The sequence below is a fragment of the Dreissena polymorpha genome, chromosome 16, assembly GCF_020536995.1.
Source record: "Dreissena polymorpha isolate Duluth1 chromosome 16, UMN_Dpol_1.0, whole genome shotgun sequence".
Classification (NCBI taxonomy): Eukaryota; Metazoa; Mollusca; class Bivalvia; order Myida; family Dreissenidae; genus Dreissena; species Dreissena polymorpha.
Window position 1 is genome coordinate 14,883,170 of NC_068370.1, and position 72,089 is coordinate 14,955,258.

At 35.4% G+C, this 72,089-nt stretch overlaps 3 protein-coding genes across 3 annotated transcripts; all 3 read left to right on the forward strand.

Annotated features, from left to right (window-relative positions):
* Positions 1 to 983: 983 nt before the first annotated feature.
* Positions 984 to 15,854, forward strand: LOC127862832 (dynein axonemal assembly factor 6-like). The gene is made up of 7 exons (XM_052402093.1): positions 984 to 1,069; positions 7,168 to 7,283; positions 8,059 to 8,140; positions 10,867 to 10,957; positions 12,859 to 12,955; positions 13,422 to 13,507; positions 13,860 to 15,854. The coding sequence occupies exons 2-7, from the start codon at positions 7,194 to 7,196 to the stop codon at positions 13,984 to 13,986; spliced, it is 573 nt and encodes a 190-aa protein (XP_052258053.1). The 5' UTR covers positions 984 to 1,069; positions 7,168 to 7,193; the 3' UTR covers positions 13,987 to 15,854.
* A 3,248-nt stretch (positions 15,855 to 19,102) lies between these two features.
* Positions 19,103 to 23,185, forward strand: LOC127862551 (uncharacterized). The gene is made up of 4 exons (XM_052401719.1): positions 19,103 to 19,272; positions 20,434 to 20,623; positions 21,587 to 21,708; positions 22,876 to 23,185. Exons 1-4 carry the CDS (start codon positions 19,227 to 19,229, stop codon positions 22,956 to 22,958), a joined length of 441 nt encoding a protein of 146 aa, XP_052257679.1. The 5' UTR covers positions 19,103 to 19,226; the 3' UTR covers positions 22,959 to 23,185.
* A 12,617-nt stretch (positions 23,186 to 35,802) lies between these two features.
* Positions 35,803 to 48,525, forward strand: LOC127863012 (uncharacterized). Its single transcript, XM_052402359.1, has 5 exons — positions 35,803 to 36,064; positions 39,984 to 40,038; positions 43,924 to 44,112; positions 47,337 to 47,470; positions 47,879 to 48,525. Exons 1-5 carry the CDS (start codon positions 35,998 to 36,000, stop codon positions 47,962 to 47,964), a joined length of 531 nt encoding a protein of 176 aa, XP_052258319.1. The 5' UTR covers positions 35,803 to 35,997; the 3' UTR covers positions 47,965 to 48,525.
* The last annotated feature ends 23,564 nt before the right edge of the window (positions 48,526 to 72,089 follow it).

Genomic DNA, 72,089 nt, shown 5'->3' on the forward strand with positions numbered 1-72,089 from the left:
TTTGTGTAGAATGGTTTAGTGTCTGAGTCTGCAACGACTATATCATGGTCTGAAATCCCAGGAGCGTTTGATGTGGATTTGATGAGAGAAGTGTTTGTGGTAAAAATAAGATCTAGAAGGGTATTCTCCCTGGTGGGTTTGTCGTGGACTTGAGTAAGATTGAAGTCAGCCGATAAGTCTAGGAGAGCTTGTTGGACATCTTTGTCTTGGGCATTGTTCCTCACAGCTAGGTTCTCCCAGTCGATGTCAGGGCAATTGAAATCCCCCGCGAGGATCATTTGACGGTTATGGTTGAGTGTAGCCAGTTCAAGTGATTTGTGAAGTTTCTGTATGTCAAACATGTTTCTATGTGTCATATAGAAAAAAGATAAAAGGAGGTCTTTCTTGCCTTCCATTTTGATCTGTACCCATTCAACTTCACAGTTTGTCACGAACTCGGCTTTCTCCTTAGCGATGAGGTCCTCCTAGACTAATACAAATACTCCCCCACGCCCCCCCCCCCCAGTGTGCCTCTGTCATTTCTGAATGATTTGTAATAGCTTGGGAAGACTTCACTTGATTGGATGGCGTCTGAGGAAGGTGGTTTACCAGGATTGATCCCCTTGAGCCAGAATTCGGTCTCGAACACTATGTCGGGTTTGATGTATTGTAAGGCTGCCTGTAGTTCAGAGCTCTTTCCGCCGCCAAGGCTTCTGCAATTTACATTCATGAAATGAAGATTCCTGTTGTCTCAAACGCAGTAGAGGGATGAGGTATTCGTCTTAGATGTGCTGGAGGAGGATAAGTGTATAGTTGTATATATCGTTGCTATCTGATCTTCCATGGCACATGGACAAGCGTTATGATTAAACCTTTGTTGAAGAAGAAACAAACTTTGTTTATTGTTTCTTGTAAGCTCTTGTATAAGATAAATATGTATTTTCTGAAGAGTGAAAACAGTGAGACTGGAGTTTTCCCCTCATTTTTCTAGACCGTTGTGATTGAATTGAATGATCAGGGGAGATAACTGTGCACAAACTAAAACTTGTTTTGACAGATCCCTCATTGTTGTTTTTTATATAGGAAAAGTGTAAGTTCAATCGGTTTCTCAATGTTAAATCTCTATATTTGATTGTATTCTTTTAATTTTATAATTCTAAGTTGTGTGCTTTTTATTCATGATCCGGCAAACACGATTGTTTACATTGACAACAATGTACTTTGGGTGGGTGGGGTATGTTTTCATGAATAATCCTTTATAGCTGAAATAATTCGCGTTTAGAATAAATGCCAAGAGTCTGCCAAAGCTAAAATCATTAAAAGACTCTATAGCGGCAATTTATATTGACTAAATCCTTTAAGGCTTTATTCAGCATGCAGAAAGATAAGGTTGTGACCTTTTTAATAATTGTATAAAGTTGTATGGTGGACGAACCAGTTATCGAACACCTAAGAAATTACGTTAAATTACGTTAAAAATGAAACACTTAAAATGACAAAAACAGTTTGTTTTAACAAATGACTAACAGTTCAATCATTGAATGATTTATCTGTAAAGTTTTCCAGCAAACTACCTTCAAGAATTCATAACAACGATTCCCTGGTTATTGTCACCTTTAGCAGACAAAACAAAATGGAGGCCGATATAAACATGACCTATTAAATGACACTTAAATACTAGTCAAGTATATACAAAGTCACATGACTATCACGTGATCCGGACTCGTCGAAAAAATCTGCGTCTGCTGCAATCAAAATTGCAAACGGAAATATGCTCTTTGGTGTGTAAATGCACATTTTGATAAATGCATTTAAAAAGTAATAGCAAAAAGCACATCAAACGGTGTAAATAACAATAAATGCATTCCTTTAACCTGTTTTCGGCGCGTTTGTTTCAAGCTAAGTAGGCAAGTAGGTCATGGACTTCATGTGCGACCATTTGTTTATCAATATGACATCATGCGCACTTTTGGGCGTGTGTATACAGAACCAAAACAAAACGTCCGATAATAGGTGTTGTTCGATAACAGGTACTTACACGATAATAGTCAAATCTTAAATAATCACGAGAATTTCACAGCCATTTTCTTGGATATAGCTGTCATTAAAAATGAACAATATCCATGAATAATTAATTGCAACACAACAAAGAAGAAGAATCATCCATGTTAATGAATCGAATGTCATATGAATAATTCCAAAATTACATCTTTATCAACAACTTATATAAATTATTAAATAAATTGTTATAATAAGAAGATAAGTAAATTGTTAACAAATACCAGTCACAACTCATACCTCATTTAATCAAAGTACTGGCAGTACTGGTGTGACGATGCTTTTGAAGAGGATGGATATAAAACATCAATTAAAGTTTATCTATATCACCACAATTGTGTATGTTGATACGAACATTTGGGTACGATAAAAAAAATTGGGTACGAAAATTTTGGGTACGAAAAAAAATTTGGTACGAAAAAATTTTGCGTACAAAACATTTTTGGTACGAAAAAAAAGTTTAGGGGTACGGGGAAGTAGTACTCGTGGGTAACTTGACCCATTGAGCGAAACTGGGAGGCGGATCACATTCTTGTTCATTAAGTATAGCAATACATTCATGATGATTCTCGAAAGTAGGTATGAGCACATAGCCCGACCATATGAGCTCAATCGTATGAGCACTTGACTATCCGAGTTCGCCCACGAACATATGTATAAGTTAACTAATAGCGAAATGACCTTATACATGTATATGCTGAAATCTAACAATCGAACGAAATATTAAACATGGTATGTACACTTAGGTGGTTGTGTAATTTCTGTTAGAATATCGTATTCAATATGTAAATTTTAAATTATTATGCCCGCACTTGAGTTTGTTGCCTTGTTTGAGTCTATACGCACCTAGGCTGCACCCAGTGTGTGTATTTGTGTTTTTCCAAGGTAATGTGTTACCTCTGCGCTGAGGCTGCATAATGTTGGGACCCGGAGTTGTTTTGTACTGAAATACTTTTTAATTTTTTATATGGTCAAATGCTGCGGGGGGGATGAGATTTTCCGGAAAAAAAACAACTGTCAGGAATGGTGACCACAAAACATACAAAATATAACATTGCACCGGGAGCGGGAATCGAACCAGTGTCGTAAAGGTGAAATAGCGAACGTCCTTAACACTGCGCTAGCGGGACGGACATTTACGCAAAGAAATGCTGTTTTATCTATATATATCATAGCAGTGCAGCGTTTACAATTTGCAGGTTCAAAATCGTTCGCATTCTTTAGTTTTGTGATCACGTAAAAGTTAATTTTACATGTTTTTATTCGCAATTTATTTACTAAATCGAGAACAAATATCAAACAAAATAGAGAAAATATAAAGATGTTTCATTGGTCCATAAAAATAAAATGGATGTAAAATTACTAATTTGAAATTAACGTTCTGATACACTTATTGAATCTGTTTCCCCAGGATATGCTGTTCTATTAATATTAACCTTTATCAACACGAACGACAACTTTGCTAGGAGAATGTTATCAATGAAAATCAACGAGCAATCTCCTAGGCAGTGGCAAATGCCAAGGGAAGTAACTGAAAAATCGAGTTATCTCAATCGGACTGGCTCGGTCTTTTACATAGGTCGCCATTGTGAAGAATTTTTTTACTGGTTATCAAACCTTGGACGCTGCTGTTCCAGCATCGTCAAAAATGACCAATAAAAGGAGATCTATACAGTCAAGTTACCATTACCGGATCAGTAGCATAATAAAGATGTTCTGGTGAAATGCAATACATTTTTATGCCCCCCTTCGAAGAAGAGGGGGTATATTGCTTTGCACATGTCGGTCTGTTGGTCGGTCGGTCCGTCCACCAGGTGGTTTCCGGATGATAACTCAAGAACGCTTGGGGCTAGGATCATGAAACTTGATAGGTAGATTGATCATGACTCGCAGATGACCCCTAGTGATTTTCAGGTCACTAGGTCAAAGGTCAAGGTCACAGTGACCCGAAATAGTAAAATGGTTTCCGGATGATAACTCAAGAACGCTTATGCCTAGGATCATGAAACTTAATAGGTAGATTGATAATGGCTGGCAGATGACCCCTATTGATTTTCAGGTCACTAGGTCAAAGGTCAAGGTCACGGTGACCCAAAATAGTAAAATGGTTTCCGGATGATAACTCAAGAACGCTTATGCCTAGGATCATGAAACTTCATAGGTACATTGATCATGACTCGCAGATGACCCCTATTGATTTTTAGGTCACTAGGTCAAAGGTCAAGGTCAGGATGACCCAAAATAGTAAAATGGTTTCCGGATGATAACTCAAGAACGCTTATGCCTAGGATCATGAAACTCCATAGGTACATTGATCATGACTCGCAGATGACCCCTATCGATTATGAGGTCACTAGGTCAAAGGTCAAGTTCACGGTAACCCGAAATAGTAAAATGGTTTCCGGATGATAACTGAAGAACGCTTATTCCTAGGATCATGAAACTTGATAGGTAGATTGATCATGACTCGCAGATGACCCCTATTGCTTTTCAGGTCATTAGGTCAAAGGTCAAGGTTATGGTGACCCGAAATAGTAAAATGGTTTCCGGATGATAACTCAAAAACGCTTATTGCTAGGATCATGAAACTTTAATGGTACATTGATCATGACTGGCAGATGACCCCTATTGATTTTCAGGTCACTAGGTCAAAGGTCTAGGTCACAGTGACAAAAAACATATTCACACAATGGCTGTCACTACAACGGAGAGCCCATATGGGGGGCATGCATATTTTACAAACAGCCCTTGTTTGAGACTTCTTTTACACCAGTTTGATTAAACATTTGCTTACATACCTTTTTTATGCCGCAAAATTCATGCATTTAGGGATCAGTTGTAGCCATAACAGATCACGTGATCAAAAACACTCAGGGTGGCATAACACACTATTTGAACTGTCGAAACACGAACTGTGTTGTTTACAATGACCAAGCTACATTTCCAGTTATAAATTATATTAATGTTTTTTGTTATTAATTGTTTCCTATATGTGATCTTGTATCTACACTTTACGCATGGTGTTCTTGTGTGAATTATCTGTTGACAATTCCTAAAAAGATTGAAAAGATTAGGGCATCTTATAAACCATGTAAGTTGTTTGAATCATATCTTATCATCAATATTGAACATGGAACATTAATAAAACATTAAGATTGAGATCATTTATTGTAAGAATCAACAAGGTTTGCATATATTTTAATAATATATATTATCAATACGCATATTATCACGCTTGATCCGTTATTTCCCTAATTCTTCATTTCATTTAAGGTGTTGCAAAATGTAAAATTCCAATCAAAACTGAAATGGACTTTTGCAGGCAAAAAGACTGCTAAATGGCCTTTAAAGGGGCCTTTTCACAGATTTTGGCATTTTTTTTAACTTATTCATTAAATGCTTTATATTGATAAATGTAAACATTGGATCGTAAAAGCTCCAGTAAAAAATCAAGAATAAAATTAAAAAAAGGAAAAGAACATTGCCCGGAGCATGTTTCGAACCAGTGACCCCTGGAGTCCTGCCAGAGTCCTGAAGTAAAAACGCTTTAACCTACTGAGCTATTCCGCCGGGTACACATTATTCACGTATTTTATACGTTATATAAGCAATCTTCGTTGTTTCACAAAATTTAACGACAAAAACAGAACTCTCCAAATTATTCAATCGTTTCGCGTTGCAACGCTTTATAATTTTTAGGTTTTAAAATCGTCAAAAGATGCATATAATGGCTATATTAGAGCATGGTAAATGTTCAGTATTACTGTTTCCTCACAAATATCATAACCAAAACAAAAATTTGCGAATCTGGAACAACTTTTTTCAATTTTGTCAATTTACCAAAGCGTGAAAAGATCCCTTTAAATTAATTCGTAAACTTCTTACTTTCCAATAGAGTTATAGCACGTGGCTGTGAAAAATGTTCAACCTCGATTTGGAAACGAGACAGAAGAACACACAGTCGTAAATACATGTCAGCAAAAAATACGGAAATGTTTGACAAAGAGTAGCTCCGATTACAACTCAATCAATGCGTTTTAAAGAACAGGCCTTGAAGATGCTGTGTGCAAAATATCCTCATAAAATGTCAACTATTTATCGCGATAGGCAGTCTTGAACATCAAAGTGATCCGCTATGGGTAATGATCCGGCAATGGTAACTTGACTGTACTTTAAATAATTAGAAACTGAAAATCTCTATCTTCTTCTTGATTGCCTTTGAGTTTGGAGGCAAGGATGAAATTGGTTTTCTCATGTAGGACCTACACCTGTCCTTACAGCTTCTTCTGCAAACTCACAAGTTCCAACCATACATTTTCTCTCAGGGGGTTATGGTCCTTACATTCCTTGCAGAATCTCCACTCCTTGAAGACTGAATAAGGTGGAATCTTATGGGCATGTCATTGTTTAGTTTATTGTGCCCTGTTTGTATTCAGATGATAATCATCTGTTCTAGTTGTAACGGATGATGGTAGCTGTCCTGTTTGTGTCCATTAAATGTTAATTTTTTAACAGGCTCTTAATGATGGTGTTTATTCTTCTAGACTGACTATGTTCTCCTTTTGGTCTTTTTTTTTACTCTCAGCATTGTTTGCCTAATAATATCAGTATACTAACTACTGCTGTTTTCAGGACTGACAAAGCATCTGTTAGTCAAGGCTTCTACCTGAGTAGTTTGTGAAGTGGAGGCCTGTTTGTATTGCCTCTGCCTGCCACTGTCTGTTTGGGTGGTGGAGATACATCATACATTCTACCCCCCCCCCCCCCCCCTTTCTTGACTGCATCTGTTGCTGACCCATCTTTGTGATATTTTATAGCGGACACAGGCTTGTCAGTGTCTGGAGCTACTCTTTACACATATTGGGCAAGTCCCATTTAGGAACAAATGGGTTAATTTACAGATCAATACTGGTCTATCTGATTATCTGAACAGTCATATTGCTATAGATAAGTCATTTTTGATTGTCATAAAATGTTGGAGTCAAGCTACAACTTTTGGACTAATAACCCCCATTGTCCATGATATATTCTGTAAAGAACTGCAGAGCTTCATTAAACAATTATTCCAAGTACACTATTTTTTCCCATCATGCTTTATATTTAAAGTTGTTTTTTAAAAATATATTTCAGACAATACAATCGTACAACAGAAGACAATGGATGGGATGATGGCACCATCAATGCTTTCTTCATTATGTGATATGATGAGACCTCCAGATGAGGAATCAGATAGTGATGAAGACAAGGTAATAAATGAATAATAACTGAACTATGTGACCTTTGTCAGGGTTCTTTCACTTGGGGTAAACTTGCAGGGCCCTTCATATTGGGAATATTAACACAAAATATTTTTGTTGAAAAGCATGATAACATGTGTATAATTTACTTTTATAATATTATAAAAATTTTATCACATCTTTTTAATAAATAGTAAATTATGTAACCTTTAACATTGCTTTGATGAAAATAGCTGGAACATGTGCCAAAATGCGTCTTACTTTGTCAATTATGTTCAAATTAAGACCATTTTGATCCAAATTATTGGTAAGCTTACTTTGAGCAAGTCATTATTGGGAAAATATAAACAGTTTATTTAGGCCTATTGTCCAGCTTATTGTTTGACAGAAAATTATGTGTAAATATTACAAAAAGTTCCAGCTCTTTAAACTCATACATAATTCCCCTGAATTCAGTATTAAATATAGTGTGATTATTGCATGATTCTAAATACATAGTGGGAACACAAATATAATTAATATTTGCGTTGTGTTCCATGGTATAATGGATATATTTCAGCATAGTGGCACAATACAAAAATATACATTAAATTTAGGTAACCTTCAATTCAAATACATCAGATTTTATTGTGATTTTAGCCAACGAAATCTGTACTTTCCTCATTATTTTACCTAAATATCCATGTAAAATCTCAGTACTTTTTCTGAAATAGATCAATTAAATAGTTAGCCACTAAATGAGTGCATTGTATTGTTTATAAACATGTCTTTTATTGTTATGCAGCCCGTTTCATCTATAGCACAGCTGACACCTGGATGTATCGGGCCTGCTAAAAAGAACAATTCATCGGGTCAAAACAATACAGGTGTGCATTCAAAATATAGCTTCTTCTGAAGTAGTATATGACTAAATGGTTTGAATGAAAGACATTAAGAAACATAAACATGAGAGAACCCTTGAATTTGAGTCAAGTGAACTTATCCCTTCCTTTGCAACTCACTACAGTATGAACAACAAAACACTCACTCAACCTGCATCATTGGACTAACAGTGTGGTGAAAAGTGAGAACAAACAATGTTTTTATGCCCCCGAAGGACGTCTTATAGTATTTGAACTGTCCGTCAGTCCGTCTGTCTGTCTGTCCATCCGTCCGTCCGTCAGTCAGTTGGTCAGTCAGTCAGTCAGTCAGTCAGTCAGTCAGTCTGTCCGTCCGAAAACTTTTACATAACTTTTGCAATATTGAAGATAGCAACTTAATATTTGGCATGCATGTGTATCTCGTGGAGTTGCACATTTTGAGTGGTGAAAGGTTATGATCAAGCTCATCCTTCAAGGTCAAAGGTCAAATATATGGCTTCAAAGCAGCGCAGTAGGGGGCATTGTGTTGACAAACACATCTCTTGTTTAGTATCAATCTTACACATTTTTCTTCAAGTTGAAGTATAAATAACTTAACTCCAATAACATATTGGGAAAGATCTGAGTTATACAATAAACTGTTATTATTTACTCTGTCTTCTGTCATTTAAAATCTGTCAAAACATTCTAATGCACAACCCAAGCAAACATCCTTTTGGCTTCCCATGGGGTTTATCCCTTTCCCACTCAGAGGCAAAGTGAAAATGGCTATGTGCAAACAGCATAAAACCAGACCAGCCTGCGAGTAAATCGCAGTCTGTTCAGGTGTTATGCTGTTTACTGCTAATCAATATCTAAGGGTTGGAAATGAATCCTATAAAACTTGAATTTAGTAAGAAAGGTATTTAATTAAATTTAACTTTCTTAGAGACTACAAATGTGTCAAAATATGTATCATAGTGGTAAACAGTTTAAAGTTTTGGCACATCTTCATTAGAAGAAAGTTACTTTATGACATAAATGTAATTACAGAATTGCTTGTCATAGAATTTATGAATATTGCGATTTTAAATTGAAAAAAATAAGGGGTACACTTGTCTTGTGATAAAGCAAAAATCATCGTATTTAGAAATGGCAGTGTTGTTAAACAAATTGACAAATGGACATATTGTGGAGAAAACATTGATATTGTATCATCTTATAAATATCTTGGTGTTTATTTAACGCCAAAACTTCTTTGGTCAAAAACTCAAGAAATGTTAGCATTCAAAAGTATAAAATCAATTGCTTGTATATTTAGATATCAATGTAAATTTGGTCATTTAAGTTCTGTAAAGTTTTTGATGCCATGATTAAACCGTTTGTTACGGGTCCGAGATATGGGGCTATTCATATGTAGATAAAATTGAAAAAGTACAAATACAATTTTGTAAACAATATTGTAATTTACTGCAAAACACACCTGATATCTTAGCTTTAGGAGAATGTGGTAGACTTCCTTTATGTATAACATATATGTCAAATTGCAGCAAGTTCTGGTTGAAAATCACCCGTATGGAAAATCATAGATACCAGAACCAGTGTTATAAAATGTTAAAAGATTTAGATGATGCAGGTAGAAGGACATGAGCTAGTCATATCAGAGAATTACTATTTAGTTATGGATTTGGTTATGTTTGGTTTGCTCAATGTGTTGGGCATGAAGACAATTTTATACATCTGTTCAAAACACAATTACAAGATTGTTATCTTCAAGTATGGAAATCAAAAATTGACAATTCTCCTAAAGCATTGCATTATAGATTTTTTCAAACTGATTTGTACTGCGAACCATATCTGAATATATGTCTTTTGTTTTAAGGAAAACTTTGTCAAGTTTTCCTTGCTCAGCGCATGATCTCAAGATTGAGAAAGGTCGACATTTATCAATAGATAGACATTTAAGATTTTGTCCATTATGTGTAAAAAATAATATAAGCGTAGTTGAAGATGAATATCATTTCTTTTTTTAATGTAATGAATACGAAACATTTAGGCAAACATTCTTCAAACCTGACTGGTTAAGAAACCGATCTCATCAAATTATTTATGCTATCTTATGCTTAAAAGATGAACATAATATAATAAGGATTGCTAAGTTTTTGCATAAGTCGCTTGTGAGAAGAAAAGAAATTTTAAACATACATACTTGAATATATTTTTGAATGCTCTATCTAACATTTTAATCATATGTATCATTTCAGAAACTTTTTTCTTTTTTGCTTAAATGTTCTAAAATGTATGATTATATGATTACCGGGTATGTATCACTCTGCCTGATATATTTTGTAAATGCTGTATTTTGGGCCGGTGGCCTATATTACTATATTACTATGTCTATGTCATAACTTGACAACAGAACAGAACAGATAGTTTATATGTGACTTAAGAATATACAGCTTATTGTCAACAAATAGTTAAGCACTAATCAACACAAACTCTTCAAATAAACAACAACAAAAACAGAGAAAGAAAAGAAAAAGTTAAAGTAAAAACATTCAATTTCATTTTTATGCATTTTTTACAAATGAATGAATTTTGGTAGGAATGTCTGATTTAAGGGAACGCTTGTTCTGTTTTAACAATGTAATGAATGTTAAAAATCTGTTATTCATCGAAAAAAATGCATGCAGTTAGATATTATGTACAAAAAGATAATCTCTACAGTAGTCCATTCTTTTTATGCATTTCAGCTAAGAAGGACACAAAAGACATATGGGATGCCGAAGAGGTGCAAGAAGGAGCAGAGTTTGAGTCCATATATGACCCTCGTCCTCAGCCTGAGTAAGTTGTTGTAAGATTGAGCCAAGCTAACAACCACATGCTTGTACTTGTGTTTGTAAGTGGCCCAAAAATTGAGAACTTTGTTGTTTGAAAAAATGGGGAAATATTTAAGTTGATGTCATGCTTTAATTGTAAAAGTTTTTTGTGTAAACTTAACAAAAAAATTGGTCAATAATTTTTGTGCATGCTGGTTAGCATAATGCCTTGCCCAACGATCTATCAAGAATGTATTTTTAGCTTTTTTTTTAAATTATGAGCTATTGTCATCACCTTGGCGTCGGCGTCTGCGTTGGCGTCCGGTTAAGTTTTGTGTTTAGGTCCACTTTTCTCATAAAGTATCAAAGCTATTGCATTCAAACTTAGTACACTTACTTACTATCATGAGGGGACTGGGCAGGCAAAGTTAGATAACTCTGGCATGCATTTTGACAGAATTATGTGCCCTTTTTATACTTAGAAAATTGAAAATTTGGTTAAGTTTTGTGTTTAGGTCCACTTCATTCCTAAAGTATCAAAGCTATTGCTTTCATACTTGGACACTTACTAACTATCATAAGGGGACTGTGCAGGCAAAGTTATGTAACTCTGACTGGCATTTTGACAGAATTATGGCCCCTTTATATTTAGAAAATTGAAAATGTCGTTAAGTTTTGTGTTTTGGTCCACTTTACTCCTAAAGTATCATAGCTATTGCATCAGACTTGGAACACTCGCAAACTATCATAAGGTGACTGTACAGGACAAGTTGCATAACTCTGGTTGTCATTTTGACAGAATTATGGCCCTTTTTTGACTTAGTAACTTTGAATATATGGTTAAATTGTGTGTTTACATCCACTTTTCTTCTAAAGTATCAAGGCTATTGCTTTCAAACTTCAAATACTTTCACACTATCATGAAGGTACTGTACCTGGCAAGTTGAATTTTACCTTGACCTTCGAATGACATTGACTCTCAAGGTCAAATAATTAAATTTTGCCAAAATTGCCATGACTTTGTTATTTATGATCAGATATGATTGATACTTTGACAAAAGAACCCTTACCTGACTTATCACAATAGACTCCACCCAAACCATCCCCCATGCCCCCCCCCCCCCTCGAATCCCCCCCCCCCCCCAAAAAGTAATTTTTATTTTTTTTTATTTTTGAAAGATCATCTTATAAATCATCTTATTAATGACAACACACTCACACTAAACCCTCCCCCCCCCCAAAAAAAAATAAAAAATAATAAATTCTTTTTGAAACATGGTTACAAAAAAAAAATATTATATTTATTATTTTATTTTTGAAAGACCTAACTATTCCACCCAAGAATCCCCAACCCCCCCCAAAAAAAACATATTTTTTTTTTGTATTTTTATTTCTTATTTTTGGAAGATAATGTTATAAATGACCACACCCCCACACTATACACCCCTCTCCACCCCAACCCTCCATCTTTTTTTATTGAAGTATTGAGATAGGTCCCTTCACCTATAAAATGAAAAATAGATGAGTGGTCTGCACCCGCAAGGCGGTGCTCTTGTTAGATCTTTGCCTTGCCAAGCTAGTAACAAAACGTGGAAAGTATACTTTGAACTTACTGATTATTAATAACCAGATATCAATTTATATAAGTTTATTAATATACGTATAAACGCTTTAGATAGAGGCAGTATTAATGGATCAGAAATCGCAATATTTTAAAATAGTCAAATTCAAATTTAATATAAAATTATGAGTTAAACTGAGAAGGAAATAAATGATGACCAAATAAATAGTTATAAATAACAAGGACTATAGATTAACAATGTTCAACTGAATTAATTATTTTATTTTAAGACATACATCTGGTAAATTGGTTTTAATCATGCAAATGTCAGTTAAATTAAAGATATATATGTAACTCTTGTAAAGGTATGACATTGTCTACAAGCAGGCTGTTACTTCAGAAGATATGTTTCTACAGATGGGCAACAAAACACCATCCACTGCTTCGTGCGAAGAAATGGTGGTATGTTACCCTGCAATCATTTCTTTATTTGAAATTATACTAAAGAAAACAGTCCGAATGCATGTTGTTATTTATATGGTAAGTTAATAATTTGTTTCCATCTATCTATGATTTTTGACACTCCTGTTAATTGCCATCAATTAGTGGCAACCATGATTGACCATTTCATCGACCAACAAAAGGACAACAGACTTAAACAATACAGGAGCTTCACTTTTTAAATTGTATGGAAGGAGCTGCAGAAATTTAACAGGGTGATTTCTTTCCAAATTATTTGGGCGGCAGGTGTGACCCCTGCTGGCCCTTTGTCGATACCCTTGTGGGGCAAAAGTCACAAATACAGTATATTGTATCAAATTCCTAACTTACAAAAGGTATTTTATATATAAAACATACAGCCAAAGCAATAAAACTTCAATCAGAAAACATAATGTTATATGTCAACTTTATGCCTGTTTAATTTCAGGTGAAAGTCAAACTTCCAGGTACCAAGCTTGCTGATGTTACATTAGATGTGAAAACCAAATTTTTGGATTGTAGAACACCAAATTAGTAAGTCGCTAAAAAAAATTTGCAATTTTTTAAATGAAAGTTTAAGAATTGATTAGTAGAAAAACTCTCTATTTTATGTATATGAAATAATTAAAGAAAAGTATTTTCAATTTTCGTTTTTTAACCATGTAAATAAGCTGATAACAGTGTGCAACTAAATAGTTTTCATGGAAAAATAAAAGCAATATAAACATGCTTTTATGAAACAGCAGTAGTAGTGGAAGTATTAGTAGTAGCAGTAGCATTATATTTTTATGTTTATTATTATTATTATCACTATTATAATTAATATAATTATTTAATTATTATTATTGTTATTCTAATTATTATTATAATTGTTATCATTTTCCAGTTTTCTTGGCCTCCACTTACCTCATCCAGTGGACAGCAAAAGTGGCAAAGCCCAATGGGATGGCAAGTCAGAGACATTGAGTGTGACCTTGAAAATGACCCGCGAATATGACTTTATGAACTTCTGAGCAGTTTTGGAGATGAAGCTAGGTCTTGAAGCACAGACAAGTGATATTTTAAAAGTTATCGTGTTCTCCCAATGGAGAATCAGGTGGACAAAGCAAGACATAAAAATATATGTACGTGCTTGAACTCTTCTTTGTTATCAATAATAATTAAATTATTTTGATAGCTATTTGATTTCAGGTTACAAACAAAGGATCTATCTAAGTCTATTTGTGTTCCTATTTGGTCTATTAATGTTTAAAAGAAAGCAAATTAAAAGTACAGTCAAACCTGAGGACAGATGTCACCCATGAGCAATGGCCAAAGTGACTGCTGTAGACAGTTGACCATTGTTTTCAGTAGACCACTTTTTAGATGGTTGCTTAGCTGGTAGTTTTGCGTAAAACATTTCTATTGAAATTATAAATTACTTTTTATAAATTTATTTAAATTCATAGCTTTTGTATAAGTATGAATTTATCGACAATAATATTGTTTTTCACTGGTGTATCTCGTTCATTCAGTAAATCAGCCAGTTCTTCTTATTACGGTCATTGAAAGATTTTTTTAAATAACCGTTTCCACTTGTCATTGTCGTCACGTCTGTAAAAAGTGTGCATATAATATTCGCTGTCATAAACGGAGATGTACATGAAACAAATCCATTTGAATTTGTCTAAATTGAATTGTTTAAACAAAAGTCTAACAACAACGAGAATATTGTTGTTTACTCGTGCATCTCATTCATTCAATAAATCAGCCAGATATTATAACGGTCATTGGAAGATATTTTTAATACTGTCGCCTCAAGTGATTGATGTCACATTCGAATACGTGTAGATATTGGATTGACTTTTATAAACCGATCTTTACACGAAAAAAATCAACTTGCACTTACCGTAATTGAACTATTTTAAATAAATGTCACAACATGGCAATGATGCAGTGATAAAAGCCTATCCCGTGGTTCGAACCCGGTACCTCTCGATGCAAAAGCTAACAAGCTTCAAATACACTATCCAGACTTGTGAATTTAAATGGAAGCTCAAACGCTTTGAAGGTAATACACGTTTATGCTAAATTATCTATGAAAAGCGTTTCAACCCTTATTTTTTTCCCATTAATGATTATCAATAAGCAAACATGAAGTGTAACTTGGTCTGTTCGAATATAATGCATACATTTTTTAAGAATCTTTGCCTAAGTGTAAACAAGTCCCTTAAAAATCTTTGGCAGAGACCGTATGTTTCTACAAGATATATTTGTAAAACAAATCTTGGCTTGCTGTTTGGCTGAACAAATTGTGAATAATCTCCTTGCTATGTCAATATAATTAATACAATAGCATCTGCATTGTACTTTAATGTCGGACCGGCTAGCTCAGTTGGTAAAACGATGGTCTACAAATACGGTTTTGATCACCCGTCTTTCTATGGCCATTCTCCCTCTACCTCTGATTCTAGTACTATAGAACAGAACATACAGTTTATTAAAACTTATGCAAAAGAACATCATCTCAATTTACGAAATATAATACAAAATATTGTCAGTCACTGGCACAAGTATGTGCAATAAGTTCTGGTAATCCAGCTGGCCCGAGAAAAGTGCGAGTGGGTTAACTGATCGCCTTGATGTAACTTAAATACGGATAAAAACGACGAAAATTGTAGCCGAACAGACAATACAACACTACTGATGTAAGCTGAAAGTATTAATGGTTGGAAGCGATAATTGTTAATGACGCTATCTTTAATAACTCAAATATCGTTGTTTATTTGTTTGTAAGTACATGTAACAATGTATGTGAATTGCATATATTTTGTTCTTATATTGTGTTCATTACGTATAGCACACTTAAAAAAAATATTCCAATAAAATTATTGTCTCTTTTCATGTATAGATCTATATATTAATTACATGTTGCTGTATATTTACACACATTTATCTTTTCTATCCGACTTTATTTCTATCATCGTCCATGTTACTTGAATGCCTTTCCTTGTGCTTGCTGCATTTTTATACGGGGTATAATTGAAGGGCGGGGGTAAAAAAGATATAATATACCACGTTCATACTGGACGTCCGTCTGTCCACAGACATTATACATTTAATCGTGTTACATTTTAAACGTACCGGCATTTTGTCCTATCATATGAAGTCTTGCATGTGCAATTTTAATCATCCTACTTACTATTACAAGCGTTTTGCCCACTTTTCATCTTATTATTATAATACTTTTATTACATTTTTATATTTTAAGTACACTATAAGCGCTTTTTTTTGAAACCACATTGTTCACATGTGTAATATTTCAGATTATGTGCCCGAGGTAAAAATTCTATCACGTCCCGGTGGTCTCAATCTCCACGCAGGGGCGGATCCAGGATTGCTGGTTGGGGGGGCGGGATATTGAAAAATTTGATGGGAGTCCAGGGTGCCGCTAGGGCCCCTGGTGGGTGCAGGGCTTTGCCCTGCTAGGGGGTCCAGGCGGGCAAAGCCCCCCGGAAGCTCCGCGATTTTAGTGATTTTGTGTACGAAAAAGAAGAAAAATGAGTTTAAATAGGTGATTTAGATCTAGTTAAGTGTGAAACATCACATGAATTGACTTTACTTTTGCGATTTTAGGGGGGAGGGCGTACGCCGCGTCCGCCTCCCCCCTGGAGCCGCCTATGCCGCGTACACAGATAAAGCACACTTACTTAAACATAATAAAATTATCGTCAAGGGGCCTTTTCACAGATTTTGGCATGTATTTGAAGTTTGTCATTAAATGCTTTATATTGATAAATGTAAACATTGGATCTAAAAAGCTCCAGTAAAAAAAAACAAGAATACAATTAAAGAAAGATAAAAAGTAACCCTCAACTGGGCTCGAACCACTGACCCTGGAGTAAAAGTCTATCGCTTAGACCACTCGGCCATCCGTGCTCATGCAATGAGTGAAGTATTTTATAGTTTATATAAGCAATCCTTGAAGTATCACAAAATATAACGACAACAACAGAATTTCCAAATTTAACCATTCCGCGTTGCAACGCTTTATTATTTTCAGGTTTTTAAATCGTCAAAAGATGCATACAATTATAATGGATATTTTAGACAATGGTAAATGTTCAGTATAACTGTTTCCTCACAAATATCATAACTACAACGAAAATTTGCGAATCTGAAACTTTTTTTTAATTATGTCATTTTATCAAAACGTGAAAAGGCCACTTTAAGATGCAACTTCCAAAGGTTTCATGTGTGGTATTCAACGTCGTATTGTACCCATTTAAAGGAGCCTTTTCACAGATTTTGGCATGTATTGAAGTTTGTCATTAAATGCTTTATAATGATAAATGTAAACAGTGGATCTAAAAAGCTCCAAAAAAAACAACAATACAATAAAAGAAAGAAAAAAGTAACCCTCAACTGGGCTTGAACCACTGACCCCTGGAGTAAAAGTATATCGCTTAGACAACTTGATCGGCCATCCGTGCTCAAGAAGTGCGAAACGTAATTTATACTTTATATAAGCAATCCTCGAAGTATCACAAAATATAACGACGACAATAGAACTCTCATAATTATTCAATCGTTTCGCGTTGCAACCCTTTATAATTTTCAGGTTTTTAAATCGTCAAAGGTTGCATGTAATGGATACTTAAGAGCATGGTAAATGTTCAGTATAACTGTTATCACACAAATATCATAACTACAACGAAAATTTGCGAATCCTAAACACTTTTTTAATTTTGTCAATCTACCAAAACGTGAAAAGGACCCTTTAAAGTTTTTGATGATGCAGTTATTGCCTCAAAATCGGCCACATACCGGGGATCACATGCTTTATATAGATTTATTTATCATATTACTTTTAAAAATCCTTCTATTCTGTTCAACTATTGTCACAGCCAATGAGCAGTTTTATATGTTTCATAACGCTCTTTCGGTAACTTACACATGTAGATACATGTGTCTTATTGCTTTTAGTTTCTTTAATTCTTTTGAGCACTTTCCATGTCATGTAAAGCAAACTACTGGAGGACTCTGCTATCGTTATAATATTACACAATGTTTATTAAAAACACGTGGGTTATCTTGACTTTCCTAAATGATAGGCTTGGTTTCATGTTAACGTTGTTGATACATGTTGTCCCAGCTACATGACTTATCAGTTCGTTATTACGATAACAGAATTATCATTTTCAAAATCTTCCCTGAGTCAGTTGTTATCAATTTTAGAAAACTGTCGGTACGTTTTATATCTGTTGATAACATAATATTAAAGCGACTTTCCAACTCTCCATCGGGTGCCGAATGTTCAACCGTTTGTAAAACTGTCAAAAATCGTATATGTATGATAATTACTAACTATGGGTCACATGTAGCTTAACGGTATTATCATTAACGGCATTCACAAATAACGCATCGACTTTGGTTTCATTACCCAGATCTCATTAGTCAGTATGGTGGCTGATTTCTTCTTCACGAAAGCACGACAGAAAAACAAAATAATGTAAAAAATAGGCTAAAATGGATTAACCAGCCAACACTAAAGAACAAATAGCAAACCTGCCAAAACAACAATTTGGCATTTGTCGCCTCTTAAGGCGACAAATGCCAAATTGTTGTTTTGGCAGGTTTGCTATTTGTTCTTTAGTGTTGTCGTGAAAGCGATCGTATTTAACACATTTTTGCCTAGAAAAAAGCCTTGGGCAAACAACGTAGACCCAGATGAGACGCCGCATGATGCGGCGTCTCATCTGGGTCTGCGCTGTTTGCTTAAAGGAATTTCTGCAAGAAATATAAATATAGAAATAAATATACTAGACATCCCTAATTTTGGAAATAAATTGATCCAATTTAGAAGGATGGGAGAGTCCACTAGGCATAAATGGGTTAACCCGGCAACGCGTCCGAACGATATGGCTGAATTCCGCAACCATACGATAATTGAAGTAATGAAGAATTTGCAATAAGCGTAATACAGGTGAAATAACGACATTGAAGCTATGCTTTAAATATTACCTAGTAACCCATGTGGTGTTATTAATACGTGACATGATCGTTTTATGATGCATTAACAAGTTGAAGTTATTGTAACCTGGTCGAACAGGTTACTGAGATTGCTGCTTTAATGAATACGTTTCAGATTACTTTATATTCATGTACTTAAACGGACATTCGACATACGTGGTCGTTTTTAATTCTGGTCACACTTGTATTAGATAACTGTGGACATTAAGGATATTCCTAATTGTTGCTGTACTTCTACAAGATGATCCATTTTCGTACGTTTGTCGTTCTCTTGATGGCCATTGTTGGTAAGTCGTCGAAATATTTACTTGCGTTCTTTCGTGTACTTATTAGCCTTTAGGCAAACTATTAATTATTGTGAACGTGGTATATCAAATAGATAAATTCATTTGATAATTTGATAATTCGTACACTTAATTTAATTACACACAAAAAGTGCATTCAATTAATATCCTCTTTTATTTTGAGCCACACTTGATTGTTTATAAAGGCCTTCATTGTTCAATTTTCCAAAAGCTTTCCAATTACTCGTGCGCCATTATAGACAAAAAGCGTACCGGCACTTTTGAAATGAACGTGAAAGTCGTATTAATAAAAAATTATGAATCGCAAATTTCCATATTCAGGCTTTAAGGGTATAGAACTGTACGACATTTTGATTTTCTATTCTCCTTCGCATATGTCTTACTGCCATGTTATTATGCATCAAAAAGCACAATTGGAGACAATTTAATTAATAATTACGGATTCTCTGACATTGCAAGTTGCAAATCCTCAACGTTATAGTGCGTTATTTTGTTCATAACCATTACAATTTATTCCCGCGCGAATCGAACCGCGACTTTTCGATTCTAAAGCGTAAGCCTCACCTTTACACCACATAGACCTTTGTCGTTATGATGTGCACATCAGACGAATTATTTTGTTTTTATTTTAAACAATTTATCGTAGTTTTACGCACACACTCTTATACCATTCGAGGTAACGGAAATGTAAGAAAGAAGGCGATATTACACGAAGTTCATTACAGGTCTAAAATTTTAGTTTGACTATTCTGCTAGTGTTTCTGACTAAAGTACTCTCTACTTCGTCGAATTATGGCTTGCTTGCAACAGCTTCATATCTCTGTTACAAACACATAATTTCAATTGGAAGTTCATGATTTATTCAGAGACATTTTATGACGTCACATACCAGCATTATTAATACTATTTGTCCAATAGTAGGTTAATGTTTGTCCCAAACAACGAGTACATATTGAATATTTTGTTCAAACTTGCGGCCTCGTTGTCACAGTAAAAAACAGCCCCACATAAATGACTGTTGTGACATTTATATGACCCTTCACGTTCAGCGACATACAAATGATTTCACATGAGAATACATGGCACTGATATAATTACTACAAACAATCATACACAGCACATAATAAAAGCAAGTATCGACAGGTGTGACGCTGGCCAGCGAATGCTGCGATGATTACTACGATGCTCTGAACAACTACAAGTCTGCCCAGTTTTGCAGCGACTTTTGCTGTGGCAGTCATCTGACAGGTCTCTTCTGCTGCTCGAACATTCTGCTGCAGACAGACGACTTGTACCGTTCAGACTTCTGCTACCTCTGGTGGACAAACAATATGTAAGTTCTAAAAGTCCTATAGAGTAATGTATACCTACACTAGGCAAATGTAAGAAGGTACCACGAGAACAACGTGCGTTATAACTGTTCCTAGTACTCATGGCTTTTTCTTGTACATGTAATTTATGTTGAACGTTTGGTCTGGAAGTATGTATAAGTATGTTTAATAATCATGTGCGATTTTTAAGGTCACATGTCTAAGAAGAAAATGCAATTATTTCTAATTTCCTTTTGGTGATTATATAACAAAACTTGCTTCAATCTTTGTTGAGTGCTTGCAGATTTTGTTGATGGATATATATGGTGTGTATACGTGTAGGTATTTGAAACGTTTAATTAACTTTTAGCATTTCGCATTTCAACGAACAATAACGCAAATGTTATGGTAAATTGCCCTCAGGCATTCATCTGCCAGGTTTTACATGATCGAAGGTTCACCAGATAAGCGCAAACAGGGGCGAAATCTTTTAAAATAGCGCTATAAAATTGACTTTTCGAAGAATTAGAGCCTTTAACTATGGTCAAAAAAGTATGCCCAAAAATGTAGAGGCACGAACATAAATTATTTTGGCTCAAAAGGGGGCGTATTATTTTCCTTCATTGTGGATAAAATGTATTATCATAATAATGTAGCAACTAAGATTTTTATTTGTCCAAGGCTCGCACATACAGTGTATTATTGAAGCCATTGACTCATTCCAAAACAGTTATATGCGTACTAAAGCCTGCTAAAGATTTATCTTACCGTGACCAGCCGCTATGGCATAACGCTTTATTGAAATTTCTTATAATTTAAGTAGTCGTACTGTTAAGTATTAAGTATATGTTGAGGATTTTTCAGATATATTATTAAGTTCGCATGTTTTAAGAATGAACCATGCATTTAATACTAAAGGGACAAAGATGACATCTCTAAACAAAGTTACGTCTATAGATAACACTGGTTGTTTCACTGTTTGACAGTTGGGCCCCAATCGTAACAGCAGTGGTGGGCTTGGCCATTGTGATCGCGTGCTGCGTATGCTGCTACAGGTGTTGTTGTCGAACCAATACCGTCTTCGTACAGGGCGGAGGTCCGTATATGGGTAAGTAGATTGTTACGTCAAAATTACTGGAGTGGTTTACATTACGAACTTTGAAAGTACAATTATATATGTGGAAAGTTATAACGAGTTTTATTGCTATTTAAAACAACATACAAACTCGAGTTTCATTTGATAAAACTCCCAGGTATATATATATATCGACACATCTATGAATACATTCTTTGGTAAAAACACAATTCCAATTATTCATGCGGAAAGCTATATATATATTATATATATAGGTATTTTGGAATTTTGTTTTAACCAATGAATGTATTCATAGATGTGTCGATATTGGCAAATGTTATCTAGATAATATTATAAGACCTCATGGTCAACCTTTATGAATCCTCGTACGCAAGTCCCGGAGTAAAACACTCGGTTTTCGTAGCACAATCCAGCCTCTTCTGTATATTTAGTCATTTTAAAAATGCTCACAATTTTAATATCAGAGCATCAATTTAGTTTTAAGACCGTGTCTTTCCAACAATAGCAAGGCAAGTTCATAGATCCCTTGCAACCTTGATTGTTTTTAAATCTTTGGGTATCAATCTTTAAGTCATATTTTGATCCGTAAACACTAAATTGTGTGTACTAATCTGGATATAATTCATTAAAAATATCTTTTAATAAATAAACAAACATTAAAATATTGTTTTAAAGTGAATACTTACTAAATTCTTGTCTTTTTGAAAAAAACATATTATTAACACAAGTTTTACCAATATATTTCTCCAAAGCAAATACAAATTTCACAGTTATATCTGTCTAAATACAGAAATCTTACTAAATCTATATAAGAAAAATGTCTTTATTCCAAGAATTTCGTAATGGCTGAATCTTGAGAACTGTAGAAATTATAGGAAATAATTACATATAATTCCAAGCGATACATACTAGGCGCCTCGTCCTGGGAAAACAGGGCTTAATGCATGTCCCACACAGACAAACCAGGCACGACGCGTTTTTATGGTTTCATTCGTTTTCAAAAGGGAAGTCTCTTCTAAGCAAAAAATCCAGCTAGGACTAAAAGTGACGTCCCTGATAAGCCCGTCCGGACTGTACCTTCTTATCTGGGACGACACTTTGCGCACATGCTTTAAACCCGATTTCCCCAAACGCGGTTCACTGCAATACTCGAATGCATAATTATGTGCTTGTTTTCAGGGGGCGGAGGGACAACCATTGTTCAGCAGACAACCAATTCGATGAATTCGATGCACTCTGGTTACGACCAGCCCAGATACTAAACACAGAGGTTCACATCTCAGTGTCACCCATTGAAATCAAACGTCTCACTGTGACCGTAGTCTTTATGGCATCACCTGACAACGTAGCAAGCTTGTTTTTGTATGCCCACATGTTTGATATCTATCAACATATGTCGTATCGTTTGTATATTTGATTTCCTCGATGAAGTAAATGTTGTTGAATGATCCTCTCTTTTTAATTTTGTGCAATAAAAATATTAAAATTATTTTTATGATTGAGTATTGCTATTTGGAATATAAATCAACCGTCGTTTTATTTTTACTGATGTAACTATTTAATTAAAGGAGCCTTTTCACAGATTTTGGCATATTTTGAAGTTTGTCATTAAATGCTTTATATTGATAAATGTAAACATTGGATCTTAAAAGCTCCAGTAAAAAATCAAGAATAAAATTAAAAAAGAGGAAAAAAATGTAGCCGGTACCAGGGCTCGAACAAGTGACCCTCGGAGTCCTGGAGTTAGACTGAAGTATAAACGTTTAAGCCCTCTCGGCTATTCCGCCGGATACACACAGTTTAAGTATTTTATACATTATAAAGGCAATCTTCGTAGTTTCGTAAATTTAAACGACAACAGAACTCTCCAAATTATTCAATCGTTTCGCGTTGCAACGCTTTATAATTTTTAGGTTTTCAAATCGTCAAAAGATACATATAATGGCTATATTGGACTATGGTAAATGTTCAGTAATACTGTTTCCTCACAAATATCATAACTAAAACGAAAATTTGCGAATCTGAAACAACTTTTTTCAATTTTGTCAATTTACCTAACCGTGAAAAGATCCCTTTAAGCCATGTTCAAGTGTTAATGCTGAAGTCCCGAAGTGCACATTGCGTAAACTGCCATAGTATTTTAATAGTATATTATATTATATGGAGAATAACGCTACGTACCGGTTCATAGTGAAATTTAGATACATTAATGTTGACATTTGCATAGCATTTCAGTAGTTCAACACAATTTAATAAGTGAATAACATTTATCGAGAAAAATACAAATACACTTGACACTTTTGATTCTCGATATCTGCTAAAATAATTGTGTCATGTACAGAAGGTTTAGTTGTCGAATCAAGTCGCGCTCATCTCGATTTAATAAGAGATTGCAATTTTTCAACAAGTGCCCAATTTTTAGAAATTATAAATGTATAAGTTTCGAGGTCAGAATTTAGGGCTCCTATAATGGCAAGCGGTTCGACGCATAATCCCCAGAAACTAGGTTTCTCATAAGAACCTAGGTTCTCATTCTGAGAACCTAGGTTTTCAAATGAGAACCTAGGTTCTTGTGAAAACCTAGGATGCCAAACGAGAACTTAAGTTCTCAGAATGAGAACCTAGGTTCTCATGAGAACCTAAGTTCTATGTGTCTATGAGAACCAATGTTCTCATGAAAAACCTAGTTTCTCATGAGAACCTAGGTTCTCAAGCGTAAACTAAGGTTTTCAAATGCGAACCTAGGTTCTCATGAAAACCTAGGTTCTCATGAGAACCTAGGTTCTCATGAGAAACCTGGTTTCTTGGGATTTCATAAACCTAGTTTCTCATGAGAAACCTAGTTTCTTGGGATTATGCGTCGAACCGCTTGCCATAATTAACCTCCAGTTGTCTCCCATTGCTTGGTACACGCTGGCGGCATATGTGTACAGTGATAAGCAATAGACGTGAAACAGTGAATGTTACTCTCCAAGAACATTTTTTAACAATGTTCAGACAATGCTAAGTAATATTCAACGAACCCTGTAGGAAACTTATCGAGGAATGAAATTAGTAAAGTAATCGGTCGACATTGGTCTGCACACGTTAATAAAAAATTAAACTGTTTATGAAATACACATTAATTGTAAATATTATTTTGAGACTAAAAATTGAAACAAATTCAGATCAATCGTTACATAATACATTGTTACAGCATTAAATGAGTTTCAGATATTCAGTTCCCTTGTTCGGGCCTCAAACGACTGTACGATACAGTTTTCTATTTTAAGTATGTATGTGATATAGTAACCAATCATTATGGTATAAAATACAAGTTTTATATCTATTAATAATGTGTAATAATGTATTATTCAATCGTAAGATATCGGCAACACTGAGAGAAAAACTTATGCACTAAAGACTTTGCAAACATATGTCAATAACTTGAGATATCTGCAAAAATAAAGTTCTTAACGGCGTGTTTTCATTCTGTCCAGCCCGTGTGTAATCATATGTGAACCCTATTGATCCTGCGCCCTGAATAATATCTGTCCCGTATTCCAAACGAGCAAGTTTACGCCGTCCGAGGCGTAATTCTGAAAACCTAGGTTCTCATGAAAACCTAGGTTTTCAGAGAACCTAGGTTTTCAGAGATCCTAGGTTCTCAGAGAACCTATGTTCTCATGAGAACCTAGGTTCCATGAGAACCCAGGTTCTCATAATGAGAACCTATGTTCTCATGAGAACCTAGGTTCTCTGAAAACCTAGGTTCTCAGAGAACCTAGGTTCTCAGAGAACCTATGGTTCCCAAATGAAAACCACGGGTTTTCGGCAAGCAGTTCGACGCATAATCCCAAGAAACTAGGTTTTTCATGAGAACCTAGGTTCTTATTCTGAGAACCTAGGTTCTCATGAGAGGTTGAATTATGTTTCTTTAAAGTGAACTAAAATAATTTATAAACGCAATGGCTAAACAGCAATTCCATGCTTCAGAGGTAATACGTGTTGTTATCATTCAAAATAAACATACATCCAAAAGGTTGGACAACCGTTTTCATTTGATTTCATGAAGAATAATGAACTTAAAATCGGCGAAACATTTGTCTTTCAGTTGGTGCCGAACGCTTTTTATCTTCTTTTCGTTTTTAAAGGAAACATATAGTTTACGTTTCCAGATTCAATAATACGTATGTATTTACGCACAGATTGTTACTCAATTTTTATAAAATGCACCGCTCATGACCGGTATTAGGGAATACACACCGGGTACTGGATTTCGGTGTTACTTTTCGGATTGGTTAACCCCATCAAAGTGAGAATTCGAAACAATGTTCATGTTTTTAAAAAATACAACCGTTGTTTAATGTTTTTTTCAGGATGATAATAAAAATCGGATATTGAATTTAATCTTATCAATTAATTGCATCAGTTGTTAGGCAATACCATTTGAAAACCTAGGTTCCATGAGAACCCAGGTTCTCATAATGAGAACCTATGTTCTCATGAGAACCTAGGTTCTCTGAAAACCTAGGTTCTCAGAGAACCTAGGTTCTCAGAGAACCTATGGTTCCCAAATGAAAACCACGGGTTTTCGGCAAGCAGTTCGACGCATAATCCCAAGAAACTAGGTTTTTCATGAGAACCTAGGTTCTTATTCTGAGAACCTAGGTTCTCATGAGAACCTAGGTTTTCAAATGAGAACCTAGGTTCTCATTAAAACCTAGGTTCTCATTTGAAAACGTGGGTTCTTGAAGCCATGTGCAATCTTCAAGCGAGAACCTCTCATGAGAAACCTAGTTTCTTGGGATTATGCGTCGAACCGCTTGCCATATCCTATAAGTATACGAAGAGCAATAATTATCACACAAAAATTGTCCATCGTCAGGTACGGGTACACAACTACTAACCTCGCATTTTACAATCGTCTTATTGTCTCCTCCATTCTAGGCCACGAGATGAAGCGAGGTCTGCGAGGCGATAAAAACTACTTCACAACATATAATTATATGGGCCGTGCTCTGTGAAAAACGGGTAAAATGCGTGTGCGTAAAGTGTCATCTCAGATTAGCCTGTGCAGTCCGCACAGGCTTATCAGGGACGAAACTTTCCGCCTTAACTAGATTTTTGATAAGAAGAGTTTTGTTTAAACGAAAAATATAATACAAGCGGATGTGTCGTCCCAGATTAGTCTGTGTGGACTGCACATGCTCATCTGGGACGTCACTTTAAGCACATGCATTAAACACCCTTTTCGAAGAGCACGGCTCATATATTAGCGAGTAAAAGAATGGTAACACGGTCTGAAAAATTAACCCATCCTAATCAAAAAAGACTGTGAAAAAAAACAACACTCAATTTACACAATTCAGATTTAAATGTTTAAGCCCCACTATCACTCAAAATCAACGAATATTTCGCAAAATATTTCAAAAATAAAGTTAATACATAAAAAAATCAGCGTTTCTTACAACAATAGCCACATTTTCAATGCAAGCTGTGGTCGGATAAAATATTTAACGAAATACAAATCTCCCTTTTTAATTTGTTGTGTGACAATAATTATATTAAATGTTAATTTCCCGCGACGATATCCGAACATTTACGAGCGAACGCGAGATTGGCTTCGAGCAGTGTCGGTAGAACGACGTAGCTCTCTTTTCATCTGATCTTTTTGTTTACAAACAGACAGAAATTTATTTTATCTTCTCAGCTCTATAAACTTGAATTATGTTTCTTTAAAGTGAACTAAAATAATTTATAAACGCAATGGCTAAACAGCAATTCCATGCTTCAGAGGTAATACGTGTTGTTATCATTCAAAATAAACATACATCCAAAAGGTTGGACAACCGTTTTCATTTGATTTCATGAAGAATAATGAACTTAAAATCGGCGAAACATTTGTCTTTCAGTTGGTGCCGAACGCTTTTTATCTTCTTTTCGTTTTTAAAGGAAACATATAGTTTACGTTTCCAGATTCAATAATACGTATGTATTTACGCACAGATTGTTACTCAATTTTTATAAAATGCACCGCTCATGACCGGTATTAGGGAATACACACCGGGTACTGGATTTCGGTGTTACTTTTCGGATTGGTTAACCCCATCAAAGTGAGAATTCGAAACAATGTTCATGTTTTTAAAAAATACAACCGTTGTTTAATGTTTTTTTCAGGATGATAATAAAAATCGGATATTGAATTTAATCTTATCAATTAATTGCATCAGTTGTTAGGCAATACCTTTTGGACGGGATATGATTACTTAATATGTTTTTTAAAGCTGTCACGATTTTGAAGTGAACTAGATTATTAAAGCCACACACTTTGAAATGAAAAACATGGCATAGTAAATTTAGGTAAAAATAAGAAACATATTTTATCTATGCCAATTAGAATACATCTGGTGGTTACAATGTAGAAATCCGTCTTTTTACGCTTTAAAATATAATCGCGTTTGTCGAAATGGACGTATACGTCTAGAAATCCTACTTTCGGTTTTAAAAGCGGTACCGTTTGAAAAATAATAAATTACTTGCCAACTAGGCTATAGATTTAATTTTATCTATGCCAATTAGAATATATCTGGTGGTTACCAGGTGAAAATCCGTCTGTTTGCGCTTTAAAACTTACAAATAATCGCGTTGTCGAAATGGACGTTTACGTATAGAAATCCTACTTTCGGTAAAATAAATAAATAAATAAATTACTTGCTAACTAGGCTAGATCTATAGACTTAATGACAGTTTTTGCACACTTTCAAATTGTATCTATATGTATTGATTAACATGTATTTCATTTCAAGGTGTGTGGCTTTAATGACGTTATGCCTTATTCCACTCTGAAGACCGGTAAACAGAAACAGGAAGCATTACAAATGGCAGAGAAAACGTTTTGTTGAGTAGAGAAAAACATACAAATCGAAAATATTGAGTCTTTTGCCCATCAAAATAATACTTGTTGAACCATTAGTATTTTAAAGGGGACTTTTTACAGATTTTGGCAAGTACTGGAAATTTTTCATTAAATGATTTATATTGATAAATGTAAACATTTGATACAAACAGCTTCATAAAACAAACCAAGAATGAAATTTAAGAAAGAAAAAAAGTTACCCTCAACTGGGCTCGAACCACTGACCCCTGGAGTAAAAGTTTATCGCATAGACCACTCGGGCATCAATGCTCATACAATTAGTGCTGAATTATACTTTAAATAAGCAATCCTCGTAGTATCACAAAATATAATGACAACAACAGAGCTCTCAAAATTATTCCATCGTCTCGCGTTGCAACGCTTTATAGTGTTGAGGTTTTTTAATCGTCAAAAGATGCATAAATAGTGGATATTTAAGAGCGTGGCAAATGTTCAGTATTACTGTTTCCTCACAAATATCCTAAGTACAATGAAAATGTGCGAATCTGAAACATTTTTTTATTTTGTCAATTTACCAAAAACGTGAAAAAGTAAAAGTGTATCGTTGACCTGTGCGACTCAAGGGCGAGTTCCCCAAACTGTGATATTTTGTTATCTTTTATTCCAAAAAGGCATTAAAAATGGCAAGGAGTTCGACTCTAAAGTGTTTATAACCTCACACAATTGTTCATATTTTCGTAATATTATGCTAGTCAATTGTTCCTAGAGTTTGTATCTGTCGAATGACTTCTTCGTAGAAATTTGTTCTGTCTTTTCGAATTTTACTCGGGTCATTTTAACATCAAGAATCTAGGCAGAAGGCCAGAGATATTGTGTCAATATCGATGCGTTCTAGAACGTTCCGAATAGTTGCCAATGATTGGAAGATCAACCCGAATCCGCAACAAGTGGAACATTCTGCCTCTAAACACTATCAAAGCGCTCAAGGCACCGCAGTTGTTCGCAATTTGATAGTATGCAATAGCAGTCACAGAAAAGGAAGTTCGACCTTTTATATTATGCAAATCAAACGGCCATGAACAATACAACCATAAATATAATTCCACTTAAATTGTCTACAGGGGCAAGGTTTTGCTTCTTCGGAGTGAGATTTAGCAAACACCTCAAGGAAGAAAAATAAAATTTACAATCTCTCATATTTTTTCAGGACATACACAAACTGATTTCGATTAAAATGATAAAGTTTAGTGTTTTTTTTTAATACTTCAAAAGCGTATACAAATTTCCTGCAACTGAACGGGAGGAAATATTCACGATGAGGAAATTACACCCCTATTTTTAATTAGTAGGCTAAGTAATGCTTTCATTAGGCAAAATAAAAGAGAAACAAACTATTATTATTTGAACACTTAAAAGTACTGGGTTCCGTCAGCCACCTATACGATGACGCGTGTGTGTATTTAGCAGTTTATGAGGTTCTTCCGCGCCTTATGCTGTATTATGTATGAACCCGGATTATATTCCAGCACTCCTACCTAATTAATTTACAAGACTAACGAAAATAAAGACTGACTTTTGAATTATAGCTGTATTTTACAGCTATTTAGTTGTTACTGAAAGATTTTGAATTTAGAGTACCCGCAGCTAGAAACCCTACCAGTCCTGGGCCCGTATTCACCAACCGATTCTTAGACTTAAGAATAAAGAATAGACTTAGAACCAAGAAAAATGTGTTCAGTGTTTGAATATATACAGGCCTCCACTGTTGTTTATTTCATTTACAAAATGTTCTATATAAAAAATATTATAGATAGAGATGTTTACTGCAGAGTTTGACTCAAAATTAAAGAAATTCTTGAATATTCTAATTTAAAGAATTTTCTTTATTCTTAGACTTAAGTCTAAGAATTGTTTGGTGAATATGGGCCCAGTATGGTGTCCACCAACCAATCTCACATGGCTCGTTGGCTAGCGTAATTAAGGCATTGTCTGCGCAGTTGCGTATTCTGGTCAAGGGCTGCGCTGTCCGCTATAAATCACGCAAGGTTTCGTGGTCTCATAAGGTATCTCCTGACCTACTACGAGATGCGCTGGCTGGACCATGGATACGCTTGCCACATATGGCAAAAGACCCATTTTCGCATGACGCGGGTCTTAAAAATATAGTTGTTTCTTATTAATGAAACATCTAAGAACATTAATTTTCGTTAGAAAAGTGAGGTCCAACTTTATATAGCAAACTGGCAAAGTACGGTACTCTATTCAGTCTTTTAAGAATGATTTCCATACCGACTGAACGAGTACGGCAAAGTAGCAGAAACCAGTAAAGCGCTATCAACGAGGTTACGCAAAAGACGCATGATAGTGAAATGCAATTTCGACATCCCGTTGTTGATCAGCAGTCGTTTTATTTTTCCTTGACCTATTAATAGCCTCAGATTTGCAATCACATGTGCTGCGCAAAAATACCACTTGACTGACGTAGCACATAGTGGACTATTTAAATAACTCATAACTTACTATTCCGCGACACGTATAGTTTAAAAAATGTAGTTTTTTTACTGTTTCTTTTATACGATCCGTTCAAAATTATTCCATTTAACACGATATTCATATTATGGGTCAATTAGTGAATGATTGTAGTTCAAGAACTGAAACCGCGCCGCGAACTCTCTCTGCGCGGATGCGGCAGTTATCAGGTTTTGGGTCTCTTACAATTCTGACTTGCAAAACTTGTTATTAACCTTCGTTTAGTGAACAACTAAAAACTCCCAAATGTAACCAATTTATGCATAGCGTCTAGAAAAAAGGCCATGGCAAACAGCGTAGACCCAGATGAGATGCCGCATGATGCGTCGTCTCATCTGGATCTGCGCTGTATGCTTAAAGGAATTTGTGTAAGAAATATTCTAAATATAGAGATATGCTAGATATACCTATTTTTGGAAATAAATTGATCCAATTTAGGATGATGGGAGAGTCCACTTGGCATAAATGGGTTAAACTCGATATACGATTCCGATCAACCACGAAGTGGTTTCAGCAGGGTAATAGTCCCAGATCGTCGCTTAGAAACCCCTTAACACATAAATTCGGCAAATCGCTTCTGAACCCTTGTGAAGGTTTACGGTAAAATCAAAATATAATATATATAAGCTGTCGTTGATGTCGGAGGTCGTAGAAGGGGCCAAATTATGAATTTGGTTTATTTACAACCAACATTTTAGCATTTAGTAGCGTTTAAGTAGTTTATCGTTATTGTTTGTCAACAGGAACATTTAATTGTTTAATTTCTTATCTCTGACAAAGGCAATTATAAACATCTTACATTGTCACCGGCCTTACATACCTTGAAACTGTGCAAAAACGGGATTACATAAATATATAGCCTCCTCCCCCATCGAAAATCTTGGAACCGTGGCAGTACTATCTTTAATTTTAAAATGAAATAAAATATATTACGTTGATAATAAAGAACTTAAATAAAACATAAAGATAAGAAATGTTGCTAAAAAGATTGACAATAGATTAATTTGATATGGTTACACTTGAATCTCATTAATGTATTGTTTTGTAGATGTGTTTACATTGTTACAATATACACGTAAACGGATAAATACGATGACACTAAATTGGTCGAAATTTCCATTCGAGTGAAAAGTATTTTATTTTGTATACCATAAATAAATATCTGTATATTTTACTTAACTTCGTATTCATGTATAGCTTTAAGATTGAGAAAAACAATGTTGACATAAAATTCGTTTATACTCGCTGTTAGCACGAACTTTCTATGTATAGTAATTAATTAACATGATTTCACGCCTAACTTTATACAAATATCAAACCGAAATTGGTAAACCAATTTATTAATATACGTCTTCCTTCCTTTGTACAATGTTTTCAACTACACAGGGAGTTTTAAGCTGAATCAAGAATATTTAGCAGGTAAAGCAATTAAGGCATTAAACGTACTATTGCAACATTGTAAAAAGTACGATCTAAAGCCAAAGATACTGTGTCAACTTTTTGATTCATTTGTTGGCTCTATACTTAAATATTCAGCAGAGGTATGGGGATTTACGCAATCAAAAGAACTAGAGAGAATACATCTGAAATTTTGCAAACGTATTTTAAAACTTAAAGCTAATACATCTTATGCGGGCGCATATGGGAAGTTAGGTCGATACCCTCTGTTCATTACAAGATATATACAAATTATTAAATACTGGAGTAAAATTATACATACAGATAATATTATTATTAAAAAGGTTTATGAGCAGGCCAAAGCAGATTGTAACGCTGGCTTAAAAAAATGGGTATATAATGTTAAGTTATTGCTTAGCAATCATGGTTTCTCTTATATTTTTGAAGACGCTAAAAATGTAGATTTTAAATCATTTATTTTTTTTTAATTTTATTTTTTTATACCACATTTATATAGCGCCCTTTTCATACTCGAGATGTGCGTTCAAAGGCGCTTTACAGTTTTTCCCTGATCACTGGGTCATAAGTCGTCCGTTAAAGGGGCCTTTTCACAGATTTTGGCATTTTTTAACTTATTCATTAAATGCTTTATATCGATAAATGTAAACATTGGATCGTAAAAGCTCCAGTAAAAAATCAAGAATAAAATTAAAAAAAGGAAAAGAACATTGCCCGGAACAGGTTTCGAACCAGTGACCCCTGGAGTCCTGCCAGAGTCCTGAAGTAAAAACGCTCGAGCCTACTGAGCTATTCCGCCGAGTACACGTACTTGACGTATTTTATACCTTATATAAACAATCTTCGTAGTTTCACAAAATTTAACGACAAAAACAGAACTATCCAAATTATTCAATCGTTTCGCGTTGCAACGTTTTATAATTTTTAGGTTTTAAAATCGTCAAAAGATGCATATAATGACTATATTAGACCATGGTAAATGTTCAGTATTACTGTTTCCTCACAATTATCATAACTAAAACGAAAATGTGCGAATCTGAAACAACTTTTTTCAATTTTGTCAATTTACCAAAGCGTGAAAAGATCCCTTTAACATCTTGGCGCTGTATGCAGCCACGGCACATTAGCTTATTTCCCTCACAGGTACCCATTTATACACCTGGGTGGAGAGGAGCAGTTGTGGGATAAATTTCTTGCCCAAGGAAATTCCAGCGGTCAGGGCGGGACTCGATCCCTAAGCCAGCGTCCTACCATTAGACCACTGCTCCCAGTATTTTTATACAACGTATCTTTGACAATTTTATTCAGGAATGGTCCCAGAGCATGCAGACAAACCATGTTCTTACTACTTATGTACTTTTCAAAAACAATTTGCATTACGAATCATACCTCGATTTACTACCTAGCAGCCTAAGGTTGTTTTTCTGTAGGCTAAAACTATCGGTTCACCCACTAAGAATACAAACCGGTAGATATGGTAGAAATAGAATTGCTAGGGATCAGCGTTATTGTTTATTTTGTAATTCACATGATATTGAAGATGAATATCATTTTATGCTTATATGTCCATTTTTTGAAGGAGATACGTAAAAAATATGCACCAAAGTATTATTACCAACGCCCATCGATGTTTAATTTTTTTGAAATGTTGGGCATTGATAACAAAACCAAATTAATTAAAATTTCTCTTTTTATTAAATACGCATTAAATAAAAGAAACTCATTGTTAAATGTAAGTTCATCCTCGTAAAACAAGGACACATACTTTAACATTTTTTATATCACAATATGTATGTATATCACAATAAAATGTAATAAGTTTTATAATAAAGACCAGGTATACCGTATATACAGGTATACCGTAGTTACTGTAAATATATGATAACCGTGACATGAATGTTCTTAAGTATGCTTTGTTTGTTTTGTTATATTGACGATGTACATTGTGCAAGTCATAATAAAACACATGTTCTGTTACAATTACTGCAACCGATATACTTTTCTTGCGACTGTTTGCTTGGTTTTCGTGCATTGCAGACGCGTGTGATAGGGACGGGAAAGCATTTGAGATGAATGAAACTGAGTGGTCTTTTAATTAGAAGCCCTTATCTAATTTAATATCGTAAACAATTTAAGGGGAGGGGGGGATAAAACAGATTGTCTATAAAGACAAATATAATGCATTATGATGAAGACTTACATCCCAGTCAGGTAACAATATTTCACGTAAAATACAGATAATGTGCGATATGAGTAATACTCACGTATAAAATTAAAAAAACATGGACACGCTCTGAAGATATTTCCTTTGTATGAAAAATAGAGCTGTGCGTAAGTTTGGTTTGTTTAGTTTAATCAGATCACACTTTCCTGCGTATTCTTGTTGGCAGTACCTGAGGGCAGAATGGCCTTTGAACGTACTTTATGACCAATTTCTACCCATGTTTTGTGGCCGCCCATGGCTCAATCCCGCGATCTTCGTATTTGTGGTCTGGGACCGTTTCAATTAACATCGTAATACACATTCACGATAAGATATATTTTTCTAAGATGCCTAATTTCTTAAGTCCATATCATATGTTTATAAATGTTCAGTACTTAATTACTTACATTTGCATCTCTAGCGCCGTATATATTTGACGAGCATAGCGGGCTAGTTCGTCCACTTATTAAGATTACAAAATTCTCTCGTAAGTTAACATTGTCGTACGATCGTTTATGAAACCACCCTTTCGCTCTACCACCTGAGATAGAAGATCCGACAATAAAGATACGCACTAAGAAAATGTTACATAACCAAAACAAAATAATTCATATAATTATGCATAATTTCAACTACAAAATCTTAGATATTATAATTTAATGTTCCATGATCATTTTCGTATGTGTCTAGGATTAAATAAAAAGACAACTACACATACAGGTAGGCCAGCAGTAGCCCTGTGTTAAAGTATCCGTTACAAAATGATCCTAATCTAAACATTACACCAATAATAGACAAAAATGTGTCCAAATAACCTAGGTCAACGGGTATACCGAAACAACACCTCTATGTAAATCAAACAATGAAATTAAGTTTAAACTCGGACTGTTGGCCATGCTGTAGGAGCTTTGATGGTATTCTTACTTGACCGCGATGGTTTGCATGAGTGACATCTCAAAACAAACGCAGTCTTTTGAAACATTAGATTTAAACTTTAAACTACATATACCCGTACATGCACTGCTCTGTACCTTCGGGCTGGATGTCGCCGGATTTAAACATCAGATTTTAGTCTTGCATTTAGGGTGTGCCTGCCCTATATGATCTACCCACACGTATTTGTATATATTAATATTGATAGTCACAGACGTTTGGTTGTGTCTCGTGCGAAATACTACGCTGGTTTAATTTGCTTTAATTACCGATGGAGTAAACATTCGTATGTGGAAAGTCTTCTTGAAAGTGATGTAAAGTTCGATACTGTCACTTTGTCTGCACAAGCGATAGTGATTTCATGGATATGGAAGGCAATATTCTGAAGAATGCGATCGTAGCACTTGTAGCAGCCTTAATGTTCCAAGGTAAGCTCATTTGAGATATTTGATTAATTTTACTTTTACTATAATTTTGTTATTGTTTAAGTCTTCGGCGCTTTTCCCCATGAACTACCGTGTAATTAACATGTGTCGGTAATATAAGTCATTATCTGATTTTGATCCTGACCTGTTCTTCTCATTAAAATGTTAAGCTCGGTCCAATTAAGCTCGGTCCAATTAAGCTCGGTCCAATTAAGCTCGGTCCAATTAAGCTCGGTCCAATTAAGCTCGGTCCGATTCCCAGTTTCAAGTTTTTTCCCCCAAAAGACTGCATACATTTCCCAATTTTATGATGTTAAAAACAATAATAATTTATAAATATTTTCAGAAATAGCCTTAAACGAACCCTATATGTATATTCACTTAAAAACACGTTTTGCACGCAAACAACCGCTATTTCATCATCATCATCATCATCATCATCATCATCATCATCATCATCATCATCATCATCATCATCATCATCATCATCATCATCATCATCATCATCATCATCATCATCATCATCATCATCATCATCATCATCATCATCATCATCATCATCACCACCACCATCATCATCATCATCATCATCATCATCATCATCATCATCATCATCATCATCATCATCATCATCATCATCATCATCATCATCACCACCATCATCATCATCATCATCATCATCCTTGTCGTCGTCGTCTTAATCATCACCACCATCACCACCACCATCATCATCATCATCATCATCATCATCATCATCATCATCATCATCATCATCATCATCATCATCATCATCATCATCATCACCACAAGCAACACCAATTTAATCATCATCACTTCCACCAGCATAACTCAAACAAAAACAAGGTTTTCATCACCAACATCTTCACATCTTTATTCAAATTATATTTTAAGAATGATATTATAATTATGATGCTAACAAGACTATTTTAATTTTTTGGACAAATTAATTTCCGGTGCATTGCACATTGTGCAATAACGACATTCAATGCCTATTTAATATGGATATTTTAATAACATCTTCCGGATTGTATAAGATGTGATCTTCTGTACCGTCTGAACTATTTAAGCGTGTTTTATTGTTATCTGCATTAAAAAGTGGTTTGTGCTCACAACGATATTAAACTGACCTAAAAAAATGTGAATACCCGTTTAAAAATACAAAGCTTAATGCAGCCGAGCTTAATGTATATAAAGAACTTAAAGCAGTAATCTACATAATAATAACAATAATGACAGGCAAAATTAATAATTTAAAGAATAAATTATTACTATCAGCAGTAATAACGACGAGCTTTTTTGTGCGTTTAGCAGTAATATGCATAATACTGATAATAAAGACAGTCAAAATTCATGATTTTAGGCATAAACCATGTCAACTTCTGACATGTTCACATTTGCAAAGCATTTTGATTTAATAATCCAACCAAGTGACCATTTTCTCCAATGATCCAAATGCTTATGCACATTCAAAGTTTCATAAGCAATCTGTCCCATTCCGCGTGTTATTACGACGTCCAAGTGCATTGGGCAATAGCGTTACGAAGTTCGATGAACTTTCGATGACACCGAAACTAAAATTCAATGCATGCGCCTGCGTTTGGAAGTCTGGTGTAGCCTCGTGAGTCTTAAATAATGGTGAATTATGATACAAGTTTTCGAATACAATTGTATTTTTCTTCATTTTATCTGTATATGCAGTGTCTGGACGATCACGCACAATTTATTTCATAAACACCGTAACGGCCGTTAATTACGGGCGCCACCTCTTTTTTTGAGATGCTTTAATAAATGAGCCAATGCAACATCCGATTTGGCGCTCAGGCCCGGATGTTTTGAAAATCCATAGATAATTTTACAGGATGATAAGGGTGTATATGTTTTTTCAGCATATATCGCATAATTTTTTTAATCGGGCAATGTGGTGCTATTCAGCGAAGATTAATTCATAAAAAATGTACAGAAACATACATTCTCAAACCATTTAAAATCATCAGAATCTTTTTAAGTTGTGGCATAGCGGATTAAAAAAATATATTTTGATGAGTTATTCCTGTGTGACGAGCAAATTTCCGCCCAATTAAATCGCTAACGACAAAAACGATTCTGCAGAAACATATATTAGATAATGCATGCACAAAAATAGTGGCTTCTTGTCGACGTAATATATAATTTTGCATTTTTCCAATAGAAATGGAGCCAATTCTAAGGAGGTGGCACTAATGATATAAGGTGGCGCCAATTTAGGATGTATCAATTAACAGTCGTATTGCAATGACATCATCACATGACGTACATTTGATTGATACTGTTATTTGTATTATTTACTTTATTTTTCAACGTACATACGAAGGCCCAAATCTTTGCAGAACATAAACACATTATATAATAAATAAGATGTAGTTTTTTAAATATATAAGTTATCAACTCAATTAAGAAGTCACCAACATGAATAAAACCAATAACTACATTCTCAACATTATCAACATATTTCATCGACAGCAATTTTTGTATACAGTATGATATTTATCGAATAAATATAAGATAATACTGATTCTTGAAACTATGATTTGTGTCCCTTAATTTAAATGCTTAATTCACTAAAAGGCCAAGGTCGACGAATTTTAATTAGGCTCATATATGTTGTTTTTTCAAAACAATCAACTCCAAAAATGAAGATAGCTCGGTCTTTTACCGTTAACTTTTTTGTATAATACATGTTCAACGTTGTTATCTGACAAAGACGAACGATTAGATCCATCAAAACATTATTAGAAAATTTACTGTTTCTAATAATAACGCTCGCGACTCAAATGTGCTGAAGTATTCAAATTTCAAAAATAAATGTAAGTCCTGCAATCATAGAAACCATTACATACAATATGTTTCTTTAAAAAAGCTATGAATGTGCATTTGCGCTACATCCTATTCTTAGCGCCACCTCCTTGGCATTGGCTGTATCTCTTTTTGAAAAATTGCAAATTATGTATCACATCGGCTAGAAGCCGATGTTTTTGCGCATGCATTAACTTGTACATGTTAAAAGCAATCGTTTTGTGATTAAACTGGCTGGGGATGTCCTGGTCACACTGGCACAATACTTCGATTTGCTTTTACGAAATCTACAATGCAACAACTTATAAAGGATGGCGAAAGTTTATCCAGGTAGGCTCAGAAAAAGAAAATAGGCGAGCTTTAGCGAGCCCTAGTTTCTTGTTCGGGCCGAACCGGATAGACTTTCTCCATCTCGGCACTAACCATGTACTCGATTTATTCTGCTTCATTTTAAATTATGTCTTTAACATAGTGCTATTTTGTTCGATTGAATGATATTTCATTGAAAAATAAAATCAATTGCAGACGACTGCAAATAAGTATTAGTGGAGTGTAACCTTTCAATTTATATTAAAAACGCCGTATATCAAAGGTTATGAGTAAATAAATTTAAAGGCGAAAGTGATTACTTAATTGCCATATGTTGGCTTAAATTTAATAAATATTCATTACTTTTACTATCATTTTGTTTTGACAAAACATTTCGCAGGAACCTCGCACATATTTTTTGTAAAAGGTAAAATATAAGAACATGTTAATCGGCGCGTAGGAAAACGTATATGTACTTATGGTTAGATCGTGGTCACGCGAGGTACTGCCGTAGATCAACTAGTTTATTCGACCCTGTTTTATTATAGGTCAATGTTTGGAACAGAGGCAGGATAAATAATTAACATGGCGACTATGTATTATCTGTATTTAATCATCCGCGTTAATATTAACCATTTATAGTCATTATGTTATAATTTGCTTAAATATTTGTCCTATTGGGCGACCGGGCTTTTATTGGCCTACGTTGTCTTGACCGCAACACGAATTTCTTAACACTGCGTTTTTGCTCTGTTTCCAGGACTCGACATTGTGCATTGTGCCGAGTGTTGCGCGCCATATTTGGATGGTAACGGGTAGGTCTATGTACATACAGTAGTTGCTCTCAGTTTTCGAAAACTATACGTTTCAGGAAACAATATTTTGTATCACAAACAATTATATATTTTAACCCAAATGCTGCGGACTCCCATATTTTCCCTTTTGTATTAATAACATTAAATTTTCGGACGGTAGCCTTTATAAAAAAAATTTCTTTGCGTAGATCTTTTTATACATCGCATACGTGTTTTTACAACCGGACGACGGGCATGAAAGCCGTAAGATGATTGCAAAAAGTAATTGGGCCAATACATATGGGTAGATCGGGATGTTAACCTGATATACAGTAGATAATAAATGCAGCCCCAGGCGCAGATGGACCGTAGCAGCTTCTATTGTATACGAAATATGAATTTTGGTATGGGGTTGAATATATCGTTGTTATGGACCAATAAGTACGGCGGCTAAATGTTTGAACATTTTTCGTTTTACATCACTTGGGAAACAACTGTTTGGTGTCAACGAGTGTCGATTACAATTATACTGTTTGCATTTGAAGGTTCATACAAAAGTCTATTAAATAATTTTAGTAATATTATTATCATTACACTTCATTTAATATAAACTAGTAGTTGATACCTTGTTGTTAGTGAAGAAGCGTCGACGGCAATTAATCCCCGAAATAATTTAATATTTATAAAATGAACACATCAATCTGGTCTTGATGCTTATCGAGAAGACCAACCACTTACGTGTACACTAAAGACGATGATATACGATATACTAAGATTTTAAAGTGAATATGCCGGAAACTTGAGGTATGTCTTTCACATAAATTTGCATACAATTAAAGCTGACCGTGTACAAGGGGGTGAACGTTAATGTGTGTAACAGTACGCTCACTTCCTTAGTGAAGTTTACCCACTATTCAACTGGATAAGCGATATTCAGTTCGCATAATGTATACATCACACTTGGAGAATACATGACCAACGAATTAGGCAGTACAAATAGATTTTGCTTAAGGCGTTTCATTAAAAAGACGTGTTGACAGTTTATGTGTTAAATCGGTAAAATTAGTATTCATGAAACGATATTTCTAAGTCATGAGTGTTTATTCCGATTATTATCTGTGCAATATACTTTCGTTAAGCGGCCCATCCACACACAATATCATTGTCAATTTTATTGACTCAATAATATTGACAGAATATTTGTGTGCCCTTTATTAGCCATGTTGACTGTACGGAAATTTTGACGAGACTATAAATATTGATTAAATATTATTAAAGACTGCAAAACACTTGTCAATAAATTGACAATGCGTCAATAAATATTTGAAATCTCTGATTTTCATCAATACACTGACGGTGTCTTCAATATCATCAATTCACTATCAATTTTATTGTCAATCTTCATTATTGACAATAAAATTGACAATGATATTGTGTGTGGATAGGCCGCTTTACGGAATCTGTGACAATCTGTCAACATGCCGCATGTAGAAACAAATAAATATCTTTTTAAGACGATATTCGGCCTATATACTGATTTTGATTTTGATAATACATGTTGATATTAAAGCTTCCTGAATAAGTATATTGAAAAAAGGTTAAATTGTTGTTTGTTTGTTTTAAAGTTTTTAAATTCTTATCCCTCGAATAAAATGTTTGGTATGTATTGTATTTCATACTGGTGTATGAAACATGTTTAATGTATGGGGATGCAGTATATTAAGCAATAAATTATACATTTTACATTTGCAATGCGTTATATATATATATATATATATATATATATATATATATATATATATATATATATATATATATATATATGGCTATGTGTTTAAATTGTGTAAATATACATACATATATATATATATATATATATATATATATATATATATATATATATATATATATATGTATATTTACACAATTTAAACACATATCCATTTATCTATGTACATGTGTACTAATATTGCAAACGTTTGTAAGTAGATATATATATCACGTCAAGTCATACTATGAAAAAAATTGAAGGAAGACCGTGTTATTTGCAAATCGCTTTCATGAAAGATATCCAGATTGGCTGACCGTCTGCTGACAATGGCATGCTGCGAGATGTGAACTATTAAGTCCAAAAGAAGATGCACACTATTAATGCTGTAATGCTGGCTCTTTGTTCTTTTGTGCCTACATACATGCCATACAGATCAAGTGAGAAATTCGTTCCGGCCCATTGATTTGAGGCGAAATAATGGGCCTTGAAATTATCTGTATAATAATCTTTTTTCCGGATTTTTTTACGCAACGCTTTCAGATATTGAGCTGATTTGTGGTATGTGAGTCAACATACATTACTTTCAGATGATGTGTGAAATTCGTTCGGGTCCGTAGTCCGAAGATAGGGTCTGAGACTTTAACATTTTCTCCATAGTAAACGTTTTCCGGACGTTTTTTTACGCAACAGCTTCAGATATTGAGCTTATATTTAGTATGTGAGTCTACCTACATGACCTCAAGATGACGTGTGAAATTCGTACCGGTCCATTGATTTTTGGCGAAGTTAGGGGCTTTGGGCATAGAAATTATTCTGTATTATACCTTTTCTTTTTTTCCCGTTTTTTTCACTCAATGCTTTTCGATATTGAGATGATTTTTTTGTATTTGAGTCTTCCTACGTGAGTTACATTTGAATTGTAAGTTTCGTTTTTGTCCATTTATTTTCGGATAAGTTATAGGCCTTGTTTTCTCTAAAATAGCTGCTGTAGAACTTCAAAGAGCAGTAAGGGACATTGTGTTTGAAAAAACGCAGCTTTTGTTCTCTTTGTATTCTACATTTCGTCACGTTGATTTTAGTGATAACTATATTAAAATAAATTTGATATATTGTTAAACATATGGACAATGTTCTGATTAAGTAGTTTAAGCATTGAACAGAAGGATTTGAAACTAAAACAGAAAGATGTATTTTCCTTGCATTTAACGCTTGGTTTCATTGTTATCTGTCTTCAACGTCATGTGTTTATACTATAATTAGAACATTGTTCAACACAAGAAAATTTTAAAAATAAAAAAGAACTATGTTAATACCAGCTATGGTCATGTTTTTGTGTTGTCCTCATTACAACAACATACTTTGTTTGTTGTATATTTGTTTCAACAATTACGACATAATGTTTAATGTTTCGAGAAGCAATACATTTAATAAATTTTGCTTCAAACACATAGCGGTTTGTAACAAAAAGTAAAAAATGCACAACGCAGTTTGAAATAACATAATAAAGTTTTAGGAACTCAAAGACTTAAATGAATAAATATCTGCGTCGATGCGCTGAAAGTGGCTTTATTTGCGAGAAAAGCTTACTATTTTAATATCACACGAAGTCTCCATGTCATATATCCAAAGCACTATACTCGAGAGCTGGTTCTATTTAATGGTAAAACTCTGGTGCAAGGATCGTAGGTTCGATCCCCGGCTCAAACCTAATTTTACTACTCGTGTTTCGTGTGTCGATATGTCGACACTTTTGTCTCATTATCTGGCATAACGCCCCAAAACAAAATAAATATCGTTTGTGGCGATGTCAATTTTAGAGAATCCATGTACATTCAATAAAAAATGTATCAAACGCACGTCTGTACGGTGGCAAAGATGCGTCATGTACATGTTTGTATTTATTTCACTCCCACATTTTTGTAACTCATAATACGAACGATAATACTCAATCTTGCGAACGAGTTAGTAATTATTATGATAGTATTTAGTTAAGCGGTAAAATAATGAAAACAATGATATACCCATAACAATCCTCATTGAAATGTATAAACATACAAAAACAATACAATAGAGTGCTTTCTCTAGAGGAAAAACGATAACAAACAATCTATTGAAACATACTTCCGATGTTTCAGGGAGTACCGCGCGTCATTTTGGTGCCCACAAAAGTGCTGTTACAGACGACATATTGGAGCGACACCAACAGAGACTCTTTATGTCAAAGAATTGGACTTCCGGTTCCGGGAATGTTGTGATAATCCTGACCACCAAGTGTATTCATACGAGCGACGTACGTGCCTTTTACAACAACCAATAAGTTTAAGGTAATTCATAATCGTCCGGGTGGAAAATTTTATCGGGTGCCAATTGTCCTCGTCGACACATTTACGAGGTGCCGATTGTCCGGGAATGCAAACAAACACAGTGAGCCGGTTGTCCGGATACCGTTTAATGTTATCAAAATATATATAGAAAATAACCCTGACAAATTCGCATTTGACCTCCAACTTATACCATGTCTATTCAGTGCAATAAAACTAACTCATACGTTTTTTACAACCCCTTTTGAAATTATTGTTATAACAGCATCAGGATTACTGACTATGCTAAAATAAACAAATTTAAATCCATGGTTACGACATGAGTCCAATGTGAGCAGCGGGCGGTCTTTTGACCTATAACAACTGTGATATAAAAACAATAGATCTATCCCGGAAAAGCACGAGTTTAGAAAATCTAACTAATCACCCCGGTACAAACAACGCTTGGCAATTACATCAACCAATGAATGATAGCTTACTTTAAATTATAACGGTTGATACGGTGTGTGATTTTGAAAAGATAATAAATGGGCCATGTTTTGAAGAAAATGTTCCAACTTGCTTTCCCGTTTAAATAGCTTAAAATGCCGCTTAGTCATTTGGTTAAGTATTATTTACAGTGTAAAGCTGATTTACAACAGTCATAAATCGCTACTCAAATCTGCTGCAGATCCGTTAGTTGACTTGGTTGTACATGGCCAGTAATACAAGTTTATATCAGTGAGGTATAAAATGAAGAGCTACACATTGTTTTCCTCTGTAAATTACGCGCTTGAGATCACATGCTGTAAAAAAAGCAACCGTTTTGGAGTGTCTTAGATGTTTGTTTTGTGGGATATATTGTGTTATATGGTTAAACGTGATACGAATACTTTTATTTGATTTATTTATTTATAAGCGTTTAATGATTTGCTTAGCTCACATCTCAACACGGGCTAGTTTCCTAAGGCGTGCTATAATGTACACAAACGTTCAACCGCTTGCTTGACTTGTTCTAATGTGGAACCAATAATGAAACGATTACGACACAAAATAACTCAGCACTCAACCCGAAGGCAGAAAAGGGAGAGGCTCAGTTGTATTCTTACTTCATTTAAAGCAAATATATGTTGTTATATCATTACAGGTCGGACAAACCGGTCAAAGTTGGTTAATATTGGGTAAACATTTCAGGCAGCATCCAGAATCATTTATATTTTTTATGTGTAATAAGATAGGTTATACTTACCCAGTCTATCATATTGTTGACTGCACCACGTATCGTATTGTAATAGATAAATTGTTCTATATTGTTGAAGACTGGTTCAAACAAAATGTTTTATGCGTTATTCTTAACAAACGAGGGGCACTTACTCCAGCATTCGTGCTACCATATAATATAACTTTGGCATCCCTTTGAGATCTGATGGCTGTACATTATACTGTGCACGTTTGGAAATGATTCGCTGGGAAATGGTATATTTGACTGTTTTGCCTGAAAAAAAGCACATAAAAAACTCTACTTCTGCTGATATGATCATGCTTATAACAACCGATATTGGTGTAACGATTGTATACAAAAAACTGTGTTCGTTGTGTTAATATGGGATAAAAAGTAAAGCCTATCTACCACCAAGGTGACCGAAAATGTATTCCATAAATCGCAGTCAAGGGTTGTGTATTGTCATATGTTAACCGGAACTTATTCATCAAACTCTCTCTTGACGAGCGATTAATATTTTTGTGCCATTTTGGTTTCCAGAGCTGGTCCTGGAACGATTTTAAGTTATCTTCATTGATTTTGAAGTGCATATATTTTTAAAAGAACAGTACTTAGCCATCTTTCTCTGTACGTGACACTGTGTGTAATAAGGTTGTAGGAATTCAATAAACAATTAAATGCTCATGTTTCACTGAAATAGGCTAGACAGAATGAGACCGAGACCACATATGGCCGCTCTCTTGCACAGAAAGCGATGTTGGTGTTTAAATGAATTGACTCATATATACAAAATATATATAGGTCATGCTCTGTGAAAAAGGGGTTTATTGCACGTGCGTAAAAATTTCAATGTCGTCCCAGATTTGCCTGTGCAGTTTTAACAGGCTTATCAGGGAATGACACTTTTCGCTTTTTTGATATTTTGCTTTTAAATTTTTGCACAGGCTTCTCTGGAATGATACTTTACGCACGTGCATTTAACCTCCTATTTCACAGAGCGCGGCTAATTGTTATAGTGATGGCAGCCGTGCGTGCCGCTTAAAGAGGATTACGTTTTAAAGCCACGGTAATCCATACGCCATTAATTTGTAATAAGTCGTAAGCACACTACTTGTATTTTGTGTGTATCGTTTAACACATCGTCATTTTGTGTGTATCGTTTAACACATCGTCATTTTGTGTGTATCGTTTAACACATCGTCATTTTGTGTGTATCGTTTAACACATCGTCATTTTGTGTGTATCGTTTAACAGATCGTCATTTTGTGCGAACACTTAGTGTGAATATAAGATTGAACAAATTCCACAAAGAGAGAGTTTTTTGTCCAACGTGCCCGTGTTTCATTTTAAAATTTGAAGTTTAAGTATATGAGCTCAGTTGGTCAAGTGGTCTTAGTATAAGCCTCTAACTCCGAGGGTCAGTTGTTCGAGTTCAGATATGGATATCTTTTTTTCTTTCTTTTAATTTATTCTTGTTTTTTTTTTTACTGGAGAAATTTAGTTCCAATGTTTGCATTAATTAATATAAGGCATTTAATGAAGAACTTTAATACATGCTTAAATCTGTTGAAAGGGTCCCTTTAACTAAGAGATTGTTCATTTTAGTTAAGATAATACAAATGATGAATCGTTGAATCAGTAAACGGTCGTACTTTGGTAAAATTAGGTTAAAGTTGAATTTAACCAAAGAAACCTGACTCAAATTATGCGCTAAGTGCTTATGTTATTACACCTAGGTAATACTTTTCATTTATCCGAGAACATGGTTTGTAAGCATACGTAAGTATTATTGTTGTTGCTGCACTAAAATATGCATTTTATTGACAATCCTGCATGTTTCAACACGTTCGCCTTTTCTATAAAACATGATTGACGTATCGAATACAAATACTCAATAACTGTCTACATAAAGTTTTATTTGTGTAGTCATTTTATTTTCAACAACATGTCAGCTATCCCAGTATTTTTATCTTTTATTTAAGCATGACTTATCGTAGTATAAAGTATGTTGAAATAATTATTTCAGAACTTACGTGCTCCTGACGACAGCGGTTTCCATAGTAACGGTGACCGGGACAATGGTGTACTGCCTCATATCGAAATGTCAAAACAAAATACACACGAAGAACAATGTGAATGTCTCTAACACTATAGACATTGGTAAGCACGAAAAAGCGACCAAGCTTTAATGTGACAGTTTAACTATGGGGAAATATAATCGCAGTTCCCAGTCACCCAAGTTTGCATAAGGGTCTACAAGTGCTACGTGTTAAACGGTTTTAAAAGATTGGCGATAAAACTTATTGTTTTATTTATGCTCTGTTTCGTTTGTTTGTAAACTATACATCGGATAGCAGCAACAACATCATTGATCAGTTATACTTAACATCTGTAAACAACACAAATACTATAAACTGTAACATTCATAAACTTTCGGAGACTTTTCCCACAATACATTTTTGGCGCGGACCAATACATTTTTACCGTTCGAGACTTACTGATGTAAAAATACCGTTTATTTGTCGTTGTTCACTGCCCGACTTTAAAAAATAAATTTATCTATTTCAGATGATATCACCAAGCCATTGGATCCGTTTGCTAGAATCGACTATCCAGAAAGAAAATCGAATTCATGGAAAATCTCTAAACTTTGATGTCCTATAGCAATGTTGCCTTTCTATGAATATAATATTACATATGTGTTCATCATTCTTGACGTAGTTTTTAATCAAATTCATGTTCATTCACATGTTCCTTCGTAACTCGTGACGAAGGCTATTAAGATTAAAAATAATGCACATATTCTGCCATTCTTTGTAACGTAAATGAGTTTACAAATCCCATTATAGTTGAATCGTTAGGGAATAGTTTCGTTCATCATTTCCGACGTCATACGATGTGCAGGATTTTTACGAATTCCCGAAACATTTTTAGCGAAATTATAGGGTATCGTTCCATCGGATTAACATCATAAATACTGTATACTAGTATATGGTATTACACTGCGAATCGTGTTAAAAAACACTGCGATTTCCTTACTGCAGTTAAGTGTAAATTAAATATAAAAAAAATCGAATATGTTACTTAACTTTTCCCGCATTCACTTTAAATTCGAATATTGCGTTATTAACACGGTTATAATAAACGTTATCAAAATTGTCAATAGTAGTGCATTTAAAACATACGTCTTTCAACTACTTGATCTTCAATCTCTTCATTTAATGGTGTGTGTATGTGTGTGTTTCAAAAAGGGAGAACGCTTGATACAATGTCGATAGCTTTCATATATTTTATGAATGAAAATTACGCGTTATCGTTTATTTATTTCTTGGAGTGTAGTTGATATTGTTTTGAATTAAAGGTACATAGGACATAGAAATGTTGATAAAACGCGTTAACAATCAACAGGTTATCAAATTCTTTCAACAAGTTTTTCTCAACAGGCGAGTCTTTGTGTCGCTTCGTGTCCTGTTTGTTTATAAAGAAGACCTAATTCAAATAGTGGGGCACAACGTATAACTAAGTATAATTTAGTCTGCAGGGCACTTATGATCTCACCTTATTCCTTTTCTTTATTGGAAACTGTAGTAAATGGGCCGTGCTCTGTGAAAATGGGTTTAATGCATGTGCGTAAAGTGTCGTCGCAGATTAGCATGTGCACTCGGAAAAGGATAATCAGGGACGACACTTTCCGCTTTTATGATATTTTCTGTGTAAAGACAGTCTCTTCTTAGCATATATCCAGTTAAGGCAGAAAGTGTCGTCCATGAATCTGGGAAGACACTTGACGCACGTGCATGAAACCCCCTTTTAACAGAGGCAGGCTCAAATATTTTAGTTAAAAGCTATGGCATTTGGAATCATAATAAAATAATTATGATATAAAAAAGGTCAATAAAAATGGTTTTAGCAACTAGGATACGAACCCAGGACCTTAAGGAGCAAAATCTAACGCGCTTCCAATGCACCAGTCAGGCTTTAACAAGTAAAACATTGAATCATGTCAATAAGCAGACCGTTCTTTCTTTCAAAAATCATGGCTTAGAGTGTATTATTGCTCTTTTGTACCTTCATATTTTGTTTTGAATATATGGAATTCTTTGTGAAAATAATGATTTAGTCAAGCAACGAATAAGCCACTTATTATCATATATATGCTTATTTAATTACTTGCTATTGAAAACATTCGTAAAAGTTTTAATATGATACAGTGTTTCAAAATAAATCTAAAAGAGTGAAGTTATAATCGTTTGTCTTACGAATATGTTAGAATTGTGTTCGATGTACTTTTGCATCAAATGATGTTTAAAGGTCGAACCAAACGCAACTTTTTTCGTAGTTTATTAACACTTTACGATTGTACGCAACAGTTTGGTGCCGTGACTAGAAGAAAAATGCAACTCAACAAACTCATTTCGTTGCGTGCAGCTCAGTGTCGAATAATTAGAGGATAATACGTGACTGAACCGGGCCGGGCAGTGATAATCGGCCGACAGGGAGTATAATGGCCCGAGGGCCGTTTGCGACCCGGGGCTGCTTATCACTACCCGACCCGGCCCGGCTCAGCCGTGTATTAACGTCTTTAATATATATCTTACTTTGTTTTGTTTATTTTTGTTCTGTTCTTTCTCTAAAATTTATTACAAAACCAGCTTTCCGTACTTTTATTTTCATTCAATTGATTTCGCAATTTATGACGTATTTCTGTGACGTAATTTCTTTGACGAATAAACCTGTTTTAGCTATTCGGACGTGAAAGGTTTATAATAAATTAATATTAAATATTTTGGAAGCATCGAACGAAAACAAAACTTATTTCGGATTGTGCATTTGTCATGCATTGGAAGCTTTGATAAAATTCTTGTAATCGCTCCGATAAGTCATTCGATTTTGTAAATCGTGTTTTGGTGACAGTGGTTAGCATTTGCTACATTCGTTTAAAAAGGTGTGATTCAACATAAATATAGATAAAGGGATAGAATAACAGAAGACGGATTGCACATCGTTGTTATTTTATTATTATAGGTCTAAGCATCGGTGGTCATAGAGGTTAGTGTGTCTTTTACTTTTAAATTTTGTTGTTTGGTGAATCCTGTTAAAGCTCAAATAGAGGCATCATAATCAATCGAATGTGAAGCAGAGTTTCAGTTTCAATCGATATTTGTATTATCCAAATTGCGTGCTACCTGTCATTAAATAATTTAATTATGATTGGTTATTTCGTTGATTCGTGGCTAAGACTGAATGTGGACGCCATTGTTTCCAGTTGAACGTCACGCGCACTCATTCTGAGGGCCGATTATTTATAGTCGAATATTTATAATGACCCAGCAGTGGTGATAATGGCATGAACAACTGTACAATTTTGTTACTATAAATAATAAGGTATGTATTATTAGCGAAACAATTTGAGACACTCGAAGACATTTCTTCAACCTCCGAGTCGCAGAAACTACTGGACATCATTCAAGAAAAAGCACATACGATCAGATGATTGAATATAAAGATCATCAATCATGCCGACCTCGGAGATATAGAAACTGAACTATTCGACAGTGAGGAGTATTCCATTGAACTTGTAATGAGCATACACAGATATAAAGAAAAAATCAAGAAATTACGTGAGACAACATTTGAACAAAGAGATGAAAAACAAAATCATTTCACGACGGGCGAAGTACGACATTCAACGCAACATGCAGAAGAATCTTTCATAGAACGCGTTCCAACTCAAACATCTAATAGAGCGAATAACATTACTGCGTCTACGAAACTCCCGAAACTGACATTGCCTACTTTCAGTGGTAACATAAGCAAGTTGCAAACATTTTTGGACTCATTTGACTCAGCAGTGCACCAGAACCCAACACTTACGGATGTACGGAAGTTTTCTTATCTTCGATCTTTAATCGAAGGGAGCGCAGCTATGGCAATCGGTGGATTTCCGTTGACAGGCAGAAACTACCAGAGTGCGATCGAACTATTGCGGGAACGCTACGGGCAGACGCACAAAATCATTGATAACTTCATGACATTATTATTAGAAGCTCCCACCGGATGTGCGACGCAATCTTATCAGGAACCACGTAGAAAACAAGTGGCAGCTTCAGGGGCTACGTGTGGCCATCGGGCGGGAAATCAGAATCATAGACGCCGGCTATAGCAACAATCAAGACTTTCATCTCCCGACTGCCTCATTCCCCACAGCATCAAAAGGGGAGGTAAGCCGTCCCATGAAAAGTAAGGTCAAACCGCTGATATGTCCATTTTGTAGTGAATATCATCAACCCCAGGTTTGCAACAAGATTATAGACATTAACCAGAGAATTGACATTGTGAAAAGCAAACACTTGTGTTTCAATTGCCTGAACCACCATAAAATGTTCTTTCGGAATGTAAATCTAAATTTCGATGTCGTAAAAGTGAAAGTAAACACCACAGCAACATTTGCACAAAGAAGACGACACCCGCTTCGTCCATGAACCCGGAAGCCATTCCTTTCAAGTCGGCTATGACCAACAGTGCAATCTTACACACTGCCTCCCATTATATAACAAACGTTTTATTGAAGACTGCTGTAGCCGACGTTCTATCTCAAATTCATAGTTCTTCCGCCAACATTTTACTTAACGAGGGTGCACAGCGATCCTTTATTACAGAGGACCTCGCGAGGGTTCTACATCTCCCTGTTACCGGCCATGATACAATTTCTCTGGCTTCCTGTGTTGGAATGTCACACCAGGTTCGGCCCATACCTACAAGCAAGATGTATCTGAAAAGCGAGACGATGGATTTGATAAAACTGGAAGTTCTTGTAGTGCAAACGATAGCAGTTCCATTACAGAACATTCCCACAGAAAAACGTAATTTGGAGTATCTGAGAGGTCTGAAATTAGTCCACCCGTTCACCGAACACAGCAACGATTCATTTGAAATTTCGCTTCTGGTTGGTGCGGATTATTATTGGGAAATAGTTGAAGACCGAGTTATCAGAGGCAACGGACCAACAGCGATGAAATCAAAGATTGGTTATTTGTTGTCGGGACCACTTCCGGTATCATGAGATCGAACCACTGACCTACACATGATGCATGTCATCAGCGCTCCATCAAGTACATTTGAAATGGAGAAGTTTTGGAAGCTTGAGTATCTTCAGAAGAGTCAACAGACGGTACTTCCGGTAACCATCAAGAATACATGAGCAAAGGCATTTCATTCGAAGATGGTCGGTATGTGGCAAAATTACCATGAAGAGATTACCACCCAACTCTACCAGCCAACTATGATATATGCAATAGACGGACAGAGGCTGCCATACGCCGATTATCTCAAGAACCGGAAGTGTTAAAGACGTATGGAGAGATAATCGCAGATAAGCTAAAAGGAGGTGTCATTGAGAAAGTAGGCCAACAAGAAGACGTACACACAGTGCATGACATTCCACATCATGGAGTGAAAATGGACTCGATTACTACACCTATACGTATCGTATATAACTGCAGTTGTCGCCAATCCCCTGACCAACCAATCCTCAACGACTGTCTCATGACTGTCTCATGTCCGCCCTACCTGAATGGAATGACCTTACGGGGATTCTTCTACGATTCAGGATGCACAGATATGCGGTAGCCACTGGTATCGAGAAGGCGTTTTTACAAATTGGTCTTCATGATTCTGACAGATACGTCACGCGCTTCCTGTGGTTTAGTGACCCGAGTGACCCGTGCAGTCTACTGATCACATATAGATTCAGGACTGTTGTGTTTGGTGCAACTTGCTCGCCATTCATGTTAAGTGCCACAATTTGTAAACATCTTGAACTAAACAGTAGTGAATGGTTGACCAATTATTTGAAAAGAGATTTGTACGTTGACAAGGTGTTATCAAGTTTCTCTAATGAACAAGGTCTTCTTCAGTTTTATTCAACTTCAAGAACACTGATATCAGCGGCAGGTTTCAATCTACGTGCTTGGAACTCAAATAGTGAACAACTTCGCGCTAAGGCATCTGAAGAGAAATTGCTAGACACGGACACTTGTACAAAAATTCTTGGAATACAATGGATCTGTAAAGAAGATACATTGACGTTTGCGGAAAGACAGATTGAAACAAACGGTGTGATTACCAAACGTGCAATTTTACAACAAATATCACGAGTATTTGATCCACTCGGATTGCTGAGTGCTATTACAGTGAGTGCGAGGATTATTCTTCAAGAATTGTTGCAACATAAATTCGATTGTGACAGCCCATTACCAATTGATGTACAAGACAAATGGCGTAATGTTGCGTCGGACCTGAACTTTTCAGTCAAAATCAATTTCCGACGTAGCTGCTTCCATGGCAACCATGACGTCATTGATGAAACAAAACTTCACGTATTCTGTGATGCCAGCATGTCGTCATACGGCGCGGTAGCATACATTTCCAGGGGTTTTGAGACCACGCTGATGATGTCAAAATATCGCGTCGCTCCGTTGAAAAAGTTAAATATACCGAGATTGGAGTTGATGACGGCAGTGACAGGTGCCCGTCTGTGCCAACATATCATACAACAGACAGGCCTCTCCGATGTGTGCCTGTGGTCTGATAGCCAGATCGTTTTGCACTAGCTAGTATCAAAGAAAACGCTACCACGATTTGTTCAGAACAGACTGACAGAAATACAAAGTTTGACTCAGAACCGTAAGTGTAGGTATTTGCCGACTCATGAAAATCCCGCCGATTTATTGACACGAGGGTTATAAGCATTACAACTCCAATTTAGTGCACTGTGGTTCAAAGGAACGACGTGGCTTTCTACACCCGATTCTTGGTCGATATGGCAACAGGCGAGTGACATGGTTAATGTGGCAACAGTAACGGTAACAAATAATTCGCAAGAATTTATTGACATTAAAAGATTCAGTTCGTTTCAGAAACTTATCAGAGTGACTGCCTATGTTCTGCGATGTATTCATGATTTTCGCAATGGACGGAAACCTGCAAGCATAGAGCTAACCATTCAAGAAATGACAGAAGCTGAAACAGTATGCATTCGAACCTGCCAGATGCCATCATATCCTGAAGAAATCCAGCGTTTAACAGATAACAAGAAGGTATCGCCGCCTGTTAAACAGCTTACGCTTTTCATGAAGGACAATGTGGTTCGCTGTGGTGGACGCATTCATAATGCAGCCTTAGAAGAAGAGACGAAACTTCCGATTTTGCTGTCGGCAAAGCATGCATTTATGCACCAGGTAGTCAAAGACGCCCATGAGAGGTTACACCATGCCGGACCCAGCTCAACTATAACACTTTTGAGAGGAAAATACTTGATACCAGCTATACGTCCATGCGTTCGTTCGGTATTACGAAAGTGCGAGACCTGCAGAGAGGTTTCTGGTAGACCATACAAAGCACCAGACCCTCCTCCATTACCGAAGACAAGATTGTCAGACGTAGCCACGTTCACCTATACAGGTGTTGACTATCCCGGAGCTCTTAGTGTACGTGACAATAACGGAAATGACATTAAAACATACATATGTCTGTTTACCTGCGCCAGTACGAGAGCCGTTCATTTGGAACTGGTACCAGATCTGTCGGCGGAGTCATTCCTGTTTGCATTTAGGCGCTTCTGTAGTCGCAAATCAACATAAAAAATTATGATGTCTGATAACGGCACGACATTCACGGCTGCTGCTAGACATTTAAATGATTCGTGTGAATCTGCGGTGGTTCGTGATGAATTCAACAACCGATTAATTGAATGGAAATTCATCCCTACAAGAGCTCCTTGGTTTGGGGGTTGGTGGGAAAGATTGATCGGTCTCACCAAAAATGTATTAAAAAGGTACATGTACTTGGTAAAGCGTACGTGACCTATGAAACACTACAGACTATTGTCACTGAAGCAGAAGCCGTTTTCAACGACAGACCCCTTACTTACGTCACTTCCGACGAGCCAGGACAGCCGGAAACACTGACGCATGCCCATCTTCTATATGGGAGACGAATAACTTCACTTCCTGTCGAGCCTGCGACATTGCCAGCAGATTATCGCATCAATCGTTCGTCGCTTGTGAAGCAAGGTACTCGACGAGTGCATCTCATACAGAACTTCTGCGAAAGATGGCGACGTGAATACTTGACGGCACTCAGAAAAAGAAGTCAAGTACGCGCAATAACAACCAGACGATATCCGTAGGCGACGTCGTACAAATACAAGATGATTGCCCTAGGACGCAGCGGCGCTTGGCCGTTGTGGAGGAACTCGTTCCGGGAAATGACCGACTCGTTCGTTCGGCGAAAGTTAAAACAGAAAAAGGATTCACGCATGAACTCGTGCCGGGAAATGACGTACTTGAAAGTTAAAACACAAAATTGACTCACGCATCGACCCATTGTGAAACTTTATCCAATTGAAGAATGCTAGAACAATATCTAGAGACTGTTTATATAATGTGATAATAGAGACTTTATGTGAATATTGCGATTGGCAAAGACTTACTTTAATTTAATAATACTAGTTAAAAAAACAAATAACACATTAGTTCATGTTATATTTTACTGTTGTCAGAATTTATATCATTTCGATGCCCGGAATATGTCGGGAATTCATAACGTTGACGTTTATCCGCTAACATGCACGCGACGTCATGTATACTATCGATGTGTTTTCTTATGTGGTATATATACAAGTTCGTATTAACGTTTATTAAAAGGTCGAACCTAACGCAACTTTGTTCGTAGTTTATTAACACTTTACGATCATACGCAACACCCATGATGATTTGGCAGAATGTGACTTGTAGAGCGTTTACAACCTTTTATTTTTATTTTTCCAATGCATAACTTGCGTATTGATGTTATTGCATGTTTATCATTATATTATATATACATACCTTAATATAAACATGACAATTGCCAAGCAATTTATGTCCTCTACCGGCTCCACCATTGTGAGATATTTTTTATTTTTATATATTTGTTGCCATAGCAACCAGAATTTTGAACGTAGGAACAAAATGAAATAACGCGCATAATGTCCAAATTGCCATCTATTCATGTTTAAAGTTTCATGGACAAAAGAGAAGTACTTTTAAAGTTATCGCATAATCAAGAAAAGTGTTACAGACTGACGGACTGACAGACAGACTGACAGACAAACAGAGCGCAAACCGGTAGGGGACAAAAAACAAACACTCTTCTTTTTTTCTGGTAACAATTTAATACTGTCTGGTACGGAATGAAATGTTAATTTTATACAATTTGAATAAAAAAAAATGGCTTAGTAGAAAACATGATAATATCTGATGATAAAAGAACACAAAAACATGATGATTATGAAATTAACAAATTTAACACACTCAATCGAACATCAAATAGGCTGGTCGTGTATTGCATATATAATCATATACACGTATATTCATACAGTAAAGATCAACCACTTTACAAATAACTGACACTCCACATTACCAGTAAAACGCCCATGCAGTTAGATTATATAAATAATGTTAACTTCGTAAAGGTAGAATTGAAAGGATTTAATTGTAAACAGACTTCATGCCAACTGAGTTTATAGTGTTTTTCAAGGATGTTGTATTTGAAAAAGCTTATACACGGCGGATCGAAGCCACGCCGTGCAGTAAAAAAATAAAACCGCGTGTAATAGTTAATTTGCATACAATAAACACGGTCAGTTGTTTTCATCATATAACACTGGGCTACTTAATTTGCAAATGATCAACAGAGTCCACATTCATCAAGTTACTCCCTCTACGCACCGTGATTTATCACACATTGCAAACACACCGGAAAAAGACCGAAGCAAATTCTTAAAGTAGCAATTGTTAACTGAAATCAGAAATCCATTAAGTTTCTTATCCATAAAAAGTATTTTTTTAAAGAAAAAAAACCCACACATTTAGGATCTTGCATACCGTGGTCGTTTTGTATTGAATTTATTAAACGAGTCATCTAAATAAAGATAAAAACGAGGCTTGCCGAGTTTTGATCTTTATTTAGATGACGAGTTTCATAAATTCAATATAACATGACCACGAATCTAAGATTCTATTTATAACATGACCAACACATTTTATTTTTATTTTATGCTCTTTTCACCGTTTATTTACACTGTAAAAGAGTTTAACTGAAGAAATTCGCTGGAATAATGACGTCATTTCGTCAAAAAATGACGTCGTTTCACAGTTATATAATTAGTGTAATAACACCCGTGTAATAAACAAAAGTGAGCATTATGTTGTTTCACTCCTGGAACGTAGGTCATGTTATAAACGAAATTTCATGCTAACGGTTATGACTGATTTAAATTAGTTGATGCATCGCGTGAATCTCTGCAGCTACCTGAAGTGGGCTACGAATCGCTGAACTTACTGGGGCGGCGGATATGCGGGATCCAATGTCGGAGCTGGCTCATTTTCGTATCGCACCAAGGTATCGACCTCGGAGTATTTCGGCGGAGGTGGCCGGATGCTTGACGCCGTGGTAGAATTGTTTGTCTGGTTGATTCCAGTTTCTACCGTGTTTACTGTTGCGTTTCGTTTAGTTGTCAATTTACGGCGGCGGTGGCAGAGTTTTCCTTTTTTCTTCACTGAAACAAAATCAGTATCCAGTGTATGAATTTGGGTTATCCGAAAACATAATTAGTTTAGAATTATCCTTTCCATATATTATATGATATAACGTATACCACATTTTAAAAATACAAGATCATATATGCTCGACGGTCCACGTCTCTTTACATGTACCTATGTGGTTCATGCTAAACAATTCAATCAGGCAAACATGTTCATTCTAAATACCCACACAAGTAAAACTATTTGGAATTCTTGAGAAAATAAATAAATGAATTTCTCACATATTTAAACATAATACTTCGATACAAACAAACCATGTGTAAGAATTACGTCATCAATGAGAGTTCTTGAGTGGTGACCTCTCATTCTCGGTAAAATTCAAGACCAAACCAATTCAATATTTTCTGCAAATAGTTGTCATAATTTTTTAATGCATTTAACATTCTGCACGTTTTAAACCTGTTTATCCGAAAAATACCCTTCCGGAAACTGAAAACTTATTTTTGCTTGGTGATCTTTAAAAACACGATACTGAGAAGGAAAACACATTTCAAATAGTATATAATGTTGGTAGGCAGTACACTCTTTTGGAAGTATATACTTAATTGGTAAATGCTTTAATGAAATATTATTTCCTTCTCGTATATGACTGAACTTAAGAGTGCACCATGACATAAACATGTGCAAGTAAAGTTTTAAACACGGTCTGAGCATGCGCAGTGAAAATCTCGCGCCAGACGAGATCAAAAACGAAAAGCGCGCGATCTATGGGACGAATAGTTGACATCCGACGATATACAACAAACTTTAAAGTAAGTATGATATTGTTTTTTATCTTACATTTTTGTCCATGAATCTTAAGTTTACCATTAACATTTCATTCAGTTCATACAATGATCTTCGGTTTACAATTTAAATCGCAAACATGATTCGATTACTTCGAGGACATTTTACTTTGATACACCAATCACAAATAAAAATGCATATTTATTACGTATGTTTACGTGAAGTTTAAGATACATTTTGAAAAGTGCAAAGCTTATTCTTCTTTATTTGAACTCCCTCCCAAATATAATAACATAATAGTTCATATTAGCGTCCTGAAGCGGCCACTGAAGGCAGAACATATTGATAGTAAATTGTATGCTTTATTAAAAACATAGAGTTGAATACGCGGAAGGGACTATGCATTCAGTATATGTACCAAAACTTACAGCAACAAATAATAAGTAAGACCAAGAGCGCTACCACCGCTACCCCCGCAGCCACCAAGCCACCGACTAACCCGTCGCGGCTTCTTGAAGCTCTGAAAAACGAACACGACTGCAAAACCACGCTTCAACAATTTCACATAGAGAATAAAGTGTAGCAGGACTTATTTATTTATATTACTGCAGCATTTGTTTAATTATTAATACTTATCTGGTTTCCAATCTAACTTTTATTTAAAGCCTTTATATCCATGCTACCAGGCTAGTTTGTTCTACATTACATAATTGGGCATTTGTTCCTAATGAATTTCGTAATGTTTACTGGTCATCACTTGGAGGCCCATACATGTATTGAATGTGGTGTCAAGAATATGGTATAAAATTGTTATCATGTGTTTTCATGTCTTAAGTTAAGGCAGAGCCTCTATTGGACTTTCAATACATGAAATTATCATGGGATCTATTGTTTTAAAGCTACTGTGTAAGCTGAAAATTATTTCTCTCTCTCACTTGCTTTTGCCTCAAGAACAACAAAGGTAAATCTTACCTACATTAACGAGTAAAAGCTGTTTCTTTTCTCCTTCTTTATTTATCGGTTAGATATTTTACAGTTAAGTGTAAATCTATTATAACAAGCAAATTCATTGAATTGATATCACCAACCAATATGCTTCTGGACACAAAAGTGTTATATTTGACACTCAAAAAGGCATTTTTTCAAGATACAAAGGCCATAACTCCCTTATTATCCAATGGCGTACAATGCCATTTAGCGAGTATCATTCTCTCATCCATATATATACTCATACCAAGTTTCAATGAAATCCGCCATAGCACTTCCAAGATATGGCTCTGGACACAAAAAAGCAGTTTTTCAAGATACAAAGGGCCATAACTCCGTTATTAACAGATGGTTTACAATGCCATTTGGCGTGCATCATCCTCTTATTCATATATATACTCATAAGTTTCAATGAAATCCGCCAAAGCACTTCCAAGCTATGGCTCCGGACACAAAAGTGCCGGACGGAAAGACGGACGGAAAGACGGACGGACGGAAGGACGGACGGACGGACAACGCCAAAAGAATATACCTCCGCCTCTGGCGGGGGATAATAACGGTAAATTGAATAAATAACATATCATGGTAAATGATTGTTTCTGTTATATTAAATCCCTTGAGTAACATGGAACTACAATAAGATCAGTCCTGTTACAATATCATAAGACACATAGCATTATAAGTACAGGAACATCACAGAGAGACGATAGCGCAATGGGAATAATACGGCAAGCATTGAAACATTTTAAAGAGACTGTAGCTTAATCGGCATAACAAACAAAGTACCGGTCCTTTATATTGAGACGTTAGCGCAATTAGCACAGCGCAATAACACGCCTGGTAAACCAACTTATGAATCCACAATAGGGATACGCTTAAAATCATAAGTTTTACTTCCGGGGATACATAAATTGACAGGAAAATTGCCAAAATGGAGCGCCAAGAGGTAAGTCGTTTAGATTTTTCACATATATGCTCTACTTGGAGACCTTTTCTCCCAAAAAGCTCAATGCTATTCGACCGCACACACAATATTTATGGTAAATTTGTACTGAATATAGATTATTCTTTTGAATCCGTCCCGAAATCTCTTTCCTTGTGCTGACCTAGATAGACAATGTGGTTAGCATTTCGTATTTTCATAGAAATTCTTTCTCGAAACAGTCGGACATTGTATCCATTTTGTCATATTTTGAACATTACAAATTGCCAGAGACATAAGAATCTTCTCTTTTGTCGCAAATTGATTTGGAACGGCCAAAATTTACCAAAATCTAATAGGGATACATAAGTGGTATTGGGATACATAAGTTGTATTCGTAGTCAGCATATCTCTCGCTCATGTGAATAACTTTTGGGGGTTCGAGTTATATTGCTGTGCAGCAAGAAATGATTGAAGGCAAGTAATCTTGCATTCTGACAGTGACTCGGTCATTCCCTTACTGTAATACTGCTAGAATTGATATGTCATTAATCTGAAATGACGAAAGTTGAAACATCCATGTTGAAAAAACTTGGACGTGCATCATCCAACTACCATTCAAAATGATTACCAATAAATGAACTTAATTTAAGAACTTTGTTTCAGAGATTATTACTTTGATACAGAAGCACGGCTCCGGTTAGGAAGTCCAAAGAAAAGACAGTTACATTTTCTGGATAAAACCAGCCACTTAAAGGAGATCGGCCAATTAGATCCCGTAACGCTTACAAAATAAAAGAAGCAAAAGTGTTGACTTCCAAACGGGTTGGAGTTCACTTTTAAAGTGGCTCACAGCAAGGGAACTGATTTTCACATTAGTTTTATATACGCGTGATAAGCGATTTTCAAAACGTAGAATGGACACAATTAAAATGAAAAATTCAGTGGCTTGGATGACACCAAGGTCACCTGCTCGCATCAAGTATAACTTTGAAACAATTGTATGCCTCTCTTTAAAGAAAAGAGGGCATATAGATTTGCACATGTCGGTCGGTCTGTTGGTAGAACAAAGCTTGTCCGAGTGTTAAGTTAAGTTGACACAAAGTTATCAAATTTGGCTGCTTACTACTAGAGGCAGATCCCTATCGATTTTGGTGTTGATACCTCAAAGGTCAAGGTCAGATTAACATTTTTTATGTGACAGCCTTGTCCAAGTGATATCTTAAGTTTTGTTTATCCATCAGTCTTCATATTTGGAGTAGTTTTTGTTACCACTGCTTACTACTAGAGGAAACCCGTAATGATTAAAATGTTATTGCCATTGACTTTAACGAACACATTTTGAATGACATATCAAACCATCAGGCCACTCCAAATTGATTTGTTGGTCGTCGGATTTGTCGCACCTATTTATTTAAAATGGTAAACAAAATTTATATTTTTTTACCGCTCGCACTCATTTGTGTGTACTTCTGTAACCATAGCGGATGTGTTTTTTTAATTTGAGAAAAAAGCAATCTCGCAGAAATAAGTTTGACGCTGAATTCGAATGCCAAATATAGTGTTTCGTAACCTTTTTAATCGATAACTGCAAACGCTAACAAATTCGATCGGGACGACCAGAAAAAACGGCTTCCTGCGTGAGCAGCACATGTTTTGCTGTCGTGACCGTTTTGACAAATTGCGGTGAAAAGTTGCTGCAGTTAACCCTTATTAATATATAAACACACCTGCTTCGGTCTTTGACTTAATTGAATGTGTTTGTTCACGTTCGAACATGCAACTATGAGCATATACCGTTGAAGCATGTTCAATTTGAAACAACATCGGGACACATGACGTAAAATTGTTATGCATTTTATTCAATAAATGGACATATGGACGGTATTTCCGTATATGTAGGCAAATCTTTCCTTTAACACAATTTTAAGTAAAACAAAAACAACATAAAATCAGTAAAGGCTGGTTCTAAAAGTATCACAGGTACAATGTTTTATAAGAATTAAAATACATGGCTGACGGAAAATGTTTTACAGCTAGGTTCGTGTATTTCAAAAACATCAAAAAAGTTATTTGTCATTTATACATTTATTTCAGAAAAATACAATACCGTACTAGCCATCGATATGCCCCTTTTAAAATAAGGTAGCGACAATGGATCATTTGCATGGCCTTTGTCCGACTGTCTGTCATTATCATTTTGATGCTATTGCGACATGGTATACCTTTTCACAGTTTGCAACATGGTATACTTTTTCACAGCTTTCAATATTTGAAACTTCAAACAAATATAAGCAGCAGTAGGTAGGCATGTGTCCCTCACTTCAATGATATGGTTATATTTCGTGGTCAAAGGTCATATGCAACTTACAAGTAATGCTATTCCAGACTGAAAACACTAGCTTTAAAACTGTGTTCTACATTTTAAAGTTTAACTGCTGAAACCTAATTTCAGTGCATTTTTATTTGAAAAGTATGTAACTCTTAGATATATTAGTGCGTGTTCGTACATATATTCTTTTCTTTGTATAAGAATTGATTTTAATGAAAACTTTAGCTGTTTAAACCTACATCTCTTGTTTATGCTTTTTTTTCGAAATGTGATTTTTTTTATTTTTCGCTCTTAGTTCGCTCGAAAATTTTCCTGTTTTCAAAACAAAAATTATTATTATTATTTTTCGCTCGCATCTTCAACTTAAAAAAAATCCGTAGACCAACAAATCAATTTAGAGTAGCCTCAACTAATAATTTTAGCAGTAATAATGATGGTGTAACCATCCCTGATAGTATCAGAATATACGAGTAGACCTAATAACCGTCATTTCTTTCTGAACAGCATTATAACTCGACACCCAAAGTTATTCACACAAACGAGAGATATGCTGACTACGAATACAACTTATGTATCCTAATACCACTTACGTATCACTAATATATTTTTGTGAAATGTGGCCGTTCCAAAACGATTTGCGACAAAGGAGAAGATTCTGATGTCGCAGGCAATATGAAATGTTCAAAATATAACAAAATGGATACAATGTCCGACTGTTACGAGTAAGAATTTCGATGAAAATGCGAAATGCTAACCACATGGTCTATCTAGGTCAGCACTAGGAAAGCGCTTTCGGGGCGGATTCAAAAGAATAATCTATATTCAGTACAAATTTACCATAAACAAGCAAATTCGTTGAATTGATATCCCCCGCCGATATACTTCTGGACACAAAAGTATTCTGGACTGATAGACAACGCCAACATGCATCATCCTCTTATTTATATACATACTCATACCAAGTTTCAATGAAATCCGTCAAAGCACTTCCAAGATATGGCTCCGGACACACACAAAAAACATTTTTTTCAAGATACAAAGGGCCATAACTCTGTTATTATCCAATGGTGCCATTTGGTGTGCATCATCCTCTTATCCATATATATACTCATACCACGTTTCAATGGAATCCGCCAAAGCATTTCCAAGAAATGGCTCCTGACACAAAATAGCATTTTTTCAAGATACAAAGTGTCATAACTCCGTTATTTACAGATGGTGTGCAATGCCATTTGGCGTGCATCATCTTTTTATTCATATATATACTCATACCAAGTTTCAATGAAATCCGCCAAAGCACTTCCAAGATATGGCTCCGGACACAAACATGCCAGACGGACGGTCGGACGGAAGGACGGAAAGACGGACGGACGGAAAGTCGGACGGACGGACAATGCCAAAACAATATCCCTCCGCCTATGGCGGCGGATAACAATGTACGTGCGGTCGAATAGCATTGAGCTTTTTGGGAGAAAAGGTCTCCAAGTAGAGCAAATTTGTGAAAAATCAAAACGACTTGCCTCTTGAGGTTCCATAATGGCAGTTTTCCTCATAGGCGCTCGATGTCAATGACAATGTTTATTTTTAATTTATTGATTTATTTATTGTTTAGTTACCCGTTGTTTATTATAATGCATACACATACTTTATTCATAAAATTTTTCCGACAAAACGAATTGCTAAAAAAAAGATAGTTCAACTATGTATGTATAGATATTGACAAGGTAAATCACTCGCCATTTTCTAAAGCAACGGAAGTGCGTCATTATGCATAATTAAATCGCCGTCAGCCCGCTCGCTTATTGAAATGCGTGCGCAGGCCGGGAACCTCGCTCTTTAAACACAATAACAGCCACTAAACACTTTGGGCGCCAGACTTGATTTTTGACGTGCTAATTTTTTTCTGGAAATCACCATGGCAGACGAAATCAAGTTAGACAATTGGTAAGGAATGATTCATGTGTATGCAATTTACAATATCTTTTGTTGATTGCCCCATTAATTGAGTGAAACAATAGTTAAAAGGATTAATCACATCGTCTGTGGATGTTTCTGTTTAAACTGAAAGTAGATAGAGAAAGAGCAAGGTTTCCGGCCTGCGTGCGCATTTCAATAAGCGAGAAGGGTGACAGCGATTAATTATGCATAATGACGCACTTCCGTTGCTTTAGAAAATGTCGAGTGATTTACCTTGTCAATCTATGTACATAGTCAAACTATCTTTTTTTTAGAAGACGTTTTGTCGGAAGATTTTTATTAATTTAGTATGTGTATGCATTATAATAAACAACGGGTAACTATAAAATAAATCAATCAATAAAATAAAAAAAAACATTGTCATTGACATCGAGCGCCTATGGTTTTCCTGTCAATTTATGTATCCCCGGAAGTACAACTTGTGATTTTAAGCGTATCACTATTGGGGATTCATAAGTTGGTTTACCGGGCGTGAATAAGTATAGAACCATAACATAGAGACTGTGTGACACTATAAGTATAGGGCCATCTGTTTGCTTTCTGTAATTATCTGTCGTATACAACATACGACTGACTGTACACTGTCCGAGACCTTTAATGTCTGATTGTACTATGTTCTACACAACTAATGGCTGACTACACTCTGTCGTACGTTATTAATGACTCACTGTACTCAACCAAAGGCCGAGTGTGCTTTGCCATTCACCACTAATATCTAACTTGCCCCTGCCCAACACAACTTATTGCCGCCTATACTCAGTCTAACACAACATATGGCTGATTATACTATGTCCCAAACAACTAACGGCTGATTGTACACTATCCTAAACGATTGATGGCTGACTGTATACTGTTCTATAAAATAAATGGCTGACTGTACACTGTCATTAAAAACTCACAGAGCTAATGGTTAACTGTTCAAGCCAAACACACCTAATGGCTGGATGTACTCTTCCCAATATAAATAATGGCTGACTGTTAAATGCCCTAAAGAACTAACGCCTGACTGTTCTTAAACTGTTCATAAACAACTAATTGCTGACTTAAATATGTGATACACGACCACTAGCTGATTGTTAAAACACACACTGTGCTACACAACTAACAGCTGACGGTCGGGGCACAATGGCATACTCAACATATAACTGACTGCACGTACCCAGAAGTGGGAGCTAATCTGTCATGTTCACATCGGAAGCATACGCCGACGCCCGAGCAGACATGAGCTGGTATAAATACACACACACAAATATATATATATATATATAATATATATTTTACATGTATATGGCATATTGAAACTTTAGAATCAGTATTAGGAGGGGATTATTGCTATTACCAACCGTTAGTGCTAATCAAGGCAAGTGGCCTATTGCTGTTACTTTTTATTATTATACAACCAGCATGTGTTTAGCTTAATACAATCACGGTGTCTAACCAATACGGATAATACATGAAACTTGTTTGAGTTTCCATCTATTGTTATACGCGAAACGGCACCGGATCATATCAGAAAATAATGACTGCTGTTAGGTAAGTGTGTTATTTTGTTTTTATAATTCTCTTCTAACATTCAACATTTTTCACCAAACCAATATCCCACGGAACAACTAAGTCATCCATTCAGTACATTTTGTACTCGTGCTCAGTAACAAAAACGTCAATTTATAACGGGAATCTACATTGCCCAACAGTTTATGCAGCACACCTATGGAAACGGAAGAAAAATAAAGATACTGTGTAATATGGAAGGGTATTTAGGTAAAATTACATCCTTCTTTATGACTGTCATGATTCTTGATGGTACTTTCAATTTGTATGTAGACACCTGTTCATGCTTGATGACACTTACATCTTGCCAGATGACCAATATCTATTTACGTTTTGCTTAACGGTATCATGCATGTGTACAGATGCAACATTCTTGTTCGTAAATTGCATGCTGGGTTTGTGTATGTTGGTTTGTGCAGAGAGACTTGTGCAATAGGCGCAGTGCATAATGGAATCAAATATTGATGCGTTGAATAAATTAACGCGATGGCAAGATGTGAGTTTCACCCAAGCACAAAGCAACATACAATCAAGCATGATACAATGATGTCAATTGACAGTCGTTCCGAAATGCTACGGACGACTACGGAAATTAACGGTGTATAACGGCAATTTTATGTTATAGCAGAAGTTGCGCCCCTTTGTGTGATATTTGCTACTGAACCGAAATTAACCGAGTGTTTGTATAATTAACTTTTTTTTTGCTAATGACTAACCATAATTTGTGTACAGTAATTTACCTTCAATAATCAAAGAAACTCTATGGATATATTTCAATATATGCTACTAATGCATGTATGCAGAGCTCGAGATAAGACGCTTAAAGTCGTAAAAAAGAATTAAATTTAGTAAAAAAGTAGACTTAAATTACGTACGTACTGTTACACATTTGAAAAATAAAATAAGAATTCAAAATGTGTGATCATGCGTCAAACACAATATCAATGCATATAATGTAAACATTTCATCAATGAGTTCCCACTCGTCTAGGCCCTTATTGCAATTATGAAATCAAAAGCACTTTAACGTTATTATAAATAACAGACCATCTTTAAAATAGTCGAAAAGCGAAACGTTTTCCATTATCTGGTCCTTTTATCGCAAAACGTCTGCCGTAACCCGGCAATTGTCATGATGATGTGCCAAAAATTATACTTACCTGAAAAAAGGAATTAATAATAGACTTTAAGGCTGGATTTTGTTGTAGAGTGTAAACAAAGATTTTGCTGAAAAAGTTATCTGGAACTCTGCATGTATGTTGAAAGGAAATCCATTACATAATTTCAAATTTACAAGAGTACACTTATATTGCACCACATAAAATGCTATAAAACTATAATATTGAAGTGCACATATAAACTTTATTAAAGACGGGGATGTATTTCGTGTCAATCTCTTTCACATATAAAAGAGCTGTTGGTCATGTTGCTTAAATTACATATAGATGCATGACATAATTTAGATTAAGCAAAATAAAACACTAGGTATTTGCCAAGATTCATTTGAGTCAAATATATACGAGCAGTAAGAGCGTTATCGTGCGCAGCAAGACTTGCTCATGTAGAATTGAACCTCTTATTGCTTTCTTTCGAAATCTAATATGCAATATGCCAGGTGTATTAAGCCCTGTTCTCCCGGCACACGCGCTGGTTATACACCTTTAAAAAACGCTATACCAATTCCAGTACTTATGCACTTAATTGATTGTAAACAATAACGGTTGAAATCCGTGCGTGGGAATATTTCTGGTAACCAAGAGCGACGTCAACGGTCATGACAGACCTGTTTATATTACATTTTTTTATTTTTATTTTTTTTCCAAATTGATTGAAAATTATGTTCTGTGATATTTTAATAGTAGCAGAAGTTGTTTTCTCAACGAGGGGTACAATAGTTGTACTAGACACGAGTACTTGTCACTTTCAGGTTTCACTATATACCACAGACATTATATAGACATAAAATGATAAATATGTGTTTATAGACATTGTAATTATAGCCTGTTAAACAGACTAGAGAAATCTGAAAACTACACGCACAGGTCTGTGGCAATGGAGGTTTGGGCTACTTTATAAATATGTGATCGATAATTTAGAGCTGTAACGATTCACCCATCATTCGATTCGATTCGATTCGATTTTGATACCAAATGGTCCGATTCGATTATTTTCAATTCGATTCAAATTTAACTATTTTCTGCTTATTTTGCAAACTCGTTCATGTTTGGTTTGTCCAGGGCATGAATTAATATATTAATATTAATATTAATTAATATGTTTAGTATTTGTTATTTACTTATTAAGTTATTATGATGTACGTTTTAAGTGTTTAATTTTTTAAATAAAATTTAAAGACGCAAAATTGTTTTAAAACAGAAAATGCACAATATATCGCATGTGTTTAACAGAAAAATGCGCGCGCAGGCCGGGAACCTTGCTCTTTCTCTATCTACTTTCAGTTTCAACAGAAACATCCACAGACGATGTGATAAATCCTTGTAACTATTGTTCTACTCAATAAATGGGGCAATCAACAAAAGATATTGTAAATTGCATACACATGAACCATTCCTTACCAATTGTTTAACTTGATTTCGTCTGCCATGGTGATTTCCAGAAAAAAAATCAGCACGTCAAAAATCAAATCTGGCGCCCTTAGTGTTAAGTGGCTGTTAGAGCGAGGTTCCCGGCCTGCGCGCGCATTTCAATAAGCGAGCGGGGTGACAACGATTTAATTTTGCATAATGACGCACTTCCGTTGCTTGAGAAAATGGCGAGTGATTTACCTTGTCAATATCTATACATACATAGTCGAACTTTCTCGAATCTTTTTTTAAGAATTCGTTTTGTCGGAAGATTTTTATGAATTTAGTTTGTGTATGCATTATAATAAACAACGGGTAACTAAAACATAAATAAATCAATAAATTAAAAAAAACATTTCCATTGACATCGAGCGCCTATGATTACGTCTACTGTAATTATTTGGACTAGGGATGGGCCACACTTCCAACATATCAGCGCCGTTATGTCCTGAATAAAATACATGTTTATTTTTTTGAGTGCCAACTGCAACTTACAAATATCAAAAACATTAACAGCGGTCAATTTATCGTGTAGGCCTACTGGTCTTCATGGCAATAAAAAACGCATTTAGTTTAATGGAGATTATATAACAAAGGGAACTAATTCAGCTAATCCAGTTTACTAGTAAAAATTATTCGGATGTTTTCGCTTTTTTCCGAAAAGTAATTTATTCAACATACGGAAAATAAACGCGCCACCTGTTGTCATAATTTGTTAACTTGCATTCTGCTTAGTTGCATTATGCTAACTGCCTGTTGCTTACTGCCGTTGTTAATGACGCTTAGTGGCAAAACCGATTATGACTGGTTTCAGGAATTATGAACACACAATCATTTGATAGTCACCAAGCATGTTGCAACAATCATCAAGTATAACCGAAAAGAGAACAAGCATGCTGGAATTGTCATGAAGCATGTTAGAATAAACATCACGCATAATGTAAATATTCATCATGAATGATGTAATGTTGCAACAATCATCATGTATAAACGAAAAAACAATAAGCATGTTGGAATTGTCATGAAGCATATTAGAATAAGCATCAGTCATAATGTAAATATTCACCACGAATGATGTATTTTTTACCTAAATACCCTTCCATAGGGTAATATAAACAATGCAATTCTAACTTCTTAGCTAGTTTCCTGATGAACAAGGCAGCATAATTGCCACGATAAGTGACGGTTTAGTATGTAGATAAACAAGTATTCTATATGTCGATTGCTGGTACCGGGCAATGCGTGAAGTAAGCATCGAATGGCAACCGATACTAATGAACTTAAGCATAGTGCGTTTAAACAATATCTTGGATTATGTTGATATGGTAAAGATTTACAAATTTCTCGATTTGAGATTGTTACACGAATGGGTCTGTTATTTTTTGTACGTCAGCCCCTGAGCACTCTGTCTAAATGCATAAAAATGTCTTGACTTTACCATGATATAAAAGATTATTTAAACTAGGCACTACATAAATAACATTGTATTGGTTCGAACAAAATCTTACGCAGAACGCGTGCTATTGTAGAACGACTGATTCATTAATTATATTCATAACAATTAACAACCCATTGAATACTAATGCAAGACTGAAGACGGATAACAAATAATGCACACATTGATAGGTATTTGTCGTGTTGGGATTACTTTAGTATAAACATTAGAGTTATTATCTCTTTTATTTGTACACGATTTAAGTTAAACATACAACAGTTTTAATTTCATAAATTAATTTACTTATTGCTGTATTATTTTTGTTTTAGTGTTTTAGACTTTAGTCCTCACATCTGACTTTGAAGTTCGAGATATAATATGGTGAGTACAGTCTCGGTTAATACGTTAATTCAATGGGCTTATGGCTACTGTTGGATATTTCTTTGACTGAATGTAGCAGTGGGCTGATTATTATTACTTTTAAATTTGATTTGAACAATTTATCCTGCTATGATCAACTGCTATGCCCATGGCATGTGTAAAGTTACCACGGAGGAAAAAATGTGCCAGTTGAAAGGCCCAAACCCATTATGTCGCAACATTAGCACGTGATAATTGCTATAATTATGATAATTTATTTAAGGATATCACGACCAACCTATGTTTTCGGGTTTGAAACTGCAGAAATTGAATAGAAGCCGATTTTTTTGTGTTTTCATCTGTAACTCTTGCTGTTCCTCCCGGTAATGAAGCTAGAAACCATGTTGAGTCTGGAGTAGATAATTTATTGTTTGAGGTAGACTGCAACAATAATAAAGATGGAAAAGCCATTGAGCAACCATAAGATAGCTGTTTACATTGAGAATGTTCAGATGAAATTGTTTTCAACAATAACAAGAATAAATTATATGAGTGCAAAATATGTGACAACAAATATATGACAAAAGCTGACTACAAACGACATTTAGTAAGCCACACCAGTGAAGGTCAAAAGTGCGAAACAATGTAATTAAGGATATGTTGTACATATGGAAAGCCATACAAAGCTACTATGCGTTAATACCGTATCCATGGACGCGCAGACAATATAACGTCATTTTCAACATATTTCAGACTGAAACGAAAGATAAAATCGTTTATGTGGTTACATCAATCAAAACGAACTCCACTTCGCGAGGAAATTTCCGAAAACATACCTGGAACGGCAAATCCACATCAACAGGTAAATCAGAGGCCAAACTATCTACAACAGTCTTCTATGAAACAGCAGCCCAACCATTATCAGCGTCTTTGAAGACGGCGCACAGAAAACGGAAAGTTGCAGTCCAAAAAGCGAAGCGAAAACTTGTTAAATCCGGTGTAAGCGAAGACCTTGTGAAAGAGTTAACGTATATGCTGCCATCAGTATTACACAAGTTAAAAGAACTCGGCCTTTTGGGGAATTTTTCAAACATGATGCGCCTGATCGATTCAGAAAAGTTGCCTTGAAACAATCCCACTAGTCCGATATGGCGACCACTTAACATGCTCACATGCATCGGAAGCGACGAATGAACCCGGGTCAAATAGGTGTCCGAAGATAATTGGCATGCCACCGCTCCAAAATAATAAAGAAGTCGGG

Excerpts from the sequence above, each read along its gene's own strand:
- LOC127862832 (XM_052402093.1), top strand. The coding sequence starts at position 7,194 with ATGGATGGGATGATGGCACCATCAATGCTTTCTTCATTATGTGATATG. Across the intron at positions 7,284-8,058 it reads CAGATAGTGATGAAGACAAG|CCCGTTTCATCTATAGCACA; the intron begins GTAATAAATGAA and ends ATTGTTATGCAG. Across the intron at positions 8,141-10,866 it reads ATCGGGTCAAAACAATACAG|CTAAGAAGGACACAAAAGAC; the intron begins GTGTGCATTCAA and ends TATGCATTTCAG.
- LOC127862551 (XM_052401719.1), top strand. The coding sequence starts at position 19,227 with ATGATCCATTTTCGTACGTTTGTCGTTCTCTTGATGGCCATTGTTG. Across the intron at positions 20,624-21,586 it reads CTCTGGTGGACAAACAATAT|TTGGGCCCCAATCGTAACAG; the intron begins GTAAGTTCTAAA and ends ACTGTTTGACAG. Across the intron at positions 21,709-22,875 it reads GGGCGGAGGTCCGTATATGG|GGGGCGGAGGGACAACCATT; the intron begins GTAAGTAGATTG and ends GCTTGTTTTCAG.
- LOC127863012 (XM_052402359.1), top strand. The coding sequence starts at position 35,998 with ATGGATATGGAAGGCAATATTCTGAAGAATGCGATCGTAGCACTTGTA. Across the intron at positions 40,039-43,923 it reads CCATATTTGGATGGTAACGG|GGAGTACCGCGCGTCATTTT; the intron begins GTAGGTCTATGT and ends CCGATGTTTCAG. Across the intron at positions 44,113-47,336 it reads CAACAACCAATAAGTTTAAG|AACTTACGTGCTCCTGACGA; the intron begins GTAATTCATAAT and ends TAATTATTTCAG.